Below are 72,089 nucleotides of genomic sequence, written 5' to 3' on the forward strand. Positions count from 1 at the left end.
TGCCAGCTACTCGGGAGGCTGAGGCTGGAGAATCGCTTGAGCTCAGAAGGTGAAGGTTGCAGTGAGCCAAGATTGTGCCATTGCACTCCAGCCTGGACAACAAGAGGGAAACTCCATCTCAAAATAATAATAATAATAATAATAATTATTATACTAGCTCACATGCATTGAACATATACCATGGACCAGGCACTGTGTATTATTGCTTCATAGCTCATTTCATCCTCCCAGCAACCTTATTATCCCATTTTATAGGCAAAGAAACTTGTGCTCAGAGAGGATGCAGAACCAGATCAAGGTCACATGGCTGGTAAGTGGTAGAGTCAGGCTTTGTATCCAGAGCATAAACTCTTAACCATTACTGTGTTTATAATTCTCTACACTCTTGCCTCATGGTGTTCTTTTTAAATTTTCTAATTTAAATTTTTTATTTCCATAGGTTTTTGGGGAACAGGTGGTGTTTGGTTACATGAATAAGTTCTTTAGTGGTGATTTCTGAGATTTTGGTGCACCCATCACCCAAGCAGTATATACTCTACCCAATTTGTAGTCTTTTATCCCTTACCCTTCTCCCACCCATTCCCCTGAGTCCCCAGAGTCTATTGTGTCATGCTAATGCCTTTGCATCATCATAGCTTTGCTCCCACTTATGAGTGAGGACATACGATGTCTGGTTTTCCATTCCTGAGTTACTTCACTTAGAATAATGGTCTCTTATTGCATCCAGGTCGTTGCGAATGCCATTATTTCATTCCTTTTTATGGCTGAGGAGCATTCCGTGGTTTAAATATACCATAATTTTTCTATTCATTTGATTGATGGGCATTTGGGCTGGTTCCAAATTTTTGCGATTGCAAATTGTGCTGCTATAAATATGTGTGTGCAAGTATCTTTTTTGTATAGTGATTTCTTTTCCTCTGGATGGATACCCAGTAGTGGGATTGCTGGATCAAATGGTAGTTCTACTTTTAGTTCTTTAAGGAATCTCCACACTGTTTTCCCTAGTGGTTGTACTAATTTACATTCCCACCAGCAGTGTAAAAGTGTTCCCTTTTCACCACATCCCCACTAAACATCTCTTATTTTTTGATTTTTTGATTATGGCCATTCTTGAAGGAGTGAGGTGATATCACATTGTGGTTTTGATTTGCATTTCCCTGATCATTAGTGTTGAGCATTTTTTCATATGTTTGTTGGCCATTTGTATATCTTCTTTTGAGAGTTGTCTATTCTCATTTGGTGTTCTGAGAGAGAAAGTTTTTTCTCTTCTCTTTTGAGACGGAGTTTTGCTCTTGTTGCTCAGGCTAGAGTGCAATGGCTCAATCTCAGCTCACTGCAACCTCCTTCTCCCAGGTTCAAGTGATTCTCCTGCCTCAACCTCCTGAGTAGCTGGGAGTACAGGTGCGTGCCACCACGCCTGGCTAATTTTTGTATTTTTAGTAGAGACGGGGTTTCACCATGTTGGCCAGTTTGGTCTTGAACTCCTGACCTCAAGTGATCCACCCCCCTTGGTCTCCCAAAGTGCTGGGATTACAGGCGTGAGCCACTGCATGTGGCTGAAAGTTTTTCTACATAGTTTGTTCGTGTACCCCAAATTCTTGACTTCTTTCTCAGCAGGATGAGCTGGGGTGTACCTAAAGTTCTCCAGGCCGTAAACTCAAGGGAAGGACAAACCAATTCTGGTCCAAGTAGCAGATGAATTCCTTTAGAGGAGAAAGATGATTTCCCAAGCTGTAATACCTTGATAAAAATATACCTCAAGTCCAACCCTCTTAGCAACAATTTTATTCATTAAGCAAGCTTCTGCTATTATTATTCTTTTGTTGTTGTTGTTTTTGAGACAGAGTCTCACTCTGTTGCCCAGGCTGGAATGCAGTGGCACGATCTCAATGATCTCAGCTCACTGCAACTTCCACCTCCTGGGTTCAAGGATTCTCATGCCTCAACCTCCCAAGTAGCTGGGAGGTGCATGCCTCCAGGTGCATGCCAACACACTTGGCTAATTTGTGTATTATTAGTAGAGATGTGGTTTTGCCATGTTGGCCAGGCTGGTCTCGAACTCCTGGTCTCAAGTGATCCGCCTGTCTTGATCTCCCAGATTGCTGGGATTACAGGCATGAACTACTGTGCCTGGCCTTCTGCTATTATTTTGATTTTCCTACTGGGAACAGAAGGCTCTATGAGGTTAACGTGAGAAGTTTGGTCATTTTGGCCATTATGTTTATTCCTAAAGTAATACACTAGAATTTTGGATTACTGGCCAATCTCCTGTGATTTCAGTGAAAATGACATAGACAGCATTCAGAGCAAGGAGAGAAAGAGGAAAGGGGTGTAGAGGAACACACTTCTCCCCTTGACCTGAGACGTAGGACGACTGGTAGCCAGAGTCTTCCTGGTCTTGAAGAGAACCTGCTGTCGATTGGTCTGGGGGCTGCTCTGTTTCCCTGGGAGCTGTTGGCCACTCTCATTCTATAGATTGGACTTGGAGAGTGACTCTGCATTCATTTACCAGCTTGTGCTTCAGTTTCGTGTGTATTTTAATTGACTTCCATTTCTTTCCACCCACTATTTTGACTCCCTTTGCTCTCTTACTATTCTCAGAGAACCTGAGTAATCACATGTAAAAATAAAATTTCTGCTCATGGGGATGCCACCTTTAGATGTGGGGGCTGGGGATGACTGATAGCTGTAGGCCATTTTAAGGGCCACAGCATCCACTGCTCATTTGTAAAAACTGACTTTCCTGCCAGTTTCCTGCCAGAACCAATTCAAATCGAAGTGTCAGTTTCTTGACTAAAATAACATTTTTTTTTTTCCTTTTGCAAAAAGAGGTTTTCTGCAAAAAGATGGAGTCAGCCAGCGCCTTCTCGTGCTCCCGGGGAGATGGAAAAGCAGTGTGCTCTTCGACACTGCAGGAAGAGATAATTACTCCTCCCAGCCCTAGCCCCTCCTGGATTCTGCTCTTGACTGTGCCCAAGACTGAGTGGAGCAGAGACCCACGCTGGCAGCCCCTGGGGGCACACGCTCCAGGTCTCCATGGGAGCTTTGAAGTCCCAGCAGAAGGGCTCCAGCTACACATTATTGGAAAAGGCCAGGGCTCTGGTGAGAGTGACACAACCTCTTAATCCTCTCCTTACATTCCCGTGACACCCCTCCAACACACATACACACATATGTACACATGCACACACACTCACATGTGCACACACATATAGGCACACACATTCACAATACAAACATATACACAAATACACACTCACACGCATGTGCCCCTCCACATACACACTCTCACACACCTTTGTGCACACATATATATACATGTACACATACAAACACTACTCTAAGTAGGACTCAAGGCCGCATTTGTGATGATGTTGTATAAAACAAAGCAAATTTATTTTCCATTGTTCTCTAGGTAAACCTATACAACCTGACTTCATTTAGGTGCAAGGACATAAACAGCCTAGAATTTATCTTCTTAGTTGTACCATCAGGTTATTAAAGATCTTTCAAGCAGATGCCATTGTTGAATCACATTCACCAAAAAAAAGATCAAAAAATTGAAAAACAAAAAACATATTTTTTTCAGTCTGAGAAAAACTTGCTGGTTTAATTCAATTCCTTCCGCCTCGCCCCACCCTCATTTGTCATTAAGTTTTATCACAAGTTCAAGAAAGAAGGCATGACTATGTTTAATCTTTCAGATGACTGTTTCTTTGCAATTCCTTCAAACCTTAACACTTTTCCATTATGTCTTCCTTACCAAGATAAATGAAGGTGTATAACAAGCCTAAAGGGGTTGAGAAGTCTGGGAGGTGAGAGAGAGTGGGGAGAGAGAAAACTAGAAATGAACCAAGCTGAACACGCAGGCTAACTTAGGTGCCTTCTCTTAGATTTAACAGCAGGTCACCATGATTTACAAGTTAAGATCTCATTCCCTGCATCTTATATCCCCAAGACATGAGGAATGGAAGGAATGAAAATGTCATTTATTTCTTACCTCAATGACTTATAGATTTTTAAGGAGGTTCTCTTGGACCTCAGAGCAAGTTGCCCTTGACAGATGACTTTGCTACTGTATTTGATTTCACATTCCCACTAAGGAGTGCCAAGCAAAATCTGTTATGTTTTAAATTGCCATATAATTTCTGCCCCCTTCCCTCTACTCCACCAATATGCCAAACTAAAAGTAAATCACGCCAAAGTCTTTTAACCACACTCTTTAAATTGAAACAAGCATAAGGGACATTTGTCAAGCAGACATCTGGGCCCATGGTTTAGGAAGAAATTTACCAGGTAATGTTCAATTTTCCTTGACAAAGCACGGAGTCCGGCCCATTTGAGAGAGCATTCCAGGGCGATCTGAGGTGGCTGTAGTGCTTCCTTTTGCATCTGATATAGACAAATGACCTGCGAGAACACAAAAGGCTTTTAAAACGATCTAGTCATCCACCGGGTCAATTGAATCATCGAGTGTAGATGCTGCCTCCACCATATGGTCCAGGTCCAGCTGATGCAGCTTACAGAAATAGCCTCTGAACCTAAGGTGACTGAAGATGAAAAGAGAAAAAGAAGAAACAAATCTTAAAAATCAGGCTTAGTTCTTTCTCTCTTGAAGTTTCTGTATTGGCCAACCTGAGGAAGAGATTTTCCGGAAAAAAGTCATCTCATGTCCTGCAGACAAGAAAGATGGTTATTATGAAGTCATTTTGCTTTCTTTTTCTCTTCCTTCTCTTTCTTCCTCCTTCTCCTCTTTCTGCTCTTCCTCTTCCCGCCCCCTTCATCTCTTTCTCTCTATATTTCTCCCTCCCACTCTCTTCCTTTCCTTCTTTCAGGACATAGGAGAGCTTTGGTTACACAGAAGGCACCAATACTTTTTGCTCTTGCTTGATTTGGGTGAGGAGAATGCCTGGGCAGACAGAGGCAGTGTGTCCTGTGGGAATAGTGGCAATAGCAGGAGCTCTGAAGGAGGTTGTCCTGCGCCGCTCTGCAGGAGAAGGAGAAGCCAGAAGGGTGGGAGGGAAATTCCAGAAGACCGATCAGTCTCTTGCTGCGAAAGGAGACGAAGAGGGCTGAGAAGTGAGCCATCCGAGAGGAACTTCAAGAGCTGGATTTCTGGGCCAAGAAATCCTTAAAATCCAAACAGGGGAGGTTTTCTAGGGAGACTGTGGATATAGCTTCTGAGGGGAAGCTATTGTGAACATGGAATTTAGAACCAGATAACAGCTTTGTTCCTGTTTAGAGTGTATTACCCACAGCGCCTTGTGTCTGATGAGGACAGTAGTAGAATTTCAAAAATTCCCCTGAAACGAATCAGTTGGCTAACATCTGGCAGGCCGTGGGGCACATGCGATTAGAAGTGAGGAAAAAAATGTTAATGTGTCTCATATTTTTATGGAGTGAGAGTGGGTCTCCACCTCATTTCTAGCTTTCCCTCCCTCCTTTGAGGGCAAAGAGTGCAACACTGAAGGGCTGAGAAACACAAAGATCATGCAGTAACACAAACACATTTATATTGGTTTCCTGGCCTCAAGAAAGGGGATTTCTGGGTGTCAAAGCCTGGCTTTCTTAGGGGTCTCTGAAAAAAAGAAGAAAATGCCTAGCGTATTTTAAAACCTTTAATCCTGGAATATTTCAAACACATACACAAGTAGAGCACAGTATACTGACCCCATCTCCTCATCCTCCAGAGTCAGCAGCGATTCACATGAGCAGACAGCGCTTCACTCACTCTCCGCCCCTCGCTCCCCACCCCTAACAGGATTATCTCGATGCACATCCCAGACATCATATTATTTAATCTGTAAATACTTTACTGTGTGTCTCTAGGAGCTATGACTTTCTTTCTCTCCTTTTTGAACATGCCCACAGTATCATTATGACGCTTAAAAAATTCCAACAATAGTTCCTTAATATCATCCACATTTCATGGATTTTTTGACTTAATTGGTTTGGGAACTTCCAGGCTGGTGGGGAGGGGCACCCTGATGGGTCATTGGGCACCATGTCAATGCTGCTATTATGTAGCATCCATAGGTATAATTAGGCCTATGACCTTTTCAGATCCAGACAGCAACTAATGAAAATGCAGAGCAAAGGAAAAGAAAAATGTCCTGACTTAGCAGCAGTAATTCCCCTCAGGCATTGCCTTTTCCTCCTCTTATGCCATGACCAGTTACGATTTCACAACTCCCCCATTCCATCCCTGTTCCTGTGCTGTCTAATCAGTTACAAAGCAGCACAGCCTTTGACGGCATTGTGGTGTTTCAAAGACAATCTTTTTCTATTTCTAAGTGTATCCCTTGGGTGCCAGCCATTGAACTCTAGACAGTTTTCAGATTGGGCTGTAATGATGGTGTGGGGTCAGTGACCAAGATTTGGGGAGAACACTAATGTTTCTTAGAGTTAAAAAAGAGACAAGTGAGGACAAGGAGGCCTTTGTTTCTGACATAGCATCACTTCAGCACAGAAGAAAATGGCAAGGATTGAACCCTGAGCGTAGAACTTTCTTTAGCATCTTGGGCAGAGATAACAAATCAACTGATTGTGGCTAGGACAAAATGTTTCTTTACTTCCAGTCTTCACAAGAGAGGTGGATCATGCTGACCATTATTTGGTGTCCACATTGAGTGTGGAACTATAGCAATTAATTCAAAAGCTCTTTAGACTACTGTTTGTGGGTTCGTTTATTTTTTCCAATTTTTAGGTACAACTGACATCTAAGAGCAATAATTGCCACGTGAATTGAAATGGCCCAGCAATTGCTCTGTGTTGCAGAATGTAAATTTGAAGAAAGGCCTTCGATTCTTCTTCTATAGTTGCAGCTGTGTGCTGCAGTAGGGCTTTGTCTGTCTCCCTAATGCATTAGGAACATGATCATTATCACATTCCTGACACAGAGTGGTTCCATGTCTGTGCTATCAGGTAGAGCAGCGGGGAGATAACGTTGCCTTTTGTGTCCCCATGATAGGCCCAGACATGCTCCTCTGTGGTAGCCGACTCAGCTGGCCCTCCTCAGGGACTGTCTGGCAGGACGGGATGTGTCCCTTTTCTTTTTTACCTCGAAATGTACCTATTTGGGTTAGATTTCCTAGACCTTTGCTCTCTGTAGGTTGAATATTCAATGCGAGTAATCACTTCAACACATTTAGCAGCCTTCTCCTACTAAACATGAGGTTTGCAATTCAGTGTGATAAACCAAGAAATAAGCAAGATACAGATTTTTGTGCTCAAGGAATTTAAAATCTCTTAGTGACAATGAGGCCTGTCCACAGATGACCTAATCCAATCTGATCCAATGTCCTGTTGGTTTTATCTCTTAGATGCCACTAGGATCTGTCCATGTTTCTCCATAGCCATAACCTTCTCTGGCCCAAGTCACCATCATCACTGACTTGGAGGCTTGCCATGACCTGCATGTGGTCTCTGTGCGTCCGTCCTTCCCTGTCTACAGTCCCATGTCCTCTGTATAGTGGACAAAGCCACCTTTTCAAAATGGAAATGGTGATAAGTCACTCCCAGGCTTAGAGACTAAAGATTAAAATTCTTACCAAGGCTTTCAAGACCCCTCTCACTCTTTTGGCCCCTTTCGTTTATCTCCACTTCAGCCTTCCTCTGTGTTCTGCAGCTTCTGGGCCATCTTTCAGCCCTCCTCACCAGGTTGCCTGTGCCACAACTCCGCCTTCCATGAGGTTCCCCTCTGCCTGGTGAACTCTTCCCTCCCATCTGCCTAATTAATTTCTAGGCATCCCTCAGCTCTCAGCTCAAACATCACTCCCCAGGGACCATCCCAGAGAGCCACATAGCACCCTGCTCCTCTCCTCTGCAGCAGTGATCACACCTGTCATTTGACACTTACTGTGGGGTGACTAGATATCTGTCTCTCCATGCTCGTTGGAGTGTAGTCAGTGTGCAGCACAAGGACAGGGACCACTGCTTTGTTCACCATTGCATCCCTTGTGCCCAACACAGTAGCTGGTGTATGGTTTGTGGAATGGATAAATGAAGCAAAAACCCTAGCTCAGGGATAGAAGTCATACTGAGAAAGATGGAATGGTGGCTGTCGAAATGGAAGGCAGAGAAGGGAGGGAATGGAGAGGTAAGAGAGACTTTGTGGTGGCAGAACTGAGGTGACTTGGAAATCACTAAAGGTAAGAACCTGAAGATGATTTTGCATTTCCAGGCTTGTTGGCTGTTTCCCCATAATGTGTTGCTCAGCACACCTGTCCCGTGAGTTGATTCATAAATGGGAAAAGGGTTCCTTGGACAAATACGTTTGAAAAGTGTTCTAGTCTAAATCTTTCTTTTGGAGCTTCACAATATAAACTATTATATTAAATACTTTTTATGGTTATAGGAAGAGAATCTATTTGACTTGAAATAAAGAAGTCAGAGGGAAGAACTGGTTGGGAGGTGAGGAGCATGGGGAAGAAAATTATCTTTTCTGATCTGTTGAGTAAAAATGCCAGTGGATTTTCAAGAGGGGATGTTAAACAGGGCATTGCCAATGTAGGTCTTCAGATGAGAGAACAGATATGTGAAAATGCTCCTAAAACATACAGCAGAATTGCTTATTCAGGCATGAACATGCCAGTCTTCTAAGGGAAAAGGCTTTCTGGAGATATAGTCCTTTTGCCCACAGACAAACTGTCTCGGAGGAAAGTTCAGGCATGGGAGCGCATTGGGAATTTCTTAAGAATCCATGGATACTTTGATGAGACTCATACTCTTTAGCAGAGTGGCATGGTCTGCTGGTTCCCTATACAATGTGCCCTCTATCTCTCTTTTTTATTTGTGGACTATATCATTTGGGATTGCAAATGTGTCCAGGTAAGATACTGCTTACCCTAAATTCTCTTGTAGTTAGGGGTGGCCAATTAAAGGAGAAGGCAGGACTTTCTATTAAGCTCTTTAAAAGAAATCTACGCTAATGTCGATAGTGGTATTATTCACAATAGACAAAAGGTCCAAATCCATGACAGATGAATGGATAAACAAAATATGGTATCTATAGGCAACCAAATATTGCCCAGTTCTAAAAAGGAAGAAAATTCTGACATGTGCAACAACATGGATGAACCTTGAGGTCCTCACACCGAAGTAAAATATGCCAGCCACAGAAGGACAGATATTGTATCGTGCTGCTTATCTGAGGTACCTAGAGTATTGAAGTTTACAGACAGAAGTTAGAATGATGGTTGCCAGGGACTGGGGGAGAGGGTGATACAGTTTGGCCATGTCCCCACCCAAATCTCCTCTTGAATTGTAGCTCAGATAATTCTCATGTGTCACGGGAGGGACCTGGTGGGAGGTAATTGAATCCTGGGGGTGGTTCTTTCCTGTGCTGTTCTTGTGTGATAGTGAGTAAGTCTCATGATATCTGATGGTTTTATAAAGGGAAGTTCCCCTACACAAATTTCCTGCCTGCCACCACGTAAGATGTGCCTTTGCCGGACCTTCCACCATGATTGTGAGGCCTCCCCAGCAATGTGTAACTGTAAGTCCACTAAACTTCTTCCCTTTATAAATTACCCGGTCTTGGGTATGTCTTTATTAGCAGTGTGAGAATAGACTAATACAGAGGGGCATAGGGTGTGAATGTTTATTGGGTACAGGATTTTAGTTTGGTATGATAAAAAAGTTCTAGAGATGGATGATGATGATGGCTACACAATAATGGACATGTGCTTAATGCCACTGAACTGCACATCTAAAAATAGTTCACATATAAATTCTATTATGTATATTTTACCATAATAAAAACAACAACAACAAGAGATTTTAAAAAAATTTGTTTTTTTTGAGATGGAGTCTCGCTCTGTCGCCCAGGCGGGAGTGCAGTGGTGTGATCTCGGCTCACTGCAAGCTCCGCCTCCCGGGTTCACACCATTCTCCAGCCTCAGTCTCCTGAGTAGCTGGGACTACAGGCGCCTGCCACCACACCTGGCTAATTTTTGTAGTTTTTATTTTTTTCAGTAGAGATGGAGTTTCACCATAGCCAGGACAGTCTCGATCTCCTGACCTCGTCATCTGCCTGCCTCTGCCTCCCAAAGTTCTGGGATTATAGGCCTGAGCTACTGCGCCCGGCCTTAAAAATTCTTAAGTTTTTTAAAAAAGAGATTCACTTAACTAGGTGGGGTGCATTTTTCTTTTTCTTCTTTCTGCCCTCATTCTAGATTTAATGACCAGTGCTCTAGCAGCCTCCTTGATCTGGAGGCAAACTTGAGTAAATAAGGAGGCAGTGCAAAGATAAAATAAGCCTGGATCCTGATATAACTGCAGAGATATTATATCAGTTTGGATTTCTTAGCTCTCTTTTGTGCAGAAGAGAGAAAACTGTATCTTGTTTGAGCCTCTCATTTTGGTTTTCAGTGATGTACCAGTAAACCTAATCTTAATGAGTACACTCATTCTTTTGTTGACTTATTATTTTATAAAACATGTATTGAACTCCTACTATGTTTGAGGTACTGGAGATACAAAAATGAAAAAAGGCAAGGCACAGAGGCTCATACTTGTAATCCCAGCAACTCGGGAGGCTGAGATGAGAGGATTACTTGAGGCCGTGAGTTTGAGACCAGTCTGGGTACCATAGCAGACTTTGTCAATATGCAAAATAAAAAATTAAAAAAATTGGCCTGGGTTGGTGGCGTGCAACTGTAATCCCAGCTACTTGGGAGGCTGAGCAGGGAGGATCACTTGAGGTCAAGAGTTTGAGGTTACAGTGAACAATGATTGAATAATTGTACCACTGCATTCTAGTCTGGGTGACAGAATGAGACCCTGTCTCAAAGAAAAAAAAAAAATAAAACAATTCTGCTCTCAAACCTCAAATCCTTGCTTTCTAAAAGGAAGAGCAATAGCCAAAAAGCCTAGGCAGGACCACTGATGTGATGTCTGGTTGCTTCCTTTCTGGTAAGCTGGTGAATCATACTTTGTACAGAAATCTTTTTCGATAAAGCCTCTTTGTAAAGAATTCAACACCTTAATAACTTTCAGGGGTGAGATTTTGCCAAGTTCTTGGCTGCAGCACACGGCTAGGTATGAGTTGCACTATCTGTGACTGAGCTAATTGTATGTTGCTGATGGTATATGTATATTTATTCAATATCAACCCACGTTTATCTGAGTCCCACTTTGTACTTGCAGTGAGCAGCAATGAACAATAGGCCTGACTGAGCCGCAGTGATGGATCTTATTGCAAACCACAGGCTTTTAAAATTCCCCATTCAGTGCAGAGAGTCTTCACAGAGGGAAAGAACTAAGATCCCTATTGATAACTACAGACACCATGATGATCTCATTGTCTCTGCCTCTCTCCACCGCCAGAGTGTTTCTTAAGGTCCCTAGATAATGGTAACACTAACAGGCTTCTTTGCAGATCAGTCATTAATTTCAATTTTAAAAAGCCTTGGAAACTACATTAGAGCTCAAGGTTAGAAGAATGAAGCACTTGTACCCAAGAGTGGTTGAGGGGTAAGTGGAGAGGAATGCAGAAGCCACCTTGGGTAAGTCTCTTCTCTTCAAACCTGAGTTCCTCATTTCAGAAATAAAAGTGTCGAATGTGATATTTCAGGGGCCTTCCAGAGCTGATATTCTGTGATTTCCAGTTATTAGTTTGCTTGAGTGAAATGGCTTACTGGAAGATTCGAAACTGTGCCTGTCTGGAATCCTAGAGCCCTGGGTCACAGGATGTTCAATCATTCATTCACTCACTCATGCATCCATCCACTGAACATTTATCAAGTGCTTTCCTAATGCCTGTTCTTAGGTGCTAGATCTGTCAAGATGGATATAACACAGTTGTTACCCGAAGAAACTCAGGGTGCATCTGGTGAGGCACAAATACTTTATGAGGCACAAATACTTTATGAGGCATCTTTTAATAAAGATGAGAACACAAAGGAGGAAATACCTGTGGTAGGTGGGGAAGGTTTTCCCAAGGCAAGCAAATGAGAGTCATGAGGGACTACTCGTGTTAAGAATTTGTGTTCATTTTCTGGTTGATACAAGGGAGTGATCAAAAGTAGTTTCTAAAAGCATCTCACTTTCAAGGAGAGTTCAGAATAAGAAAGTATCCAAGGAATTGTTCATATTCATAACTTGGTGGAATGTGACAGCAGAAATTGAAGGGGCTCCCAAGAAGATTCCATGGGCTTAACAGATAAGCACTCCACCTGTCTTGCACTGTTAACTTAACACAGTGACATGCTTTAACGTGTCATAGAATTCAATGTCAAATGCTCGATTTAGGTCCTAATTTTCAATACTGTAAAATAGAATAGACGGCTAAGCTGGATGTGGCTAGAATAAATAAAAGGCCTAGGTTGAAGTTAATTAGGGAGTTGGGTATGGGGAGGGGTGCTCATAGGAGAAGGGCGATGGAGAGAGCTAAGGTTGGGGTGGTAATGTAGAGGGTGACGGTCGATGTTGAGGCTTTTAAGGGTTCTTTGGTGAAGAGTTTTATTGTGTCAGCGAAGGGTTGCAATAGTCCATAGGGGCCTACAATGTTAGGTCCTTTGTGCAGTTGTATGTAGCCTATAATTTTTCATTCAATGAGTGTAAGAAATGCTATGGCAGCTAGTACGGGTATGATAAGAAGTAGGAGGTTGGTTACAGGCATGCTGTTATGAAGAGGAGTTGAACCTCTGGTTGTAAAGTTTTAAGTTTTATGCAATTACTGGGCTCTGCCATCTTAACAAGCCCTGCTCTTGGGCGGGTGTGTGATATTATATTAGATTGAGAATATATCATCTATAGGGAGAGGGCACTTTGTGAAGTAGGCGCTATTTCTCTTATCCTTTTGTACTGGGTGACATATAAAATAGATAGAAACTGACCTGGATTGTTCCATTCTGAACTCAGATCATGTAGGACTTTAATCACTGAACAGACAAACCCTTGATAGCGGCTGCACCATTAGGATGTCCTGATCCAACATCGAGGTCGTAAACCCTATTGCCGATATGGACTCTAGAATAGGATTGCGCTGTTATCCCTAGGGTAACTTGTTCTGTTGGTCAAGTTATTGGGTCAATTGTGCATAGTAATTCGCTTTAACTGGTGTAGTCTTAGCATAGGTTGTTTGGAGGTTGGGTTATGCTCCGAGGTCACCCCAACCAAAATTTTTAATGCAGATGCAGTAATTTAAAGCCTGTGGGTTTATATAGTTTTGTTTGCATTAATAAATTAAAGCTCCATAGGGTCTTCTCATCTTATTATATTATATCTGCCTCTTCATGGGCAGGTCAATTTCACTGGTTAAAAGTAAGAGACATTAAACCCCCATGGTGCCATTCATGCAAGTCCCTATTTAAGGAACAAGTGATTATGCTACCTTTGCACAGTCAGGGTATCACGACTGTTAAACATATGTCACTGGGCAGGCAGTGCCTCTAATACTGGTAATGCTGGAGGTGATGTTTTTGGTAAACAGGCGGGGTTAGATTTGCCGAGTTCCTTTTACTTTTTTTTAACCTTTCCTTAAGAGCATGCCTGTGTTGGGTTAATAGTACAAGTAGTAATGGTTATTAGTTATTTATTAATATTAGTCTGTTAATTGTCAGTGAAGTATTCTGGTCTGATGGAGGCTTGTGAAGTGGAGAAAATTATTCATGTTACTTATACTAACATTATTGCTTCTATAAAATAATAGATTGGTCCAATGTGATGTGAGGAGTTCAGTGATGTAATTGGGATTTTAGGTGTTCAGGTGTTGAGCTTGAATGCTTTCTTAATTGATGGCTGCTTTTAGGCCAACTATGGAACTTGGGTTTTCTTACTCTGTATATAAGGTTTTGTCCTAGTGTCTAAAGAGCTGTCCCTCTTTAGACTAATAGTTAAATTTACAAGGGGATTAAGTGGTTCTGTAGATAAATTTAAAGTTGAACTAAGATTCTATCTTGGACAACCAGCTATCACCAGGTTCGGTAGGCTTGTCACTGCTACCCATAAATCTTCCCACTATTTTGCTACATAGATGGGTGTGCTCTTTTAGCTGTTTTGGGGTAGCTCGTCTGGTTTCGGGGGTCTTGGCTTTGGTTCTCTTTGCGAAGTTATTTCTAGTTAATTCATTATGCAGAAGATATAGGGGTATGTCCTTGCTATTTTATGCTTGGTTAATTTTTTCATCTTTCCTTTATGGTACTTTATCTATTGCACTGGGGTAAAATTTCTATCACCTATACTTTTGATTGGGTAAATGATTTAGTTGAGGTTCTTTGATAATAATATTGGTTAGGTTTGGGGCTAGGATTGGCTCAAGGTAATCAAATTATATTGAAATCTTCTGGGTGTAAGCCGGGTGCTTTGTGTTAAGCTATACCTTGATTCATCCAAGTGCACTTTCCAGTACACTTACCATGTTACGACTTATCGTCTCTATATAAATACGAAGGGAATTTAGTTAAGTTAATCTTTAAATATACTTGAGGAGGGTGACAGGCGGTGTGTGCGTGCTTTATGGCCTTATTCAATTAAGCACTCTGCTCTTAATTTACTGTTAAATCCTCCTTTTGCCCTTAGATTTCATAAGGGCTATCGTGAAATTTTCTGGGGTGGAAAAGGTAGCCCATTTCTTACCATCTCATGGGCTACACCTTGACCTAACTTTTTTATGTGTGTATTTGTGCTTACTTTGTGGCCTTTACTAGAGTTTGCTGAAGATGGCGGTATATAGGCTGAGCAAGAGGTGGTGAGGTGGATTGGGGTTTATCGGTTATAGAATAGGCTCCTCTAGAGGGATGTGAAGCACCGCCAGGTCCTTTGAGTTTTAAGCTATTGCTTGTAGTATTCTGGTGAGTAGTTTTGTTAATTTAACTAATGAAGTTTAGGACTAAGCATAGCGGGGTATCTAATCCCAGTTTGGATCTTAGCTATTGTGTGTTCAGAGATATTAAAGCCACTTTCGTAGTTTATTTTATATCAGCTAGGATTTTTTACAATTGAGATGAAATTTAGCTTTATTGAGAGTAATTCTAAAACACTCTACGCCGGTCTCTATTAGCTCGAGTTAATCATATGGCTAATCATATGGGCTGTGGTGGCTGGCACAAAATTAACCAACCCTAAGTGTTAGTATAGCTTAAACTTTTGTTTGTTGCTAAAGGTTTATCACTGCTGTTTCCCGTGGGGATGTGGCTGAGCAAAGTGTTTTGAGCTGCATTAATGCGTGCTTGATACTTACTCCTTTTGATCATAGCAATTTAGAGGATGATTTCACCGGAGTGGGGATACTTGCACGTGTCATCTTACTAGAGTTAACAGAAAGGCTAGGACCAAACGTGTCTGTTTATGGGGCAGTGTAGGTCCATCTAGACATTGTCAGTGTCTTGCTTTAGATGAGTTAAGCTGTGTAAACGGGGCCAGATTGGGTTTTAGAGGGCATGTGTGCACTTAGTTGTGAAGTACTGTCTTTGGGGTTGTGGTGGTTTAGGGTATGGATCTAGTAGTGGGTGGGTATATAGGCTGAGTGAAGTCACTGTAAAGGGGGGAGTTAAATTTGGTAGGCAGCAGAATAAAACTAAAAGAAAAAAGGTGTGTTAGTTGAGGGGTAACTGTTAAAGTTGTATACAGCCAAAAGATAAAAATTTAGGCTCTGCCTGAATTGGATTGAGGCTTTTGTTTTTGGGGTTTGGCAAAGGTGCCTTTTTCTGGGTTAATGAGGTCAGAGATGGGGGAGGGGGGATTTGTGGAATTTTATTGTAGTATTTAGTGTGAAAAGCAGTTGTTAGCCTATTTAATAATCATTGTTATGTCCTACAAGCATGAATTAATTAACACCTCATGGTAGTTATGCACGGCTGGAATACTGAACGTAGGTGCGATCAATAATGGTATGTGCTAGGAATCAAGGACAGATCCTGCGACACAGGATGTGGTGAGACCATGCCTTCCGCGATGTGGATGCTGGCACAACCGAGAGATAAAATACCAAACGCATGGAGAGCTCCGGTGACTGGTTAATAGGGTGATAGACCTGTGATCCATCGAGATGTCTTATTTAAGGGGAACGTGTGGGCGATCTTAGTTTTATGGCCTTGAGGTAAGAACCAGATGCCGGATACAGTTCACTATAGCTACCCCCAAGTGTTATGGGCCCAGAGCGAGGAGAGTAGCTTGTGCGGCATATTGATTTCATGGAGGATGGTGAGCAAGAAACCACTATCTGAGGTGGGTATCCATGGTGACCAGGATTTGTTTAATATAGATGTGCTATGTCCGATGGATGATAGAATGTGCTATGTACTGTTAAGGAGTTAAAGTACTAGTTGATATCCCTGGGGATAAGGTTTGGCGTTGGAGGTTTGGGGTTATGTTCTATAGTTAGTTAAGCTATTAGAGTTCTCGCTTGTAAGCATGTTTTTCAAGCATTGACCATACGTGTGTATTTGTAGGTGCTAGTACAGTTAAACATTTATAGTACTATATAATATTCATGTTGGCTAGCAGTGATGCACGATATACATAAAATTATGGGGTTAAGGGTAAGACTTTGAACTTAGACCTAGGTCACATCCCAGTCTTATGTAACCTTAGGCTGGTTTCTTAACCTGTCTGAATCCCAATTTATTCTTCCATAAGATGAGAACAATACTGCCTACTTTTTAGGGGTTATGGGAATCAAATAAGCTAATGAAAGTAATGTTTTTGGAATTTGTTAGTGCAATGATGCACTTGTACCTGTGATTTTTTTTTTTTTGAGATGGAGTCTCGCTCTGTGCCCAGGCTGGAGTGCGGTGGTGCGATCTCGGCTCACTGCAAGCTCCGCCTCCCGGGTTCACGCCATTCTCCTGCCTCAGCCTCCCGAGTAGCTGGGACTACAGGCGCCTGCCACCACGCCTGGCTAATTTTTTTTTTTTATTTTAGTAGAAATGGGGTTTCACCATGTTAGCCAGGATGGTCTTGATCTCCTGACCTCGTGATCTGCCCGTCTCGGCCTCCCAAAGTGCTGTACCTGTGATTTTTAAAACTGAAATCTCTCCCTACTAGACTGGGAATTCTGAGAGGGCAACAACTCTGCTTTTACTTCCCCTCCTACCTACGGTGCCTAGCACAGTGCCTGGCTTATGGTAACAAGTGATGATGGTGATGATGATGATGATGTTGACGTTGATGTTGATGTTTTCTTGTAAAACATATTGGATGATGACGAGGGACACCCTTTCAGGGTTTCCTTCTACAATATTTGTGAAAGGACTCAGAAGTCAGATGCAGTGGCTCATTCTGTTTGTATAGGCCTTGTTTCCAGGCTCTACACTGCCATGCAAGGTGTTTCATAGATGTCAGCTGGATCAGGTAAATTCTCATAGACTGTTAGATTCACGGTGTCAGCAGGAAGGGAGTCCTGGGGCCAGCTGGTTCATTTCCCAAGTAAGGTTCAGTCATCCATGAACATCCTTCTGGCTAGCCACTGGATCGTTTGACTGATACGCTCTCACTTTCTCTGGGGCCAGTCTGTAGGAATTTTCTAAAGCATGGAGTTTAGTTTGGGAAATGTAGAATATTAAGGCCTAAGTATTCTTCTGCTACTTGGATTAAACATATTCAGATATCTTCCTCTGTCAGATTTGAAAGTTAAAGACACATCTGCATTGGACCATTTCAAAATACAATTTTGGTGTTTTAGGCCTTATTCTCACTAGGATATGCGAAGAGAAATGTCTTTCGTAAGCATAATTCTCTGCTTGGCAATTCCTTTCTGAACATGAAAGAAAGTGGCCCTTTCCTGTTTTCTTTCCTCTGAGATTGAACCTTTACCTACACTTTCCTGGGACAATCTCAAGATCACGATGTCTTACAAAAAACATGGGCTTCAAAGTCAGACAGGTCTCAGTTCCAGTTTGGGCTTTCTGACTTAACTGCAAAAATGTGGACAAGTGACTTAGACTTATTGTGCCTCAGGTTCTTTATCTACAAAATGGAAATAATAATATATACTCCAGAGGGTTATGATAAATGTCAGAAAATCGAGGACATTGTATTTGCCTTAGTTTCTCATACAGAGACTAATACACTTACTTGGAAGGAATACTTGGATAAGGATAAGCCACTTTGGGTAAAAGACGAGACCCCCAAGAGCAAGTTGAGGTGCATAATATGATTGATACACTGAATTGCATTAGATAAAAAAGGAGGACTTTATTTAGCTTCTAACTTGGGGCAGGTGGGACAGAAATGGGGTGGGAGGAGAAACAGTGAGAGGTGGAGGGAGCTGTGTTATTTGATGGGCTCTTTCTGCATTTCTCCAAACATCTCCCTTTCCTACCCACTTGCAAATCTGTAAATTTGATTAAACTCACTGGATTGGTGTGGAAACAAGCAAAGGGGGGCTGGCTTTCCATTTGGGCAGAAAGAAAAGGCAGCAAGTGTGAATGCAGAAACCAGATGCTGAGAGATTAGGCTCTAAAACTCCAGGAATTCATGGAAATTGAGAGGAGGGCTTTGAACTTGCACAGTTTCTTTAGAGTTGGAAAGTTTAAGCCAAGTTTACTAGAGCCTAAGGGACAAGGAAATCCCACCGGATAGCCAGGTTCATGAGGATTTGAGTTAATGTCCCTTAACAATGTACTCCACAGTGATCACCTAATAATTGGGGGCTACTATCTTTGGCTGCAATCAAATCCAAAGTTAAGTAAAGTGTTTGAGTTGAATTGTCCTTTCAATGTTGGGCTGACTTAAATTGTCCTTTCAGTGTTGGGGATCCCAGACCAAGAAAAGAGATGCAGAAATTAGTCACTTTCTTTTCATCCAGCCCTTTGCTGGGGAGTATCTGCACCTGAATCCAGACACCAGCGTTCTTGTTTTTGGTCTCATGATAACTAGTTGTTGAGTTTTTGACATAATCTTCTAAATCTCAGTTTCGGGTTTGGTGTTTATTATTTTTTTTAATTGAATTTCCTAACAATGATCTCCAAAGGGATGTTGTTGTCAGGTTTGAATGGACAGTGCAAGTGCTTTGCCAACTATAAAGTATCATAGAAGAGTAGCGGTAAGTGTTATCCTGGCCTCCCTGGCCACACCCTGCGAGCTGCAAAAGGACATGAACTCGCTATCTGCTCAAGACTGTATCTCTTTGCCAAAGATGGTGCCTAACACAAAGAAAGTACTGAAAAAGTATTTGTTGAGTGAATAAATGACAATGTACCCCACATTTCTATTTTAAAATAACCACATGTGATAATGGACTCTTTGGCACTGTCTCCGTAGCATCTATGCTGACACTTCCGTGTTCCTCTGACTCCCTACTTCCATTTTCTCCCCTTCAGCCAATGACCTTGTCCACTGCCTTATGGAACACTTAAAAACTAGTTATTGCCATTCTTCCTCTTGAACCAACTGCACCTGCAGTTTCTATTTCTTATTCACAAACCAAAGCAATCTGGTTTCTACCCTGGCACTTGACTAAAATGATTCCCAACAGTTGATGCACATTCACTGATTGGAAAGCCGGTGACCTTTTCTCAGACCTTATTCTCCTTCACATCCTTGCAACACGAAAGACACTCTGCTCACATCTACTGCTGGAAGTGTCATCTCTTGGCTCTTTGACTCTACCACCCCCGGTCATCTCATGCCCTTCTGACCATATAAGTTGCATATCCTTGTTGGCTTTCTTTCCTTTCTCTATACATCCCCACCAGTGGGCCAAATATGCATTCCCTGCTTACCTGCTCTCCACTGGGCTCCACCCTTTCAGTCTGTCCAACATGTGCCATTCTCTGGGCACCAGCGGCTGCACTGGTGCCTTCTTGCCTAGACACCTGCTTCCCATGAGCTCCAACTCACTGCTTGATTCTTCAGTGAGGGCATTCTGTATTCTTGGTGCTTGGGATCCACCACCACCCACTGTTAGCCTGGGCAGATCCCCCCTTCATGAAGCCGGCGGGCGGGAGCTGATGTCCCTTCCTCAATCTCCTGCCTCATGGAATCCATCGCAACATCCTCTGGGATCTCTGTGCAGATGATCCACAGAGCTGTTTCTCTGGCTTTCACTTTACCCTCAGACAGCAGCTCTGTGGCTTCCTAGCTATTTCCACAGGAAGCTCCTGCCATTCTCTCAGACCCAACTGTACTAGAATCACATCCACTTTCTCACATAACCTGGAGTCACTTTCTTCACAATCAGTGACACCACCATTTGCCCCAGTTTTTCAAGTTTTTCTTTGGTTCTGGTTTTCAATTTCACCTTTGATTCCTCCTGCTACTTCTATTTCTGCCCACTCTATTTGATTATACTAAAATAATTTGTTGCCTCTTCTCCATAATGTCCTTTACACTTTTCTGTCTTTCCATTCCCATGCCATTTACATTCCAACTCCAATTTAGTTCATCATCTCTAGTCTGAATGAATACCGTATTCCCCAACCCATCAGGAGAGGGTAAGGTTTGGTTCTGCATTTGGAGTTGGGTTGCCTGGGTTTGTGTCAAGGCCTTGCTGCTTCTTACTGTATATTAAAGGGCTTGTCCTGGTCCCAAACCCCTGGCTGCAAGTGCATAGCCTGCTCCCTTTTGCTGCTGGAATCCTAATCTTCCTTTATGGCTCAGTTTGCCTCCCCTTTTCCACACAGCTTCCCTGACCCAGCTAGCTCACATTGCTTTCATGCTCCTCTGAAACACATTGGTACTTGGGTATTAACACTACCATGTCCTAGTTAGAAAACTTCTATCAGACCAGATTAATTCATTTAGCAAATGTTTACCGAGCTCTTTCCTAGGGACTGGGAAAATACTGTGGAACAGGGCATATAAGAAAGGTTATATTCTAATTGTGTGTGTGTGTCTGTGTGTGTGTCTATGAGAGAGGTAGTTAACAATCACATAAGTATGTAAGCAATCAAGAAGGTATCTAGTGATAAGTGCTATGATGAAGATTTAACGCTGATGGACTTGAAAGTGTTTGATGGTCTATTTTGAGTTAGCTGTGCAGAAAAGGATTTTCCAAAGAGGGAACATTTAAACTGAGATGTGAGTCATAAGATGTGTCAGCCCTGGGAAGATCTGGGGAAAGAATTTTCTAGGTAAAGAGGATAGAAAGTTGAATGCCTCAAGAATAGAAGAAGCTTAGTAGTTGCAAGAAGAGAAAAAGGCCTGTTGTCTGTGGGGATGAGGAAGGGCGGTTGAGAGAGGTGGTCCCAAAGGTGGGGAAACCTCAGATCAGGCACAGCCTTGTAGCCTCAGGTAGAAGGTTTTATTATTATTATTTATTATTATTATTTTTTGAGACAGAGTTTTGCTCTTGTCACCCAGGCTGGAGTGCAGTGGTGCAGCCTTGATTCACTGCAACCTCTGCCTCCGGGTTCAAGTGATTCTCCTGCCTCAGCCTCCTGTGTAGCTGGGATTATGGGCATCTGCCACCACAACTGGTTAATTTTTGTAGTTTTAGAAGAGAGAGTTCCACGATATTGGCCAGGCTGCTCTCGAACTCTTGACCTCAGGTGATCCACCCTCCTGGGCCTCCCAAAGTGTTGGGATTACAGGCATGAGCCACCGTGCCTGGCCAGCAGAAGGTTTTAGATTTAAGTTTAGGTGTGACAGGAAGACATTTGAGGATTTTCAGCCAAACAATGATATGATTTAACTTTAAAAATATCACTCTGTGTGCTGTGTGGAGAAATGGTGGTGGATCAACCAAGTGGAGACAGAGAGCCTAGTGAGGAGGCTATTGCAACAGTCTGAGTGATGGTGGTGAGTGCAGAGAGAGAGAGGAGGGTGCAAATTGGGGTATGTTTGGGAGACAAAGATGGCGGTCCCGGTTGAGTGATTGATGTAGTTGTTGGGAGGTCTTGGCCTTGGCTTGGGAAGTCGGGTGGTAAGTGTTGCTGTTTACTGAAGTGAAAGTGGCAGAAGCCTGACAGGGGCACAGGTTAAAGTGTTTTTGAGGAAAGAAAAGTCAGTAGGAGTTGGATGGCCTCATAGTGACTTCATAGAGGGAGTGAGACAAACTGAGCCTTGAAGAAGAATTAGGAGAACAGTGAAAGGGATGGCTCGAGATCCTGGGAAAACCAGGGTTTGTTTTGGACATGTTAAAGTTCAAGGTGTCTACTAGACATCTAAGTGGGGATGGCGTCTGAAATGTTTTTATTCACCTTTTTTATGTACGCATTTCTTGCTTTGCAACCTAGACAGCAAGCAACTCAGGGTCAGGGATCATGTCTAATATATTTTGCATCTCTCACAGTGCTAGGGAAAAGCCCTACGTACAGCAGGCCCTCATCAGATTGGAATGAATGGATATATTTGATCAGCGGGAAAAGTAAGGACTAAAGATGACTAAAGATGCCAAAACTAAGCCTTTTCTAATTAGCTCCAATAATCTTTTTGAACTCAAACTTCATTAGACTCTAGCAATTTTTCAGCCCACGTTGCAAGAGAGTTAGTATTGGGGAAGAGAGAATCCTAAAGAGCTTAGAGTCCAAAAGTCACTGCAGAGGGACTTCTGTTACAATTTTGACCCTCTCCAAAACCTCAGACTTCCAAACAATGGCCTTTTCTGTTAATAATTGTGCTGGGTCTATGCTTTCTGACTTGTCTTCTTGCCTGTGATGGCACCCCAGGTTCTGCTCCCTGTGGGGCTCCTCTAATACCCCTCCCCTCACTGATCTCCAGGCTCCATTGCCTGAGGAACTCTCTTTCTTTATCAAAAGCATGTCATCAGAAACCTATTCAGCACCCTGCTGTGGGTTAGGGAGCTAGACATGCCCTGGCCTCAAGATTTCTGACAATTCTTGGAATCTTTCCGCAGAAATTGTCATGGCGCACTCATTTCCATCACCATCTTCAGAGGGTTGGAGAAGTGACAGTGAGGACATCGTTCGGGCTCTGCAGCATGTGCCTGGATATGGGTGTTAATCAAAAGCAATGCACATCTCCCGGGCTCTCTGTGTTTCAGTGAAGTGGCTGAGAGACAATGCTTGGGAATCACACAGAGCAGGCTCTGAATCCTGACTAGTACTTTCCAGCTGTTTTTCTAAACCTCAGTTTCTTCATTTGGATCGTAGGCTTTTAAAGATCTACTTTGCAGTTTGTCAGTTATAAATGAATAAATGTATGTAGGGTCACAGTGGCTGACACAGTCAGCATTCAATAAATGGTAACTCCTGCTATTATTATTATTTGAGTCAGAGTCTTGCTCTGTCACCCAGGCTGGAGCGCAGTTGTGCGATCTCAGCTCACCACAACCTTCACCTTCTGAGTAGCTGGGACTACAGGTGTGTGCCACCACAACCAGGTAATTTTTTGTAGTTTTAGTAGAGACAGGGTTTCACCATGTTGGCCAGGCTGATCTTGAACTCTTGGCCTCTCGAGTGATCCACCTGCCTTGGCCTCCCAAAGTGCTGGGATTACAGATGTGAGCCACTACATCCAGCCTCCTGCTATTAATAAAACTGGACACACCATGTAGAACACTAACAAGGGGCTGAAAACAGACACAGATACAGTGAGAAAGTGCTGATAAAAATCTTTTAGATATGAGAGAGGACAAAACAGAAAAAGGAAGAGTTGTTGCAAACGTAGGTGGTAAATGCACACATGGAAACCTGAAGGCTACGTTATCAGCCTGATTCAATTCATGGGGACCTGATAAGGGAAAGGTAATATTTCCTGGAACTCACTCCATCAAGAACACGAAGATTTTACGACTTCTTCCAGACATGCACAAAGCCAACAACACAGTAGATTATCTTTCCCAAATCCCTTCTTTAGAAAGCTTTGCAGGTAAGGACAGCATCTCTATGTAAAAATCCACTCCAGGGGGTCACTGACTGCCTCTGGGGTCAGGAAATGGCTCTCTGAAGAGCTTGCTGGGCTTTGTGGTTGGATGCCGGGGCTGAGGATTGCATTAAGTTCTTCGAATAAACCTGTAGTTTGGCAAAAAGGCTTTCCTCCTGGGCAGCTGAATAATTTTTAGATGATCCAGCTGGCACATTGTGGAAACACGCTAATGAGTCAGGAGTGATCTAAGGCTCCCCCCTCAACCCACACCCCCCTCCTTGCTCAAGGGTAGAGAATTTCCAGGGAAGCCAGTGAAAGATTTATGAGACTAATCCCGGAAATATTTCTTCCCCATCTATTCTTCTCAGCAGGAGTGCCAGCAGCCCTGGCTTTGGGGTGTGAGGGGTAGAGAGGGCAAATTAGAAGGGGACAAAAATGCTGCCTTCTGCCTTCAAGTGCTGGAGAAATCAGCGACTACAGAAACCACCTGATTAGGGTTCCACTGTCAATAAAATATTCAGGTCTTTTTTGGAATGGGCCTGCCTGCAGGCCCCACAGAGCTTCATGGATGAATTTGAGGAGGCTTGGAGCATTGTGGCTTATGCAGTATGGAGTGGAGGAAAGCTTGTTTCAACTCTGGGCTGGGAGGAGTCTGACAAGTGAGCTCCTCTTACTTTCCAGGGATGAAGGGGAGGAGGCTGCAGGGATTTAGTGGTGTAGGGCAGTGTCTCCCATCACCCATCACCCGTGAACTTCCCTCTCCACGCCCTGCATGCGCTACCTCTTCTTTGGGTGGGCTGACCTCTCCATGACGTCCTGGTCTGGAGGGCTACCCTGTCTTTCCTATAACGCCAGGCTCCTTTTATAGAAAAGCTAGGGCATGGGAGTTGGGTCACTGGAGAATATCTATAACAGGGTGCTACTCTTTGGTTAAAAAAAAAGTTCCTGTGTGCACTCAAAATATGATTTAAAAAATATATATAAAAAGGTAAAATGGAGTAAGAAAATTCGATCCTTCTGGCTCAGTTTCAGTCACGCATGGGCAAAGGGAACAGAACTATCAGGTATGATCATTTGCCACAGCTTTCCAATTTTCTGTTTAGAAAAATATTTTAGTTGTAAAGGTTGCGAAAAGTAGGCTATTTGAGTTTCGCCTCTTATGTCTTCCCCCACCCTGTTTTCTGTAAAGACACTACTAGAAATGGCCAAAAAGGATGTAAACACTGGAAGAGGCTTCAGGCACCAGCAGAACCTGCTGGAGAGTAATGAAGAGAGGCATAAACTACAGGAAAGGCCTTTCTCTTGATTAACACGTATTCCATTCAGCATCACCTTTCCTCATTGTTTCAGGTAGCCTCAGTCCTAAGATGGAGAGACCTTCTAGTCTCTGAGGAGAATGGTCCTGGGCTAACCTTCAGTTTGGACTTCCCTCAGACCCTCAATGGCTGCTGCCACCTGGGCACAAGAATGGCCTTCCTACCTGTGTCCTCTACCCAAAGCTTTCCAAACACAGATGTACTATTTAATATAGGTAAAAGGGAACTTTATTTTATTTTATTTTATTTTTATTTTTGGAGACAGGGTCTTGCTTTGTCACCCAGGCTGAAGTGCCTCAGTACAATCATGACTTACTGCAGCCTCAACCTCCGAGCTCAAGCAATCCTGTCATCTCAGTCTTCTGAGTAGCTAGGACCACAGGTGTGCACCACCATGCTTGGCTAATTTTTAAATTTTTTGTGGAGATGAGGTCTCCCTATGTTGCCCAGGCTCGTCTTGAATTCCTGGGCTCAAATGATTCTCCCACTGCAGCCTCCCAAAGTGTTAGGATTGCAGGCATGAGCCACTCCCCATCTGGGGACTTTTAATAGTATAATTTTGTGTAATTACTGACAGTCTTGGTAGCAGAAAGGGCAACCATGACATTTCCCTTCCAGAAATTTCCAAATAGTCTCTGAAGATCTCAGAAGTCAGACTCTCATTTTTGCTAACAAAAGGAGGTTACCTAGCTAACTCCACCACTGTATTAGGTATGTAAATTTTGAGTACATCCATTTTTTTTTGTACATCTTTTTTGAGTACAACTTAGTACACTAAGTTATAAGCGGACTGGACTTGAAAATATTCAAATTTTAACCAAATATTTAAGAAAACTCCAATTTGACTACAGGCTTCAGGTCCTCACCATATGTCCCAGATTTCTGGGAGAGTCCCAATTCCAAATATTAAATATTGTGGTCAGACAAGTATTCTGGTTCAGGAAGTATGAAGTCTGCCTCAGGGAAAGAGGTAGGTGGTTCATCATAGCCCTAGTTTGCATTTTATAGTTTGCTTATATGGAGAGCAGATCTTTGGGCAGCGTTCCAAAACACCAGCATCTGAATTATCTGTTTAAAATTATGAAAAATATCAAGTCATCCAATGTCAGGACTATTTTCAGTTTCCTGTCACTATATTCAACCTGAGCCCAAACACAATCTATTTAATAAACCATTTCTCCCTACCTGGCTAGCCCTAGAGATGAACAATTGTCACTAATCCAGGGAAGATTCCATTCAACGTGTATTCACTCATAGCCGGGTATGCCCTGGGTTCCGTATGAGGTGAAGTATGTTACAGCAAAATACTTCTCCTTTCAAAACCAGAAATCATAATCATTAATAAACTTCTGATAAGGGTTTGTCCCACACTGTCAATTTATCTTTTGGAGGAAGATCAAAATGAATTAACCATAGAGAAGTGGAGCCAAACGGCACAGGCTCAAGATTTGACTGTGAGAACAAAACTTTTAATTAGGAGGTTTGAATTCTTCTCATGAGAACTGCAGGATTCCAAACCTTATCAACACTTGGGAAAATCCAGTGGATTTTTTTTTAATAACCCCATGTTCTTTGCTAACAGGAAACAGAAAAAGCCTGCTTTTTTTTTTTTTTTAATTTGAAACTGGTTCTGTTGTAAATTAGGATGACACCACTAAACAGCTTCAGATATAAATTACTTTCAATGATTTTTTTCCCTTTCATCCAGAACCAGAGCTTATATTTCCTGTTGATAAAAGAAAAAAAAAAAAAAAAAAAGGCACTGTGTTTACCAACCTCCCTGATCTAGCCAGTCCCTCTGGCCTCTGTCTTTCAAACGAATGTGGAGTTTGCTTGAATCTGAGGCAGTTTAGAAGCGAATCTCCAGACCACCCACTTTCAGGATCTATAAGATGGTGCTGGAGTTAGGCTGAGCTGAGGCACTAATGCAAGCTCATGGGTTAGACCAGAGGTTCTCTTGACTCCATCAGAAAAAGTATTTTGCAAATATCTTCTTGCTAGTGTCCTCCAGTGGAGGGGCTGACTCCAGGGCCCCTGGCTGCTGACACAGGTTGAATCAATCTACTTGCATGTGTGGAGGAGCCTCTTTTTAAGTTTCCTGGCTTCTTGACAGACACAAAATGTATTTAGGCATCTTCATTTTTTATAAAGTGGGATAATAATACCGAACATCCTTCCATCCATTACCTATTATATCTTTCTACTAGGAAAACTGCCTTGAGGTCAGAGACGCTCCACATTTTCTGGTGAAGCACTAGTGCTGATTTTACCAAGTCCTGGAATCATAGTATAGTCAGTCTGGATCCTTGTTTTGAGTTCTTTTATTTGACTGATGTGGCAACCATGGTCTAGAGCGCTGTGAGGACTTTCCTAAAGTCATAGTGCTACTGCTTATTTATTTACTAATTTATTCATGCAAGAATTTTTTCACATCTGCTATATGCTGGGCATTGTGACAGAAAGAACCTCCATCCTAAAGGAGCTTACAGTGTGTTCTGGAAGATTGCTGATAAGAAAATAAACATTACAGCCAGGCACTGTGGCTCATGCCTGTAATCCCAGTTCTTTGGAAGGCCAAGGTGGGAGGATTACCCGAGGTCAGGACTTCAAGACCAGCCTGGCCAACATGGTGAAACCCTGTCTCTATTAAAAATATAAAAATTAGCTGGGCATTGTGGCGGGCACCTGTAATCCCAGCTACTCAGGAGAATCGCTTGAACCTGGGAGGCAGAGGTTGCAGTGAGCCGAGATCGTGGCATTGCACTCCAGCCTGGGGAACAGAGCAAGACTCTGTGTCAAAAAAAAAAGTTACAAATGGTGATATATTTTGTGAATGAAACAGGTAGGCTGCTCTTATAGAGAAAGGACGGGTGAGAGGTCGGAAGGGCCTCTTGGGCAGAGTTGTCAGGATACGTCTTTGGGAGATGAGGTTTTAGGCAGTGGGAAGAGGAAACTGGGGGTGTGTTGAGAGTACATTGCTGATAGAAGGATGCAGGGGAGTTATGGTAAAGAAATGAAGATAACCACAGGCCTTGATTCTCTGGCAGAAATCCTCTTCAGATTTCAAGTGAAACTAGATCTTGAATGACCAGTGAGGTTTATTAGTAGATGTCATTCTAAACTGCTCTTTTTTCTTTCATCTATCACAGTGGAAATAACATAAAGACTACGCCAAGTGAGGTTTTAGATAAAAAACTTATTCCGTTACATTCTGATATAGAGAAGAGACGATGTTTAAACCACCAGCTCGTTGGGTTCTAATAGAGATAAATAAGCCCTGAGTACAAGATATGCACAAGGATAACTCAACACAGCCCAACTCCTGATTGCCCCTCCTCAGCTAGAAATGGACTTGCCTTTGGCTGGGTGCGGTGGCTCACACCAGTAATTCCAGCACTTTCGGAGACCTAGGCAGGTGGATTGCTTGAGGTCAGGAGTTTGAGACCAGCCTAGCCAATGTGGGAAAACCCCATCTCTACTAAAAATACAAAAATTAGCTGGATGAGGTGGCGCGTGCCTGTAATCCCAGCTACTCAGGAGGTTGAGGCATGAGAACTGCTTGAACCCGGGAGGCAGAGGCTGCAGTGAGCTGAGAACGTGCCACTGCACTCCAGCATGGGTGACAGAGTGAGACTCTGTCTCAAAAAAAAAAAAAAAAAAAAAAAAACCCCAAAAAAACCACACACACACACACACACACACACACACAAAAACAAAAACAGAAATGGACTTGCCTTCCATCTGGCTCTGGGTCTCCCCAGTGGCACTTAGGACAATCTAGTTTTTTCGTATCCATCTGCCCTCTATGGTGTCTTGTAAGTTCCTTGAGAGCAGGGATGAGTTGAACTCATCCACCAGCAAACCCAACACCCAGCATATTGCCATGTTCATGAAGACTGCTCAGTGAATGGTTGAATGGTTGATATAGAAATACTTAATCTTTAGGAAGATGGGATGCTGGAAAAACAGGGCCATTTTTCCCTTTTATGGCTTTTGCACAGGGCTTGTTATAGGGAGTCCATAATTATTACTGTTATTACCAATAACTGAAAAACGGCTATTATAGGATCCTTGCTTAGTTCCTTTGATGAGGCCATTGGCTCAGTGACAAGAATATTACTGAGGATGGAGAAACAAACATTGAGCTGTTTAGCAGAACTTGCAGCAGAGCGATCATTGCATCATTCTGCTGAGATGTGAAGTAATGTCTGAGCCTTCAGTTCCCAGTGTAGGGCAGCTCGATCTGTGCTCCCAGTTCGGACAGCAACATAAACCCTGTATCCTGTCTCCTGACCCTTGCTCTAGAGGCTCCAGGCCAGTCCCACAAGAGGCAGCTTGGCAGCCAGGCCCATCAGGAAGTACATGCAGCCCTAGGAGGGTCTCACAAGTACATATCAACACTGTGTTTGCCATGGAAAGTTTGGAGGAAAGACTGTCACCACTCAGTGAAATCCTTTCCTCTAATTCTCCGCTCCTGTCCTGCTTGCAAGTAAAGGAGAACAGCACAAGGAAATTGAGAACTGCATTGTTCTGGTGCCATCTACCCAAATGAAAAACAATATAAATATTTCACACAAATCCCACGTCAAATTCCTGTATATACCGAAGCAGAGAAATTTCTCTGAAATGATGGTTGTGGATAGTAGTACAAATGATGAGAGAAGTTAGGAGTAGAACCCAGAGCCAGTCTGTCCCTGAGTGATGGGTACCGGGGGAGATCCCTCCTACTGTATTACCGTTCTGCAGTCACACTACTTCCTTATTAGGAAAATGCTTTCTCAGTGGGAGGCAAAAGGTTTAAATGCTCCAGAATCTGAGCTGACAATGGGATGTTGTTGCAGGTCAGAAGTGACAGATAAAAACAAAGATAATAAAAAGGATCAATGCCCCTAATTTGTTGATTGGCTCTCTGCCCCAGCTAACCACTCAGTCAACGCCCAGGGAAACTGGGCCACAGTTAACTGGGCATTTGGGCCAGAGGCACTAACAGGTGCTTATTGTTTAGTAGTGGATTCCTGGCTGGGCACGGTGGCTCAAGCCTGTAATCCCAGCACTTTGGGAGGTGGAGGTGGGCAAATTGACTGAGGTCAGGAGTTCGAGATCAGTCTGGCCAACATGTTGAAACCCTGTCTCTACTAAAAATACAAAAAATTTAGCTGGGTATGGTGGCGTGCGCCTGTAATCCCAGCTACTTGGGAGGCTGAGGCAGGGGAATTGCTTGAACCAGGGAGGCGGAGGTTGCAGTGAGCCGAGATAATGCCACTGCACTCCAGCCTGGGTGACAAGAGTGAAACTCTGTCTAAAAAAAAAAAAAAAAAAAAAAAAGTGAATTCCTGAGAAGCCCAGTGTACTGCTTACCTGTTGTCCCAGCTACCTGGGAGGCTGAGGGAGGATCCCTTGAGCCTAGGAGTTTGAGTCCAGCTTAGGTGACATAGATTCCGTCTCTAAAAAGAAAAAAAATTTTTTTAATTGTTGGATTCCTATGTCCATAAGGAAGACTTCAGGAATGGCAAGCTTCCCTCCTAATTTGGCTCCTCCTGAAGACACAGTATGACCTGGTTTACTTTGGGTTTAACACCCTATAATTACTGTCAGATGAAGAGAGAGAAAGATGCACTGTATTTCTTACTAGTTTCTTTTTCCTTTATTTTTACCTAAAACATAAGCTGAAAAGCAGCAGAAAAAGAAAGAGCCAAATTCAGGTAAGAAAGACCCAGTACTTCAGACTAGCAGTGGGGCAAAACCCCCACGGTTAAAAAGGGATACTAGTTTATTGTGTTTGAGGTTGGAATCACCAAGAGACCAATTAACACCTTATTTTTAGGATTAGCCATTCTGGTATTTGCAGATAGTTTCTTAAGCAGGACTGTTTGGAGTTCACACTGTAGGAGTAACTGAAGTGTTGATAAAAGAGATTCCAGAACAAATAGAGATTTCTACAGTAAAAGCTGGGGAGGTGTGTAGGGCTCCAGTCTTTGGGTTCACAGCTTGGCTCTACATTCATTGCTGGAGGAATCCAAGCCTCACAAAAGACCGCTTTTAAAGAAAAAACTCTTTTTTTCTTAGAAGAACTAGGTAAGTCTAGTTTTTCTCGGAAGTTTGTTTCATTACATGTCTCTGTTACCACCATCCATACAGCTCCGGGGGCCTGCATCTCCCAGGATTTGTAGCTTTCAGCTGCATTGAAAGTTTCTAACTTGGGAATCAAATCTTTGTTGTTGTTCTTGCTTGCAACTCGTTATTTTAAATTGCTTGCATAATTGCCAAGGTAATTTGCATTTAGAAGAGATCGACTGCGTTTTCTTTACCCATCCTTTGCTGTATTCATTTGGTAAGCTTTTAAAGAACAAGTTTTGTAACCGGGAAAGGTGGAGATCAGATACTGAGGGTCAATTTGGTGTCTCACTCAGAACCTGCCTCTCTGCAGCATTATGCTGTCTCCAAGCAGAAATCATAATGGTGGTTTCTCTATGCTGTACTTTCCCACTGCCATCTCCTGGGGAAATAAGGCGGGGGGCCTCTTTCGAAGAACCTATAAAGATTAGATTAATTACTGACCCACAATCCCATTATGTGAACTCATAGAGCCAAAGAACATTAAAGCTGGCAGAGAATAATTTAACTGTATTTTATAGATGAGGAAACTTGGGCCCAGAGAGGAAAAATAATCCCCCCACTTCTCCCGAAGTCTCAAAGCTAATTACCAGCCGAACTGGAACAGAAACCAGGTCTTTTGATTTCTAGATTAGTATTCAACAAGTATTTAACTCATTAATTAGAATTGTCATAGTTCCAACCTGGATGTCTTTCACAATGGGTGGCTCAATTTTTATGTTTGCTGTTAAGATTCCCTCAGGGCTGCCTGGCTAATTTTACTATTATTTTGATTTTACTAAGTCAACATTTCAGATATTTGCAGTCTTCCCATCATCTGTGTCAGAACTATCTGTTAAAAATGCAAATCCCTAGCCTTTTCCAATCTTCAGAATCCGAGTCTCTTAGAGTGTCCCCAGGATCTGCATCTTAATATGCTTCCTTGGAAGAGTCCAAGGCGCTTGAGAACCATTTTACTTGGCTCAAAGTCAAGTAAGTTAATGTATTTTGTTGATTTAAAATGTTAAGATTTTGGAAATCAGGTGGCACCTTCTCATCAACGGTTAAGTAAGAAAAAAGTTGTTTTTTACATAAATGTTGTATCTGATAATCAATAGGAACTTAAGAGTTGAGGCCATGTTAAATTTCTCTTTTAAATCCTTTAGTTACTAAAAAGCAAAAACTTAAATTTGTATCTGAATTCAATTTCATGGCATTTGATTCTTTAGTGCTTAAGTTCTTTAGTAGCAAAGAAAAAAATATTGAGAAATTTTATTTTTTCAGGCCATGGGCAGCCTTCAGTGAACCGTTACCTCCACAACTCAAGTCCTAGCCTACAGATTTTTCAAGACTGTTCATTATAAGACTCTGGCTTCTATTTTATAGTTTTTATTTTCTGAGATTACCTCTAAATTTTCGTGTATATTTATTGTAAAATTTCTAACAAAATCTAGAGTGATTAACTCTCTCTATATTCCTGAAAGGGTTAAGGAACTTACCATGCATTTTCTATTCATTGAATACCACTCCCATAGTATTACTATCTAGGTTTTTAGATTTGTCTTTTAAAAACACACATTAGTTACTTAAAGTAAATGGTTAATCATATTTATCAATGATTTCTCAATTTTAGGACTTAGCATGTGAGTGATAACACTCTTAGTCTTTTTGCTTGAAAATGATTTATTTTACTCTGCTGTGAATGATAGTTTACCTGGGTATAGAAGTCTTGGTTGATAATTGGCTGTGAAAAGATTCTTCTGCTGTTTTCTGGCACCCATTGCAAATGAGAGTCTAACTGTCTTTTCCTTGCAGGTTAGCTGTCTTTTTGCTTTGGAAGCTTTCAAGATTTTCTCTCTACCTCCAATGTTCAGTAGTTTCACTGAAAAATGTTTCCTGTTATAGGTTCATTACTGTGTATTCTTTTTGGCACTTGGTGTATGTAACCTTTTCTTCTGAGAACATATATCATTTTCTTCCATCTGAAAAGTTCATAGTATCTCTTTGACTATTGATTCACAGACATTTTCCTCTATTTTATTCTTGAACTCCTATTAGACATATATTAGATCTTTTCAATATGTCTTCCACATCTCTTAATTGCTATTTCCTGTTTTTTCTCCCTTCCTTAACTCTTTATTGCTGCATTCTGGGTAAGCTCCTCTATATAACCTTCTAATGTATTAATTCTCTGTCTTGTTATATCCAAGACAGAGTTAATCCTGTTTATTGAGTTTTTCACTCAAATACTGTGGTTTTTATTACCAGAATTTCCAACTTGTCCTTTTCATATCAGCCTGCTCTTGTTTCATTTTTTACTTGTTTTCTTTCACAATTTACTATTCATTTCTACGAATATTCCTCCTTTCTTTTTCTCCTTGATGGTTCTAACAATCCCTATTTTATTTTATTTTTGTTTTTCTGAGACAGGGTCTTATTCCAGTTGCCCAGGTCGGTGTGCAGTGATGCAATCTTGGCTCACTGCAGCCTCCACTTCTCTGGCTCAGGGAATTCTCCCACCTCAGCCTCCTGAGTAGCTGGGACTACAGGTACATGTCACCACACCTGGCTAATTTTTTGTACTTTTAGTAGAGATGGGGTTTTGCTATGTTGCCCAGGCTACAATCCCTATTGTAATTTCACTTTCAGATTCTGCTATTACAGGCATATCTCAGAGACATTGTGGGTTCATTTTCAGTACAATGCAATAAAGCAAATATCACAATAAAGTTAGTCACACAAATTTTTTGGTTTCCCAGTGCATATAGAAGTTATGTTTATACTGTTCTATAGTCTAAGTATGCAATAGCATTATGTCTAAAATTGTATGTCTCTTAATTAAAAAATACTTCATTGCTAAACATGCTAACAATCATCTGAGCCTTCAGTAAGTTGTAATCTTTTTGCTGGTAGAGGGTCTTGCTTTGATGTTGATGGCGGCTGACTGATCAGGGTGTTGGTTGCTGAAGATTGGGATGTCTGTGGCCATTTCTTAAAGTAAGACAACAATGAAATTTGCAGCATCAGTTGACTCACAGAAGATTTTTCTGTAGCATATGATGCTATTTGATAGCATTTTACTCACAGTAGAACTTCTTTCAAACTTGGAGTCAATTCTCTCAAACTTTCCCACTGCTTTATCAACTAAATTTATGTAATACTCTAAATCCTTTGCTGTCATTTCAACAATGTTCACAGCATCTTCACCAGGTGTAGTAGATTCCATCTCAAGAAACCACTTTCTTTGATCATCTGTAAGAAGAAGCAACTCCTCATTCTTTCAAGTTTGATCATGAGATTGTAGCAATTCAGTCACATTTTCAGGCTCCACTTCTAATTCTAGTTGTTTTGCTATTTCCACCACATCTGCAGTTACTTCCTCCACTGAAGTCCTGAACCCCTCAAAGTCATCCATGAGGGTTGGAATCAACGTATTCCAATATCTTGTTAATGTTGATATTTTGACCTCCTCCCATGAATCACAAATGTTCTCTACTGGTATCTGGAATAGTGAATCTTTTTTAGAAGATTTTCAATTTACTTTGCTCACATCTATGAGAGGAATCACTATCTATGATAGCTATAGCTTCATAAAATGTGTTTCTTAAATAGTTAAGACTTGAAAGTTGAAACTACTCCTTAATTCATGGGTTGCAGAATAGATATTGTGTTAGTAGGCATGAAAACAACATTAATCTCCTTGTTCATCTCCATCAGAGCTCTTGGATGACTAAGTACATTGACAATGAGCCCTAATATTTTGAAATAAGTCTTTTTTTTTCCTGAGAAGTAGGTCTCAACTGTGGGCTTAACATATTCAGTAAACCACACTATAAACAGATGTGCTGTTTCCCAGGCTTTGTTGTTTCACTTACAGAGCACAGGCAGAGTACATTCAGCATAATTCATAAGGGGTCTAGGATTTTCAAATGGCAGATAAGCATTGGTTTCAACTTAAAGACACCATTTGCGTTAGTGCCTAACAAGGAAGTCAGCTTGTCCTTTGAAGCTTTGAAGCCAGGCATTGACTTCTCCTCTCCAGCTAGGAAAGTCCTAGATGGCATCTTCTTCCAATAGAAGGCTGTTTCATCTCCACTGAAAATCTGTTGCTCAGTGTAGTCACCTTCATCAATGATCTTAGCTAGATCTTCTGGGTAACTTGTTGCAACTTCTATATCAGCACTTGCTGCGTCACTTTACACTTCTATATTATGGAGATGGCTTCTTTTCTTAAACCTCATGAACCAACTTCTGCTGGTTTCAAACTTTTCTTGTGCAGTTCCTCACTTCTCAGCCTTCATAGAATGACTTAAGTGAATATTGTGGCTGGGTTGATTTTCTATCCAGACACTCAGACTTTTTCTATATTAGCAATAAGGCTGTTTTGTCTTCTTATCATTTGTGTGTTAATGGAGTAGCACTTCTAATTTTCTTCAATAACTTTTTCTTTGCATTCACAATTTGATTAACCATTTGGCCTAGCTTTCAGTCTGTTTCCATTTTCAACATACCTTCCTCACTAAGCTTAATCATTTATAGCTTTTGATTTAACTTGAGAGTTGCAGGACTTTTCCTTTCACTTGAACACTTAGAGGCTTTTATAGAGTTATTAATTGGCCTAATTTCAATATTGTTGTGTGTCAAGGAATAGGGAGGCCTGAGGAGGAGAGAGATGGGAAAATGGCTGGTTGGTGGAGCAGTCAGAACATATACAACATTTACCGACTAAATTTGTTGTTGTATATGGGTGTGATTTGTGGCACTCGAAAACAATTACAATAGTAATGTCAAAGATCACTGATCAAGATCATCATAACAGACTAATAATAATGAAAAAGTTTGAAATATTGTGAGAATTTTCAAACTATGACTCCGAGATATAAAGTTAGCACATGCTGTTGGAAAACTGGCATGATAGACTTGCTTGATGCAGGATTGCTACAAATCTTCAATTTGTGAAAAACGAAGTGTCTGCAAAGAGCAATGTAATAAAACGAGGTATGCCTGTATTTCTACTTCATCTGAAATGAATGTATCCCAAATATTGATTTCATTGGCTCCTTTTCTTAATGTTAGCTTTCTTTAATTGTTTTAGAATTTTAACTTGTGTGATGTACATTTTGAGTGACATCGCACACACTTTCTCTCTTCTTGTTATACCTTTCCCTCCCTGCTTGGCCACAGGGCCCCAGTTCACAACCTGGTTTTATGTTGGTGGCTCTGAACTTTTATCTTGCGATGGTATTCAGATATTACAGATTTAGTCACTGAGTCAGGAGGCAGCTTGGCCCAAGTCTTGGTTATACCTGCTTGTTTCTACTTTTCTAGATGCACATTTATATAAGTCCTAACCTTAGGTAACAGCTGCACCTTTTTTAGGGCAGAAGTTCCCCACCCCATTTAGGTTCAAGCAATAAGCCTGGATCCAGGCTCCAACCATCTAGGGCCCCTTTACTCCCAATACTGCAGAGGAGTTATCTTGCCTATCTGTGTGTGTCTCCAGAGCCCACAAGCTCACAGCTTTAGTAACTACTGTGTTATATTTCTGGTCTGTTTCTAGCACATAGATATTTATTTTTCTTTAGGTATGTACGGGCATGTGGTTTACTTTTTTTAAAACTTTCTTTTAAATTCGTTCTTAAAATATTTTATTTATAATTGCTAAGTGTTTGGAGTGCAGGTAGTGACTTCAAAGCATGAGCTTACAATGTCATTTTGATCTGCAGAGGCAGGCTCTGGGGATGAAAATAGCAGCAGTTCCTATGATGCCATCTTTGAGACAGCTACCATTACCGCTACTGCTACATTAATATTGTCCTTTGTTTCCCATCTAACAAGCATTATTCTCCTAAAAATGGCTCTGTGTCTGACAAAGCCCATTCACTATAGATTAATTCTCTCTTAAATGACTTTATTAAGCTCATTAATGATTCACTTAGCAGCCACTTTTGTAATAAATTTGCAATATTCTCTAAATAAATCGATCTGGAGAAACGCCACACTGATTTAGGAAGGAACATGGTTTAAAAATGAGTGAATCATTCTCAAAAGCACACAACATGGCTGTAGAAGTATTTTAATGGGTTTCTATCTTTCCACAGATTAAACTAAGATCCTTTGCCAATAAGAAGACAAACAATAGAAAATTCCTACAGATTAAGAATCCCAACCAAGCTTTCAATGAACTGACTTGCTTCAGCTCTGGGAGAACAGTTATGACATGGTGTTGAATTACATCAACGAGGAACCAGAGGTGAGGCTGGGATACAGGGGAATTGGGTTTAGAATCACCTTAGCAATGCAGTATGCAAATCATGAAACAGCATAAAGACACATAAATTATGCAAGAATACATAAGGGGTTTCCAGAGAAACCTCAATTTCCATTATTAAAAATGGTGTGGTAAGCAGTCCAAAAAATCATTTTTGGCAGGTCACTATTTTTAACTGAGCTTTGAAGTTCATCTACATTTTTTTTCCCCAGCATTACACTTGGTGGTTAGGACCCCTTGTTACAAGGGGCCATATTAACACATGATTGTGGAAATGGACAAAGAAACAATTTTAATTCATATGGTAAGAGACAGGATAAAGATATGCAGGTGAGGGGTTCCCTAACACAGCCTACGAAGGTCAGAGAAGACTTCCTAGAGGAGGTAATGTCAGAGCTAACCTTTCATGGACAAATAAGCATGCATCAGGCAGAATGGGATGGTGGTAGCAGGTAAGAGTAAGGGGAGTTGCAGTATTTCAAGTATGGAGAAAAATGGGGTCATGACATACATGATTATTACTTTTCAGATGACCAGCATCTGCACCCTCTTCCTTTTTTATGTTAACATGGTGCTTTTATTTTTTAAATTTGTATTATTTATATACAATATTTGCACATATTTATGGGGTACATGTGATATTTTGTTAAATGCATAGAGAGTATAATGATCAAATCTGGGTATTTGGGCCTTCTATCACCTTGAACATTTATCATACCTATGTGTGGGGGGCATTTCAAGACCTCTTGTATAGCTATTTTAAAATATACAATACATTATTGCTAACTATAGTTATGTTACTCTGCTATGGAACATTAGAATTTTTCCTTCTGTGTAACTGTATGCTTATACCCACGAACCAACCTCTCTTCATCCTCCCACCTCCAACCCTTCCCAGTTTACCCCCTTCCTTATATCACACCAACTTCCTTTGGGGAATTACCTCTTCCTGTACCTGTCCTCCATAGTTGTATTATTGGCAGGAGGTAATGTAGGGGTCGCTTCCTCCTACTAGGGAGTTGAAAGAATCACATTCTCCTTTAGCTGACCTCAGTACAACCATGGTACCAAGCTGCGGTATACTACTCAGATGCTTTTTGCTGAAACTTTGCTCTTGATCCCAGGCTGGACAGAAGCCTGGTAGGAAATTCATTGCAAGGTGGCAGGCCTACTGGACTGTTCCTATCAGAACATTTTTGCTATACTTTCTATTTCTTCCCAAGTGTCCATGGTTCCTGCCTTTTCCCAAGCTTTTCGCAAGCTTCAACCCTCAAATCATTTCAGTAAATACTATTTTGTTTTTAAATGGTAAAACTATTTCATTTTGGGAGACAGCAAGAAGTTCAGCATGGTGGAGCGCAGCACATGCATAGTGGTAGAAGGAAGTCGTTGAGAGGCTAGAGAGATGGGCGGACTAGAAAGTGTCTCTCTCTCTCTTTTTTTTTTTTTCCTGAGTTGGAGTTTTGCTCTTGTTGCCCAGGCTGGAGTGCAACAGCACAATCTCAGCTCACTGCAACCTCCACCTCACGGGTTCAAGCTATCCTCCTGCTTCAGCCTCCCAAGTAGCTGGGATTACAGGTATGTGCCACCATGCCCAGCTAATTTTGTATTTTTAGTAGAGACAGATTTCACCATGTTAGTCAGGCTGGTCTTGAACTCGTGACCTCAATTGATCCACCTGCCTCGGCTTCCCAAAGTGCTGGGATTACAGGCGTGAGCCACTGCACCTGGCCTAGACAGTGTCTTGTATGACATCAGAAGCATCCCAATTTTATTCCCTAGGCATTGGAAAGCCTCTGAATGATTTTAAGCATGAACAGATTCATATTATTTTTGTGGCAGCTCCATGGTGAACTATTTGGAAAAGGGTGTGAGAGAGGACAAGGCTCAAAGCAGGGAGAGGGTACTTAGAGAAGACGCAGTAATCTAGGCAAGAAGGGACGATGGCTTGAGTTTCCAGGAGTTGGACTACTCAGTAGTTGGACTATTCATGAGGAAGGGTGAGATGTGAGCCCTTGCTGTCAGGTATGGAGAGCTAAAAGAATAATGGATCCATACCAGAGATAAGGAATATAGAGAGAGGGACAGGAGTGTGTGTGTGTGTGTGTGTGTGTGTGTGTGTGTGTGTATGTTAGCTGGAGGGCTCAGCTTTGGTTCCAGTTCCTAACTTTGGACCAGCAACAGCTCTTCTGCTGCCGCACCAGTGAGGAAACATCTGTCTACCAACTAAGATGCTGACTAACCTGGTCCAGGTTGGTGATTTCACCTGGGCAGGCCTGGTCTGAAAGGTGGGCCTGGAGCCTAGGGAGAGAGACAAGCTGGGCATGATGGGCTGTGGGTTGGGAGAGTTCCAAGAAGTTCAGACGTAAGAGGCCAAGCCTCCTGCCAATACAAGTGCTGTTTCCTCTTCTCCCTCCTTTATCCCTCTGGTGCCCCCCAGGGCTGGTCTATCTTGTTCTCTTTCTCCCTCCCCACACCTGTTGCCTCCTGCAAGGTTTCCATCTTTCAATGACCCTCTGAAAGGTTCCTCTGATAGTGGAGAGAATGGTTTTGGTTTAGAATTAGACTGGGGTCCACACAACAAGTGTTTGGCTTTCTTGGTGGCAGAAGTGGGACTAGGAAATAGAAGTAACATCTGGTTCAAGCTTGTTTATTGAGTTGATTGGTGCCAAGGTAGTCTAAGGCACCAGACCGTGTGACCATACTTTGCCTACCTTTACGGAGCTCACAGCCTGAGATTTCTTTACATTCTGGCAAAGTAGTTACTGGTAAAACTCAGTTTTGCAGAACATGGCATTCTAGAAGCACAGGGCAAAATTACAGTTCCAAGGGAGAACTGTAATTCTTTTGGGGAAAAGTCTATGGGGAAAAAGAACTTCCCTTGTCTTCTTCCTCATTTCCTTGGAAGTAGAAAAGAGGTACTCAAAATGCTCAGAGCACCTCATCTCTGGACTTTACCATAAAATGCTTTGATTCCAGGATATCATTTCATGTCAGCTTTGGCTTATGGATCCAGGAGGAACATGGGGTGGTTGTAGACAGGAAAGGGCAGCTCCTAAAGGTAATTTTAAAGCAGGGCAATCTAGTTTTTAACATGAGGTGTGTTTTCTCCAACCTTATTTTTCTTTGGACTTCTCATGACAATAGATAATATGCTTATCATTTTGAATAATATTTGCTTATCATTTATATCTTCTCCTGGATTAAGAACTTCTTGAAGACATGACCTCGGTTTTACTCACTTTGTTACATTGTAGGGCCTCATCCAGAGCCTAGCACCCAATAAAAAAGCTCAGCAAATGATTGTGAAAAAGATGTGAATGATTTTCAGAAACGTCCCTATTCTTCATGCTTCCCTCCCTGCCTCCCTTTTCTGGAAGGCCCTCGCCTATTCAAAGTTAAGGATAAGGGAGGCAAAGGAGAGCATATTCAGGGATCTAACACTTCCCTACAGGGATCTGTATCCCTTATCTACCTCTGACTCCTCCCCACCAGGAAAAGAATCTATTATTCAGCGAAACCTTTGAAATGTATTAACATTAAGGTCTTAATGACTAGTAATGGCATGCTTGCTTATCAAAACAAACCCTTTTATTGATAATATAAGGCTAAATCTTGATTTTTTCCTCTCTTTTTCTGATTCTCCCCATTTTCTCTTTCTTTCTGATTACCTCTGCATCTCTTCCCAATCACCTACTCCCCAAGAGACTGAATAATTTTCAGCCTCTCTTGGTTTTTAGTAAACTCTCATTTAGGGCTTGTTTTAAGAGACAAGCAATGGTCTGAATCTATATTAAGAAGTCTAAGAAGATAGGACAGTCTGTAAATGAATTCAACTTTTAAATAAAAGAAAGCAGCAAGTCTTCCAAGGGACAAAAGAAAGGGAAAAAATCTGGGCTTACGCACCTGCAGCAGGCCCAGCCAATGTGTGGCTATGCTGTCGCGGAATCTTAGAATCACTAGTGTGTGCTGTACTTTGATGTTCACCTAGCTTTTGTGTGTGCTTTATTTCCCTTTCTAATTTCTCCTTAGAATCTTAGCAAAGTTCTTTTGAAAAGCCCACCATATGTCAGCTGAACCAAAAGAAGGAGAAGAAAGGGAGATTTGTGTACATTTAGATGAGAAAACAAGATTGGTGGTAAGAGTCTAATATAGCCCAGGGCTGGGATTTCTAATTTTGGGGGGTGCCAGACTCCTCTGAGAATCTTATGAAAACTATGGACTCCTTTCTTAGAAGAATGTACATATGCACAAAAGTTTGTGTCCAGTTTTAGGGAGCCAGAAGGCTCTGTAGATCCCAAGTAAAGAACCTCTATCTTGGCAGGAGGAGAAACTGTGGGTGAAAGCTGATATTGGTTGAGGCCCTCATTCCTTCCAACCTGAATCAGTTCTTTTCTGAGCTAATTTTTATCTTGTCCCTTGGATTATTTTATTCCATCAAGATCACTGTAATTAATAGGTTACACTTACTATTTGTTAGCATGTGATCTCACATAATCCTGCCAACAACCTCACGAGGTAATTCTATTATTTGCATTTTGTAGATGAACCTGAGATTTAGCAAGGTTCAGGAACTTGTCCTCAGGTCCCACAGCAATTAATTCAAATCCGGACCATGCCCTTAATCCCTATGCTAAACTCATCCATATATTTTTGTGTTCTGTTGTTTTTAAGGATGAGATTCCTTGATTCCTTCACACATCTCAATTATCAGGAACAGCAAGGTGGCCCCAGTTTTACAACCATGTACAGATGCATCCATTTCAATGAGTGTCATATTCTTAACAGAGCAAGCTGTTTTCTGAATGTTCAACTGCCATTCTATTCGACATTCTGGGCAAACCCATCCCTGTGGGGACTCTTTTTCCAATAGTGAGAACAAAGAGTTAAGTGCTTGTCTGAGGCAAAGAACATGATATTGTTCTCGTTAGAGGACAACTGATGTCCTTCAGTTCCATAAGTATTATTTGAGCACCTACTATAAGCCAGGCCCTATGTTGGTGCCTCAGCAGATCTCTCTGCTTATTGCTGACAACTCAGTGGGGGAATGGACACTGCTCAGGCAAATGTTAACTAGAATTGATATATTTTGGACCAAAACTTCTGCAGGGTAATGGTTCAGGAGACTTAAAGTTTTCCTCCTAATTAACTTGAATGGAGTGATAAGAACTTGAAAGGGAGAAGTTTATATTGCTACTGGAATGTAACCATCATAAGGAACAAAGAAAGGTGAACTGGAGAGGGGCCTGGGCTTGAGCTTCCCTTATGGTTGTCCCATTATTTCACCATTATAGCTGGGAAAGCTATCAGCAACCATGGCATATTAGCCCATTTTCACATGCTGATAAAGACATACAGAGACTGGGAAATTTACAAAAGAAAGAGATTTAATGGACTTACAGTTCCATGTGCCTGGGGAGGCCTCGCAATCATGACAGAAGGCAAGGAGGAGCAAGTCACATCTTACATGGATAGCAGCAGGCAAAGAGAGCTCATGCAGGGAAATTCCCCTTTTCAAAACCATCAGATCTTGTGAGATTTATGTCATGTGAACAGCACAGGAAAGACCTGCATGAGAAGAACAGCATGGAGTCCCTCCCACAACATCACAACATGTGGGAATTTAAGATGAGATTTAGGTGGGGACACAACCAAACCATATCATTCCACCCCTCACCCCTCCCAAATGTCCTCACATTTCAAAACCAATGATGCCTTCCCAACAGTCCCCTAAAGTCTTAACACATTTTTGCATTAACTCAAAAGTCCATAGTCCAAAGTCTCATACAAGACAAGGCAAGTCCCTTTCACCTATGAGCCTGTAAAATTAAAAGCAAGTTAGTTACTTTCTAGATACAGTGTGGGTACAGGCATTGGGTAAATACAACCATTCCAAATGGGAGAAAGTGGCCAAAACAAAGGGGCTATAGGCCCATGCAAGTCCGAAATCCAGCAGGGCAATCAAATCTTAAAGCTCCAAAATGATCTTCTTTGACTCCATGTCTCACATCCAGGTCAGGCTGATACAAGAGGTGGGCTCCCACAGCATTGGGCAGCTCTGCCCTGTGGCTTTGCAGGGTATAACCTCCCTCCTGGCTACTTTCACAGGCTGGGCTGGTGTTGAGTGTCTGTGGCTTTTCCAGGCACATGGTACAAGCTGTCAGTGGATCTTCCATTCTGGGGTCTGGAAGATGGTGGCCCTCTTCTCACAGCTCCACTAGGCAGTGTCCCAGTAGGGACTCTCTGTGGGGGCTCTGACCCCACATTTCCCTTCCACACTGTCCTAGCAGAGGTTCTCCGTGAGGGCTCTGCCCCTGCAGCAAACTTCTGCCTTGTCATCCAGGCATTTCTATATATCTTCTGAAATCTAGGCGGAGGTTCCCAAACCCCAATGCTTGACTTCTGTGCACTTGTAGGCTCAACACCACGTGGCAGCTGCCAGGGCTTGAGACTTGCACCCTCTGAAGCCATGGCCCAAGCTCTATGTTGGCCCCTTTCAGCAACACTGGAGTGGCTGGGATGCAGGGCACCAAGTCCCTAAGTTGCACACAGCAGACAGACCCTGGGCCTGGCCCCTGAAACCATTTTTTCCTCCTAAACTCCAGGCCTGTGATGGGAGGGGCTGCTGCAAAGGTCTCTGACATGCCCTGGAGACATTTTCCCCATTGTCTTGGTGATTAATATTCTGCTCCTCATTACTTATGCAGATTTCTGTATCTGGTTTGAATTTCTCCTCAGAAAATGGGCTTTTCTTTTCTATTGCATTGTCAGGTTGCAAATTTTCCCAACTTTTGTGCTCTGTTTCCCTTTTAAAACTGAATGCCTTTAACAGCACCCAAGTCACATTTTGAATGCTTTGCTGCTTAGAAATTTCTTCTGCCAGATACTCTAAATCATCTCTCTTAAGTTCAAAGTTCCACAAAACTCTAGGGCAGGGACAAAATGCTGCCATTCTCTCTTTGCTAAAACACAACAAATGTCACTTTTGTTCCAGTTCCCAACAAGTTCCTCATCTCCATCTGAGATCACCTCAGCCTGGATTTCATTGTCCGTATCATTATCAGCATTTTGATCAAAGCCATTCAACAAGTCTCTAGGGCGTTCCAAACTTTCCCACGTTTTCCTGTCTTCTTCTGAGCCCTCCAAACTGTTCCCACCTCTGCCTATTACCCAGTTCCAAAGTCACTCCCATATTTTCAGATATCTTTTCAGTAATGCCCCACTCTATTTGTGCCAATTTACTGTATTAGTCTGTTTTCACACTGCTGATAAAGACATACGCAAGACTGGGCAATTTACAAAACAGAGAGGTTTAATGGACTTACAGTTCCATGTGACTGGAGAGGCCTCACAATCATGGCAGAAGGCAAGGAGGAGCAAGTCACATCCTACGTGGATGGCAGGAGGCAAAGAGAGGCCTTGTGCAGGGAAACTCCCCTTTTTAAAACCATCAGATCTTGTCAGACGTATTCACTATAATAAGAACAACACAGAAAAGAAAAGGCGTGCCCCCATGATTCAATTACCTCCCACTGGGTCCCTCCCACAACATGTGGGAATTCAAATCTCATCAATGAGATTTTCATGGGGACACAGCCAAACCATATCATATGGTGTGGCTGAACAGGACAGGTACACACCCACTTTGCAGTGTGGGCCATTAACAACTGTGGAACATGCCATTTTATTGATAATTGCATTACACAATATAGAAATTGTAAGATTTAAGGGATAAAAGGGCGATATTAAGAATGTGTTGTGCCAAGTGTGGTGGCTCATGCGTGTAATTCCAGTACTTTAGGAGGCCAAAGTAGGTGGATTGCTTGAGCCAGACCAGGCTGGCCAACATGGCAAAAACCCTGTCTTTACAAAAAACACACAAAATTAGCCATGCATGGTGGTGCATGCATGTAGTCCCAACTACTTGAGTTGAGGGGGCAAGATTGCTGGAGGCTGCAGTGAGCTAAGATTGCACCACTGCATTCCAACCTGGGCAACAGGAGTGAGACTGTCTCAAACAATACACACAACAACAAACCAGAATGAGTGATGTAGAAGACTTTAGACTTCATTTTAGGCCAGGGCTCACCAGGTAGGATTCCTCACGCTCCTCACATTTCCCATTTTCCAAATCCTAAGTGTGACAAAGACACATAGCATGTCCTCCAGCCTTTCAGAACACATTGCACACCTCTTGCACAGGGGCGAACAGGCCCGCCCTCATTGTTCTTTTAAAACAAATAATCCTTATAAGATATTGCATCATGTCAAATACAAACACAAGAATTGTCTGTGTGTGGTGCACACAAAGCACATCTGAAGAAGTGGCTTCGATGAGTTGTTTTCGTCTGAAAAGTAAATACATATTTCCAGGGAGAATGAGTTATTCTAAATAGGATATTTTCTTTCATTTGTGCCCAGTCCCAAAATACAGCAAAACTCCGTGTAGGTGGTATTCATGCCATGTCACAAAAGCACAAAAAGCAGGATCTTCTCCACGAAGCAGATGTTGCCGTCACTCTTCCTAGCTGACATTTGTTTTTACAGTGGTGAGAAATAAGGATAGTGCCACCTCTCCCTGTGAACATCCTTCCCCATGAAGCTCAGGAGCCTGTGCTATTTAAATATATGTCTTGTGCCCTGAGAGTTAATGCTGGCGGTACCTTTGGGTGCAGTTATTTCCTCACTAGCTCAGAAAAACCAGGATGTAGCTTTTTCAAACGGGTAGAATGGAGCTTTTGAAAATGCAAATGTGTGTGTGCGCTTGAGACAGAGGATGGCTTATGATTAATGAACTTTTGTGTATTGCTTATTGTGTGTGGGGGGGTCAGCTCAATAAAAAACACATTGCCTTTTCTTTGTCAGTGACAGATATTCTTATCAGAAACAAGGCTCTTATTGTACCAGTTTCCCTCTGACAGAAGAACAAGTGACTGCTGTGCATGGTGCTGGCGGGGAGTGCAGGACAGACACTGGGAATGGCCAGGGCTTTCTTTAAAGACCATCTGAAAACATTGGCACATTTATTGGAATAATCATTAAGAAGTAAGAAGTATTTTACTTAATACTGCAGTATGAGGTCCACTCTAGGGTTAAAGTGGGGATTCCTCACTGGTCTTCAGTTTTTAAGGGGTAAACTTGCCAGCTCTTTAGAAGAGACTGAGTACCCATCACCTACTTTGTAGAGGGTAAATTTAAAAAAAAAAAAAAAAAAAAGCAAAGGAAACACATTTCTTTCCATGGACTTTCTGGACTTACTCATTTTTAACACAGATTTATTGTCCTCCATGAACATTCAAGAAACAATTCTGGCTGGGCACAGTGGCTCATGCCTGTAATCCCAGCACTTTGGGGAGGCCAAAGTGGGCGGATTGCCTGAGGTTAGGAGTTTGAGATCAGCCTGGGAAATATGGTGAAACCCCGTCTCTACTAAAAATACAAAAAATTAGCCAGGTGTGGCAGTGCACACCTGTAATCTCAGCTACTCAGGAGGCTGAGACTGGAGAATCTCTTGAAACTGGGAGGCAGAGGTTGCAGTGAACCAAGATTGTGCCACTGCACTCCAGCCTGGGAGATAGAGCGAGACTCTGTCTCAAACAAAACAAAACAAAACAAAACAAAACCAAACAAAACAAAAAGAAACAATGCAGAAAACACTAAGTAGAAGTTTAGGGGCTCAAAAAGAGACCTTATCTCACTGAAGTAAAGGCTGAAGGGCAAGGGTCCTCTCTGTGGGGTGTGTATGTGGTGAGCAGGGATCATGTTTCTGAGACACTTTCTGAGCAGTTGCCTTTGTGAAATTCTTTTACCTGGTGGCTAGTTTGAGGACAGTCATTGGAAAATTTATGGCCTTAAACAGATTCCAAAATTGACGTTGATGTTTTACTTTCTGGAATAAAAGTAATTCTAGAAGGTTCTTTTTCCTGAAGGTGTAGACAAATGGAAGCTCTTTGAAATGAGTTTAAGGAATTAGAAGTATCCTTTGATATGCTGAGCAGTCTGCCTAATTTTCATTTACAATCATACCTACCTAGTTGTGTGACTTGGTCAAGCTGCTTTTATTTCTCTGTGCCTCAGTGTCCTCATCTGTAAAATGGAGATGCTAATAGTATCTACTTCAAGGAATTCCGAGCATCAAATGAATTGGTGGCTATAAAGTGTGTGGCACGTATGAAGTACATAGTCAACACCATGTGTTAGCCCTTCTTCTTCTTCCTTCTCCTCTTCCTCCTCCTCCTGCCCCCCACCCCCACCCTTCACTAACCCATCTTCTCTACCTCTAGGCAATTATTCTCACCAGATCATGAGAACACACTGATCTTGTAGCCCCAAATAATTTCATAATTTTCCAAAAGAAAAGTTCCCTTGAAAACAAAATAACCAAAAGAAGACAGAGAAAGAACTCACGTGTAAGATTCTCCTTTAGTCTTGCTTTTCTTCAGGTCCTCTCCCCAATCTCATGAGCCTAAAGGCCAGTGCTTGTTTTCCTTGCCTTGGCCAAGGAGGTTAGCCTGGTCTGGGGAGCCTGGTCTGGAGGAATGAGCACTGGTCCCAGAGCCTGGTTCTGGTCTTTGTTCTGTGTTACCTCTGTGCAGGGTTGCGCAAGTCATTCCACTTCCCTGAGACTCAGTTCCCTCCAGTGCAAATGAGAAGTTTGGACTAATTGATCTTTAGGCCTCTTCGCAGTTTGGACAGCCTGGGGTTTCAGCCCCCTTGGAACCTGCAAACTGCATGTATAATTAAATATCTCCTGGCTGGAAACATCCTCTGAGCTCAGGATGGGCAATGTCTAAGATTCGGGGTGTCAGTGCATTTCAGCCCCATTACCCATTATTTAGGATGGGAGCTTCGTCTGTCCCAGGGCTGTGGCCATCATTCACCACCGGGGATCTGTAATGACTGTGGGCCATTCCCCTTTCCTCTCCTAACCCCGACCCCAACTTCTTGGCACTTCCACTTAGGAACAAAGCAAGAAGTACTCAGATGAAGGTGCAGTCCTGTGATGAGCAAGGCCACAGAACCTTGTGAGTTGGTGGAGCAGGCATGGTCAGTCAGGGAGGATGTCACTGAAGAAAGTAAATCCATCAGCTCCCCTTATTACTATGTAAATGAATTTACCATGACTGGGGGGTGGGGCAAGAACAGGGAGGCCTCCTGGAGTTCCAAGGGCTTCAGCCTTTCTGATTTGCTGAGAGAGCTGCAAACAGGAAGACAGTCCATGACCACACCTGTGTTTGACAGCAGCACTAGGGGCAGCTCCGCGGGGAGTATGGCATGCCCTGGGGGTGTCATCATCATTGCCATCTTAGCACTAAGTGTTTCACTGGACTCAGTCTTTCCAGCAGTGTCTTGAGAAGTGGCCTAAGTATGGGGTGGGGCAGGGTGGGCACTGGAGAAGAGGAAGGGTTTTTTTTTTTGTTTTTTTCTTTTTGTTTTTGTTTTTGAGATGGAGTCTCGCTCTGTTGCCCAAGCTGGAGTGCAATCAGTGCTGTGATCTTGGCTCACTGCAACCTCCACCTCCTGGGTTCAAGCACTTCTCCTGTCTCAGCCTCCTGAGTAGCTGGGACGACAGGCGCATACCACCACGCCCGACTAATTTTAGTATTTTTAGTAAAGACAGGGTTTCACCATATTGGTCAGGCTGGTCTTGAACTCCTGACCTCAGGTGATCCACCCACCTCGGCCTCCCAAAGTGCTGGGATTATAGGCATGAGCCACTGCACCCAGCTAAGAAGGGGTGATTTTGGAACAGAAATAGCATAGAGGGTAGAAATAGCATGGAGGGTAGAAAAATTGTGAAAGCAAAGGATGCCTGGGGAGGAGAGATGCTGTTGACAGGAGCTGATGCAGAGGCAGAGACAGATGGACATCCTACTAAGACGGCAGTTTCTACATTGAAGTAATTAATGCTTGTGATTAGGCCAGAAGGAGTGTTTTCCGGGAGTGCTGGAGATGGTCTTGTCCCTGGAGATCGGGGCCCTGGAGGGGGTTTGCTCATGGTGGCTGCTCTTATGCTCTCACATTTCTGTCTTCCTGCCCTGGCTCGTGGATCTCCCCGTGCCCACACCACCCCCTCCCAACCCAGTTTAGATCATAGTTTTAGCTTGTAAGTTTGCTCAGAGACAGGACCTGAGGTCCAGAGATGTGAAGAGAGGTGGCCAATGTCACACAGCAGGGCAGGACTAGAACCCACGTCTATGACCACTGATTCAGTGCCAAAGGGAGAGAAGGGGGAAGGGGATTCAAATTTATTCAGAGCTTTTCTGTCCTCAGCAGAGAGAGCTCTAGTTACTTGTATGTCAGCTATTTCATTCAATTTGACTCTGTGACATAGGAATTAGCACCCCACTTTACAGATGAGGGAGTTGAGATGTTGGAGAGGCAAATTAATTTGTGCTGACAAATTGTGACCCCTCATCAGATTCCAAGCCCCATCCTTGGGACCTTCACACTCATGTTCTTTCCTCTGTGCCTTGTAATACAAATGACCAGCATTTCCATTACTCATGCAGCTGGTGAATCAAACCAACATTAAGCCTGTCCCTGGCTCTTCTCCCATCAAAACATGGCTGATCTATGCTCCATTCATTTTCCATCCTTGGGAGGTCATGAGTTTCAAACAAATTATTTGGTTTACACAGTACAGTACTAAAGTGAAATTTTGTCTTTGTCCTTTCCATGTATCCTAAGCAAGGGGTGTCTTCTGTCCCCAGGAGTTACTTGTCAATATATTTGGCTGTACACTGATTGTGTGGTGGTATTGGCAATTAATATCCTGGGATTAAGGAGGCTGACCATCTTTTAATACTCTAGACAGTACTATACAATGAAAAATGGTCCTAATCAGAATATCAGTTGCACCCTCTCTGAAAAACATGGTACTTCTTTAAAATGAATGTGTCTTCCCAAAGACTGCGTTTCATTGCAGGAATGTGGGACAGAGGTTAGCCCTCTGGCTTTTGGTCTGGAGATCAGTAGGACGTAGTAGATGACTTGCATGGTGTTCAGAGAAGTCTGGCCCTGCTTAAATGCATCCTGTATAACATTCCTACGTTCTCTAATCTTCATTTCCCTGTGTGTAAAATGCGGATAATTATAGCATCTGCCATACAAGGATTGTTGTATTGCTTTAATAAGTCACTATGTATGGAGGGCTACAATAGTGCCTGGTATAATTAATAAATAGATGTTGGCTCCAATCCTATATATAATGTAATGCACTATACAGAATCATTAGGACTCCTTTGTAAAATGCTCAATTATATGCATTAACACTTTGAAATTCTGGGCCAGGCGTGGTGGCTCATGCCTGTAATCCCAGCAGTTTGGGAGGCCAAGGAGGATGGATCATTTGAGGTCAGTAGTTTGAGACCAGCCTGGCCAACATGGTGAAACCCTGCCTCTACTAAAAATACAAAAAAATTAGCTGGACATGGTGGCACATGCTTGTAATCCCAGCTACTCAGGAGGCTGAGGCAGGAGAATTGCTCGAACCTGGGAGACAGAGGTTGCAGTGAGCCGAGATTGTGTCACTGCACTCTGCACTCTAGCCTGGGCAACAGAGTGAGACTCTGTCTCAAAACAAAAACAAAACAAAAAAATAAAACAAACAAAAAAGACTTTGAAATTCCTATTGTTTACTTAAATTTGAAGTAAAAGAACCCCCCAAATTTTAGTATTCTTAAAATACCCACCAGCTATTGGAGAATAAGGGTTCTAGTAGAAGTTGAAGGGTTACAACTCTATAAAATTAAAAAACAAAAAAGACAGATACACCTATGAACATGTTCCCAGGCTTGAGTGATGCCTCCGGGAGTGAGTTGTCTCTTCCTATCTGGATCCTGGGATGGACACTGGTGTCTGTGGGGTAATCCATCTGCGTTCATGTCACATGCTATGGCTAGGAATAACCAGGAAATACTGGAGTGAGGATTCACACTGGCTCTTTTACATTTTCCCAAGGAGGAGAAGGAAAAGAAAGAGGGAGGAGGAGGAGGAGGAAAAAAAGGAGAAGGAGGAGGATGGTTATAGTGGTTCTTACAAATCCCTCAGCTGGATGGCTGGATTTAGGGCTGGGCATTTGTGCCTTCAAGAGCCAGGTCATTCTAAAGGAATGTGAGAAGTGCATCTCTGAGGACAGAGATTAAACAGTGGGAAAATAGATAAGTGATCTGGGGGCCTGTCCACTAATTGCTAGCTAAAAGTTAACATTTCACTAGCTCCCGCTGAGAAGGTAATGGCCAGGCTTCACACATGGAGCTTTATTATGAGAAGAGAGAGAGGCAAGTGGGGTAAGACGAATTTATCATCGCTGCACACGGTACCTCCAAACACACCTGTTTTTTCCTTAAACAGCTCCTTGTTTAGCATTCTTACAAAAGGCACGATAATGTTGGAGGATCAATGTAACATACTGTAAGTGATAAGAAGTACTAAATGTCAATATTATGACATTTTCAATATCATTCGGTCTATTAAAGGCCTGTTGTGTCCTGGAAGCTGTACTAAAGCCTACGGAAGATGCAAAGAAGAACAAGGAGTGAACCTTGGCCTCAAGAGATTTACAATATATTAAAACACCTAAGACACCAAATGGGAGTGCTTTTCAAAGAGTAGTTCTTAGAATCACAGGTTGGTTACAAAAGGAGATTCTTAAGATCCAAAGCAGATGGGACCCAGGAATCTGCATTTAAACTAAGCCCTCCAGGTAATTCTGATCTATACTGTGGTTTGAGTAGCCTTGGCCTGGAGCAAATGTAGGCTCTAAGCCTGGGGTATAAAGCCTTCAATTCTGTGTTACATAAGCAGTGTAGCCATATCTTGTAGAAGAGTGTCAAGGGATATTTGAAAGAAGTGTGCAGCCTGTAGGCCTCAAGATGAGAAATATGTGGCAGGTGTGTTTGCAAAGTGGGGAAATTAGCATTGGGAGGTAAAAAATAGCATGACCTTTGTGGTGACCAGTGGAATAAATAAATATAATCCCAATGTTTATGGAACGTCTCGTTGAGTTACTGATGTATTCATCATTAGCGTTTAATCCTAATACTTTTTAGTATGCTGTCAGACCAGGGGGGAAATCCAGAGGCTTGCATCTCCACAAATATTTATCAATGGATGTTTTGGGAATTAAAACATGCCAGGAAATAGGGGCAAAGCACACAAGTGCCTGTCTTTGTGTATGTAGGTTTCATAGATTGGGATATTCACTGGATAGAATAGTTGGTGACCTGTATTTATTTGGGGGTGTTCCTGTTTGTGATGTTGAAGGCTAATTCCTGGGGGAAGAAATTGTGAAATTTGCAAAGAAGAATTTACAGAGGGCCAGTGAGTAGACAGAGGAATGAATGTGTTGGGAGCAGGAGGCAGCTCGGGAAGCTCGGCAGTTGTTCTATTCCCTGGCTGTCTCCCTGGGGGAGTTTCTGTGGCAGAATCCAGGGCATGTTGTCCATCCTGGGATCAAGAGGCTGGGCAGGAGGTGTAGGAATCTAAAGCCTAGAAGTGGACCTGTGGCCGAGCAGAATGGTCCCTGCTTTCTGTGACTAAGGAGGCTCAGAGAGTGCTCAATTTAAGCCTGGAGTGGAAATAGATGAACTTGCTGGAAAGAAGCATGATCCTCTGGCGTTGCTGCAGGAGACTGGAAATGTGAGTATATGGAAGGAAATTGGTTCATGCTGAAAGCCCAAGTCCCGTTAACTGAATTGCAGAGAACAGTGTCTCTTAGCCTAGTCTTGAACCCTGAGATGTTCCTCCACTGCTTTTATGTGACTAGCCATGGGAAAAAGGAGAAATAGAGTCCTAGGCTGGGAGAGTGATAGACTGGGGTGGAAGTCTTTGGACAAATCCTTTTCTTATTCTCTAGGTAGTAATGGGCCATGAGTTGAGGAGTCAATATCAAGAACCCCTAGGGGAAGACTTTAGTATGTGTTTGGGATTCTGCTTTTGGGATTTTTAAAATCCTGAGATGAGGGAACAGACTACTGTGAAGGCATGATGGATCCTGTGAACTGACCTGTTTACTCTGTTCCTGGGACAGTTATAAATTGAATGCTATCCTGGCTGGAAAACAGAGGACACTTAGTTTGCCCTTTTCCTGGCCCCTGATTGGACACTTTGGCTCAAGGTAGACCACACTATTTTTGTTTAGTAGTTTCTCCAGGCTATTCTTTTTGTTACTGTAATAACTAGTTAAAGGTTGTGAAGCATGTTCTCTGACCTGCATTGTAACTCTTGATCCATCTGCAGGGCACTGGGTAACCTCATCCTCCTGGTCCTGGGTTTCTTTTTGGTCCCAAGGAAGTGGTGAAGGGATGCGGGGCTCCATCACACCGGAGGTTCAATTTTCCATGGTGAGTAAACAAGCAGAGAAGGCTTAGAAGAATCCCTTTTCCAGGAGTACCTCACAAGGCTGTTTTGAAGCAAGGCTGGAGCCCCAGAAAGCTGTACCTTAGCTCCACAGTGGCAGCATCCCCTGTAGGAACCCCTCTGATCCTTTGTGACATTCTTGTTCATGGTCCTGTGAAACGGTGCTCTGTGGGAGACTCCAGTCTGCTAGGAGAGCTCCCTTATTCTCAGCACGGAGAGGGGGAAACCATGAAGTAAGGGACCTAATTTATTTTTCAACAACACAACACACCAGTGCATACTCTTCCAAGTAAGTGAGTGTGAGACCTTTCAAAGTAGCTCCAAAGTGGAGTGAAAGTCCCCCCTTGCCCCTCTGTCATTTTCTCTGACTGAATTCAGTGAGGAAAAGTCTTTATGCTTGGAAGGTAAATTGATTCTCAAAGACCATCCACAGTTCTTAGGAGTCAGGCTCAGTAAATAAAGTAGGCCTGATTGTAATATCCTAATATTATTTTCTTCATGTAAAATGGCTCTGAAAGCAATGACAACAATAATGATTCCAAAAAATGGCAGCCCAGTTGAAATCATCCCTCAAGATGAATATTTTCATGACAATGTATAAGCCCCTTAGTAATGTGGCTAATTTATTTTTTAAACCTATTTCTCTCATATATATAATTCATATGCCTACTATTATTTGCCAACTAATACTAAATTTATAGTTCTGAATGAGAATTGTTTTTTGTCTAAAACAAACTGTTTCCCTATTTATAAGGTTCTTTACACAAATAAGGTGATTAAAAAGATTGGCTTTGAAAAAACGAAAATGCAGTATGATTTTACTAGAATGAATGCTTTGGTTAGCACAACTATGATGGACTAACAGCTTTTCTTCACTACATGTTGATAGAGTGAGAAGATTTAAAACAAGCCTAATGTACATTAGCTGGGACACTTACTATTAGTGACAAATACTAAGAAAGAGGCTCTACTTGAACAGGCTCAAACTTAACCTAAAAATTATTTCTGCCTGTAATGGACCTTTTAGTTGCCTGAGCAATTGAGTGCTTTAGATAACCCCCATACATATCAAGAACATTCTAAATTTTTTTCCTTGGCATTTGGAAATTTCAAGTTAAGGATGTCTGCCCTTGCTCAAGTTACACACTCTTCAACTTGGGCAGTTCAGCAGAATTCAAAAGATAAGATGTGAATGAGTCTATCTATTCATGTCATCACACTTCGCTAAATTGCCAGGCTATTTGATGAAGGGATAGCTCAGTTCTCACTAAACTGCAAGTGGGTTTGGCAGATCTTCAGCTGGAATCCTCTGAGGTGCTCTCATTTCTGAACACTAGATTGGGAAACCGGTTGTATTTTAAAAGCTCTGAGACCCCTTTAAATCTCTGTCCATTTTGAGAGACCCATTGATATACAGTAAAATATGAATGTAAGAGATGAACTTGTGGCATCATAACTAAGGGCTGTTGGCACTCTGGAAACTTGCTCAGAAGGTAATCAAAATAGAGCTAGAACCATAGTCTTAGTTTTTGCTGTAGTCAATCAAGCAAAGGGGAACATTCTACTCAAAAACACATAAATAATTTTGTTTTTTTCTGTATTACGTTGAAACTTCAAAAGGGCTTGTAAATAGGAAGAGAAAATATTGCTAGATGGGTTCAGTAGTTACTTTTAAATAAAATAAAAAATTGTGGCTAAATCTATTGCCTAAAAACTGTGCTGTAAAATATGTAAATAGCCTGTATCTTTAAAGCCTTTTCTTTGAGATACAAATAAATGGTTTACAGTCAAAATTCTTCTTTAAGAGTTCAGTTTAATTCTTCAAATTCCATAAGCTTGAGATCGGTTTTGCAGTTAAATACTCCTCATTTGAATGCTTAGTCAGAAGGGAGTATTATATATAGATTATATGGAATCTTAGCCTATTTACAAATAATGAATGTTACTGAAAATATTGTGTCATAGAGACACATACATGTGTATGTCCATCACAGCATTATTCTCAATAGCAAAGACATGAAATCAACCTAAACGGCAATGATATACCAGATAAAGAAAATGTGGTACAATAACACCATGAAGTACTATGCAACCAATTAAAAAAAAAAAAAAAAAAAAGATCATGTCCTTTGAAGAAACATGGATGGAGCTGGAGGTCATTATCTTTAGCAAACTAATGCAGCAACAGGAAACCTAATACCACATGTTCTCACTTATAAGTGGGAGCTAAACGATGAGAACACATGGACACACTGAAGGGAACAACACACACTGGGGCCTATCAGAGGATGGATGATGGGAGGAGGGAGAGGATCAGGAAAAATAACTAATGGGTACTAGGCTTAATATGTGGGTGATGAAATATTTTGTAGCCCCATGATGCAAGTTTACCTATATAACAAACCTGCACATGTACCCCTGAACTTAAAATAAAAGTTAAAAAAGGACATATTATACAAACGATGTCAAAGCAAGTTTTGAAACAAAAGTTACTCATGATCCCACTATCCCAGCATATTTTTTATTTGTATGTATTATCTTCCGATTATTATTCATGTACATTCATATGCTTACGTACTTGCAATCATATGCACCATTTTATAGTCTACATTTTCATTTAGGATATCTGTGATGGTTGTTGGCTATATTATTGAGAATATTCAAAAAATACAAGAAAAATAAACAGGATGTTTGAAACTCACAAGACATGTTAAGCACACATTGCTGTGTAAGCAAGTAGCTCATGTGATACAGGCCAAACTCACTAGCTGTGTTAGGCTCGCAGATAGTGAGGAAGCAAGCAGCCTGTGCAACGTGGGCAGAATTTACGTAGTGGGTATATATTAAATATAGGTAGTGGGTAACCTGAAAGACATGTTAAGAATGGAATGGAATATATAATGGAACAAATAAGATGAATACTTTTAGATAAAGAAGAAACAGAAAGATGAAGTCATATGATTTGGTCACTTCTGGGATGACAGCTATGCCATCCCTAAATTGGCACTCAATAGGAGCATCCATTATACCCACTATGGGCCCATGTGTGCTTGGCCCCAAAAATGCAAATAAAAATCTATAGTTGCTCAGCAGACTGTTTGGCATGTTATAGCTATAACTCAGATCTCTGTGGAGTATGAGCACATCTTAGCTCCAAGCACATTACATTTGCTGGGCCTCTTTGCTCAAATCTCATTTTGGGTCCTTATAACCACATCAGTAGCAGAGGAGACTCATGTGGAGGAGAAAGAGACAAGGCATATGAACAATCGTGTAAGTAGGAATCAGGCAGTGTGGTCCTCCCAATTGGCTTATCTTTACCTTGCCCTAAGTATGTTCACCTTGCCTGGCTAGTTCCCCTTACATCTTGCCATGTGTTTTAAATAAATTTAGTACATTGTGCAATATGAGCATGTTATTGCAAATATGTGAGTCTGTGACTCTTTCTATTCCATGACCCTGGGATAGCCTGCCTGGTAGTGTACTTGGAGGCTACCATATGACAAGGGCTAGCAAAGGAGCTAGGTAGCTTGAAGGGAGGAGAAAGAGAGTTATTAGGGTTTTAAACTGGGCTTAAGGGTATAAGTCAACTGAATAACATGAGACTGGCACTCATCTGAGGTCATTTGTGCCAAAGACCCTTGGCTCTGCAAGCCAAAAAGCGCCGACTAGCCAACTGTTTGTTTTCCTATAATGGAGAAAGCCCAAGAGAAGGGAAAGAGGGAAGAGCTGTGTCCTAGAAGCTGTATCTTTAAAAAACAAAATGCTTCCATTAAAGTGTTGTAATTGAACTTACTTCAGAATAGACAGTGTGAACCAAGTGTGATTTGCTGGTTATAATAAACTAGGATAGATTAAACATTTGAAGTTATCTCCTAATCAGGAATTCATACTCTAGGGGTAGTAAGTGAGCATCTGAAAGACCCTAATTTGGAATTCATACCCAGAGGCCATTACCATAAGTAGACTTGAACTAGGCCCATCGAGATCTGCCTTAGAGAATTTGTTAATTCTTATAAGGGATGCTAGACATTTTTTATTGGGGAGCTGAATGACATTCTGTTTATGTGCATTGAGTTGAAATATTCAATTGCATGAAGAGAAAACAAGACTCTGGTGAGTCCAAAAGCCTAATACCCTTTGGAGTGGTGGGATACTTGGTTTAGAGCTTCAGTCTAGTCCAGTGTTCTGCCACTTGATAGGTGCTTCTGTCACCTAATCAAAATAGAATATTAGCTTAATCGTGCCACTAGAATATGGCCACATCTACCTCAGGTAAACTTTTCATGGAAAGTGTTTGCTGACATGCTTAAAGGACAGAGAGGTGGGACCTCACCCATTAAAAGAACAGATTACATGACTTTTTTTGGCGTGGCTGTTAATAAATGTTTACATGTGTGCTGAAAGGTAGCTTGATACTTATTGTTATTATAATATATTGTCAAGAACTGTGACTGGTCTGAGACTTAACCCTACTTACAAGTTAACAAAGTGGTCTGCCATAGTTTCACGGATGTTGGTAGAAGACATGAGACTCTTCAGTCAGAGATGAAGGACAGTTTATCCCTCACAGCAAAAGCAGTAGCCAGAGTATTAGCATTTTTGTACCAGTTTCTCAAGCCTCAATCCCCAAAGTGTGATGGGAGGGCCAGGTGACACCAATACATGGAGTGGATTATGTTACAGGAGATGACCCCTTCATTGAGGGAAACTGGATCTTATATATCTTATAATGGGAAGTAAACTCTGGAGAGAGACTCTGTCTTCCAAGATTATTCACTATACAAACATTCTTGAAAAGGTAGTCCAGAATAAAGGCAGTCAATGTCTTGCTAACAAGACATGCAGAAAGTGAGGGAATTGCGGAGAATTGTCTCTAAGTCCATTTTCTGTTGTTTATAATAGAATACCTTGAAACTGGGTAATTTATAAGAAATGAAATTTATTTCTTACTGTTCCGGAGGCTGGGAAGTCCAAGGTCAAGGAGGGACACCTGGTGAGAGCCTTCTTGCTGGTAGGGACTCTCTGCAGAGTCCTGAGGAGGTGCAGGGTATCACATAGTGAGGGGGCTGAGCATCTTTGTTCAAGTTTCTCTTCCTCTTCTTGCAAAGCCACCAGTCCCACTCCCATGCTAAGCTATTTACCCATTAATCCATGAATGGATTCATCCACTCATAAAGGCAGGGCCCGCATGACCCAATCACCTATTAAAGCCCTGCTTCTTAATATTGTCACATTGTGGATTAAACTTTAATGTAAGTTTTGCAGGGGACAAATATGAAAACCATAGCCTAACATATAGGCTCTAGGAATGAGGTGCGAGGGAGAAGTCCTATTGCCTTCACCATCTCAAATCCCTGGAGACAACCAATATTCACCAAAAAGAATAAGAAAATTGTGAACAGCCAAATTGTTCCAGCCCCTCTGAGCAAAGGCAGCTGAAATCTCTCAGCAGAAGTGGTGGGAAGTCCCTGGCTGGGAACATTCTGTTTGGTTCCCCTGCCTAGTTTGAGAATCCTACCCCCTTCCAATGCAGCAAATGGCTGTGAGGAGACTCCAGAGTCAGTTAGCTTTCCCTCATGAGGAAGCTTCAGGGCCAGGGGCAGGCCCTAAGCAAAGCTACCTTGGTTTTGTGGGCTAGGTCACTGGGCAAGAAGGCTAGCCCCTAGGGAGTAGACTTCTAGGCTCTTTGTACTGGATTTTCTGGATTCTGTTTGGTAGACTCAGATACAAACATATAATTATGTCACTGAAAAAAGGTTTTACTGAAAAAGACAAAACATACAAAAGGAGTCTCAGTAAATAGAGTGCGCAGAGAGTGAACAGAAATCTAAAGTGATGGGTTGGGGAGGTGGGGAAGGAGGCTTCGGGAGAAACTAACAAGCAAAACAAAACCATTTCTTGTCTAATCTTATGTCCCTAGCAAAGGTGCAAACGGAGCTATCAATACTGCAAAAGATAGCAATCATATTGATAAGCAGGGGTAAGCATGTTCTTGTTTTAAGCTTACTTTAGATATCTACCCTCTTAGGGACTGGTATCTTGGAAGAAGCAAGCAGGGCATTTGCCAAAGCTATCACTTTCTAGATATTCAATACCTGGCTTTGGTAGAGCATGAAGGGGAACATTCCATCAGGGCAAGACTGAGATTAAGAAGTAGAGACCTGATGGAGAAACAGATCAGCATTTTAACACACCTAGTCAAGGGGAAATGAAAGGCTTCCCTAGCTGCCCCATTAACTGCAAATTCTCAGGCCAACGGGGGGTGGCGGGGGGGTGGGGTGGGGAGTTGGGGCAAATGACAGAAGGGAGAGGCTCCACAGAACACCATTAAGCAGCTGCAAATTGAACCATTAATCTCTGTGATTCGGCTTAAAGGAAAACCAGTTCTCTAGTTGATGAAAATGCTGATAGGCTCCATGCTGGGAAAGTTCTGGTTAGAAGGGTGGCCCTCCCTTGGGGGAGCTCCAGGGACTGGTTGGGGGGATGGCAAGTCCCTGGCAGCACCCAAGCATTTTATTACAATTGCAAACGGGAATGCATGGTACTCCTTTGGAAACATTCTCCTGGAATTTGCAAATATTTTCAGCTCCAGCAACTCGATGGCTTTTCTCAGAAGCACCAGATGAGGGAAAGGGATCCTCTTCTGCCATGATAGTGCCCAATCTTTATGTTGAGCCCTAGGGAAGGGATTGGGAGTCTTGTCAAGTGAAATGTGGGCTATCGCACGCTATCTGCAGTCTGCTGCCCACAGAGCATGGTCTGCCTGGGTCTTAAAGCAGATTGTCTTCTTCCCTCTCAGAGCTGGGACTGTTTGTGTGAGGGGTTGCTGGATATGGGGCTACTCTTGGGGCTCCAAGACTTCTCACAAAGGATGCTGTCTCTTTGGAGTCAAAAAAATTAATGGGGTCTTAGGCCTGCTTCAGAACATTCTTGGTATATAGTAATATCTAACAATGACCACCCACTGTCTATGTTCCAGCATCTGCTCGAAGTGCTTTACATGTATTAATTCCTTTGAATCCGCAAAACCTGTGTTTGGTATTGGACACTGAGGCAGAGACTTTAAGTCACTTGGTCAAGGTGACCCAGTTTAAAGAGGGTGGAACTAGCCTTTGAACCAGGCAGTGAGGTGTTAGCCTGGGGTATACCACTTCTCGTGGTGTGCCCCCAACTGATAGTCACTGACTGGTAGGCTGCTGTGGCTGGCGAGGCCTCTGCCCTGCAGAGATTGCCTAGCCACAGCTTACCTGACCATGTGGCTGTCTGCATGGCACCCACTTCTGCATCCGCTAGGCTGGGCTCTGCTCGCCAGTCTGGACACTCTGATTCTCTGTCCAGCTGCTTTACTGGACTATTCTTATTATTACAGCCTCCAGTGCCTGTGTTCTATCTGCAGGGCTGGATTCCTTCCAGTGGGGAGGGGGGACAAGCTGTGAGCCCCTGGACACCACAGTTGTCCCTTCTTTGACAGTTAGCTGGGTGCTGCCCCACTGTGTCCTCAGCTCAGCTACTGAATCTGCTGCTGGCTCATGAAGCGTCAGAACTGCGCTGTGCTGGAGTGGAAAGAAGAAGGCTTTGGGGCCTAGTGAAGTGGGATTGAATGCTATCTCCCCAATGGATTGGCTGTGTGGCCTTCATAAGGTCACTCCTCTTTCAATCAGGGCTTCCCTCGGAAGAAAAGATGAGCTAACCTTTATGAAAGCACTTGACACAGGACTTAGCACACAGTAGGCTATCAATAAATCTTAGCTCTCCCGCCCTGCCTTCTCCATGTGAAATACAGCTACTCAAAATAAAGAAGTGTTAGCCACAGGCCCTAGGAATTTTATGTGTTTGCTTAGTCCCCCAGGGGAGGAACTGTGAGTGTACGTGGGGTCGATGTATGAGCGGGTAGAACTGGGCAGTGTATATACCAGGCCATTAATAATGATGTGGCTCATATGTTTGAAATTCAAGGATATGTTCATACAAGACCTGAGTATGTTTTTATAGCTCCACAAACCATTCATCCACCCCAGCATGACTTTTTTAGTGCCAGTTTTAGAATTTTGATGTTTTCTCTTTTCGCCTTAAAAAAGTGATTTACATTGCAGAGCAGTTTCTGGCCTTGGCGTGCTGTGGAGTTGGTGCCTGGACATTTCTTTTCTTTAACTGTTTATTAAGGATGAAGAATCTAGCTTGGAGATATCTTAAATCCTATGAATTTTGTCAAAAATTCAGCTCCAACCACTTTTTGAGCATAAAAAGAAAATCATTGGTTTTAAAATATGTACATAAGTTTACACGTTGGGATCCCTGCCGAGACCTGGGGAGGAATTACGGGAATGTCAGAACCTGGAGAATTCCCAGAAAGGCTGGGATGAGGCGCTGCTGGGACCCTTGAGGAAAGGCTGATCTGGGTGGGAGCATGAACCCAGCTTGGTTTAGGGTTTTCCAGGAAGCACAGGCCTTCAGTGCTGTCTTTGGCAGTCCAGATAAAGGGATATTTCATTCATAACTAACTTCTATATGAACCTGAGTACGCCGTGGGAGAAAATTATGGCTTTGTGTTTTTTTGCCAAAGTCATTTGAATTCCATCCAGTTCTGTTACAATGAAAACTGCTCTCCTTGATTGGCTAGATGGTATATTTAACATTCTCGTTACTTGCAGGATCAGGAGCTGCCAAATTTGATCCTATCACTGTGATGTTGGTAACTACTGATGCTCCATTTTCCAGATAAAAAAATAGAAAAATATTTTGAAAAATGTGTAGAGCTATCTATAAACAAGAAGCTGACCTAAGACACACAGCTTTTGACCCCTTGAAGGTTTATTTATTTATTTCACTACTGTCCTCTCTAGCCCATTTGACTGCTGCTAATTTGGACATGGAGGCCAGTGACTTTACCACTGACAGCCAGCAGGACTGGCCTCATGGGCGTGTGACCTGTGTAGTAACCCACGGCCCCATCCTTAAAAGCAGCCCATACCTGGTTTAATGCTCTGCTGAGGATGTCTTGAAATTCTTAATACTTTTTGAAAAAGGGGCCTTGCATTTTCATTTTGCAATGGGCCCCCAAAATTGTGTGGTTAGTCCTGATGGCCAGACTTACCCCGTTCATTTGCCTGCCTAGGTGGCAATTCCTTTCTTCCTTCCCTCCCTCTTTGGTCCATATATGTCACTTTGGTGCCCCTTTGTTGAGGAAGATGACTGTTTCACTTCTCACAGCCTCTATCTGCTAGCTGGGAGGTTTGGCCAACTTGGGAAGGGTGAGGGCTGTGAGTGTACAATCCAGATTTGAGTGGATGGCAGAATGCTCTGATACTCAGGAACACATGGCACCTCTGCAGGGAACCTGTTGTGTGTCTTGGAGTGAAGACTAGAAGTGACTGTGTCGTCCACAGCTATGAAGATCTGTACGTCCACTTAGGAAGGTGTCAGAGTTGTGGGGATGGGAGTGGTCAGGGGCATTATTTTGAAAGTAAAAGTAAATAGAACGGGATGTTGAAGCTGATGAAGCCTGAAAGCTGCAGTGAGTAAAGATCCATCTTGATTAAGTTGCACGTGCAGACAGGGTACATGAAGCCAGGCCTTTTCTCTTTATTTCTTCATATAGGCATACCCTTATTTTTTTCGGTGAGGCCCTTGTTGTTCCTTCATGCTGACGTGTAAGTAAAATTGCTCTGGGTCTCAAGATATAACTGTCTGTCATGCCTTCTTTAGAAAGGATTTTTGGGTAAAATATCAGGGCCAGTTTGGATTTCACAGCGCCAGGAATCAAATTCCTGGTCAGTGTGTGAAGACTGAGGACTTTGGTCCCATAGTCACACATAAGTGCACATGAATATGTAAGCACAACTGGATATCAGAGAAATCTGGATTACAGAAAGATGGACAATCAGGACTGAGCTAGGACTGCAGTTTGTAGAGCTAGTCAGAGGGGTGACTGGAGCTAAATCCAGTCTGCATCTGGAGGATGTGTCTGCCCTGAGGTATTGCCTTTTAAACATCTACACAAAGGGGCCAGGTGCGGTGCCTCATCCTGTAATCCCAGCACTTTGGGAGGCTGAGGCAGGCAGATCACTTGAGGTCAGAAGTTTTAAGACCAGCCTGGCCAACATGGTGAAACCCCTTTTCTACCAAAAAATACAAAAATTAGCCAGGCGTGGCCGGGCGCAGTGGCTCACGCCTGTAATCCCAGCACTTTGGGAGGTCAAGGTGGGTGGATCACAAGGTCAGGAGATCGAGACCATCCTGGCTAACATGGTGAAACCCTGTCTCTACTAAAAGTACAAAAAAATTAGCTGGGCATGGTGGCGGGCGCCTGTAGTCCCAACTCCTCAGGAGGCTGAGGCAGGAGAATGGCGTGAACTTGCAGTATTCGTTTTAGGGGGCAGAGCCTGCAGTGCGTCGAGATTGCGCCACTGCACTCCAGCCAGGGTGACAGAAAGAGACTCCGTCTCAAAAAAAAAAAAAAAAAAAAAAAAAAATTAGCCAGGCATGGTGCTGTGTATTTGTAATGTCAGCTACTCATGAGGCTGAGACGGGAGATTTTCTTGAACCCGGGCGATGGAAATTACACTGAGATGGCACTGCTGCACTCCAGCCTGGGTGGCAGAGTGAGACCCTGCTTCTAAAAAAAAAAAAAAAAAAATTCACACACAGCCCTCAGAGAGATTCTTCATCTTGAATTCTACCATAGGATTTAATTAATTTTTTTCTGATTTTAAAGGCAAAAATTGAACTTTGTATAAAAGCTTGAAAATAAGTGAAAAAGAACAATAAAAATGTACTCATAATCTCAGAACCCAGTGATGATCATTGTCTTCTTTTTTTTAAAGGATTTTGTAAAGGAGTCAGTCCTCTGAGGCATTAAGGGATGACTTTATATACAAATTTTATGTCACATTAGCCTGTAAAAATTCGCCTCCTGTGTATATGAATAGTCTTAAGAGATGAGTGTCTTATAAAAATGATTTTGTGTTTCTGCAAACTTGATTGTTATTGGAGTCCATGGAATTTCCTTTTTCTTTTCTTTGTTGTGGTGGAAAAAGATGTTCATTCGGTTTGGTCTCCTTGAAACTGAGAACTTACAAGTAAAAATCCACTCTCCTTTTTTTTTTTAGGAGGGAAATTATTATTCAAGTGTTCAAATGAAGTTTTAACTGCGTATGCAGGGCCTCTTAAGCTAGTGGCCTTCCTGTGTTTGTCAAACTAAACTTTGGATTGTGATCGTGGAGAGTTTCCTGTGCTACTCTTATTAATAGATCCTGTGGATAAGGATCTCACAGACCTATCTTTGAGTGGCCACTGTATTCGTGTTAGGGGGGAGAAGTGATTTTCATATGGTATGTTTTCTCCTTCTTTAGTTAAGAAATCATTAAGGCCTTTTGTGTTCATATGACTTGAAAGGCAAGGGGACTATAGTTAACTTGAGAGTTAAATTATAACTTCTACCTTCTGTGTAAAGATAAAGACTCCTTTTTTAAAAAAAATCAATGACCAAGTTGGTTGGGTGAGGGGTGTTTTCTCACACATCTGCTCTTTCTACTTTCACCTGCTATCCCTTTCAACCTTTAAAGAAAAACACTTGATGTGTGAATGTGGATGAAAATGACTATTTGGTTTTTGTTTTGTTTTGGAGTTCTAACGTTTATTCAATTTAATTCAGCCATCATTTCTGCATGGATAGACACCTGCCTGACGAGGTGGAGGCGGGGGGAGGATGAAATCACAGGCAGAAGACCCACAGTGCCTGACCTAGAGGGGTGTTGCCGCTCCAGCTAGGTAAATGGAATCGTATTCCAAGACAGAAAGGATATAGTTGTTTACAATTTCCTTAACCGAGGAGCGTTTGACAGGGATGATAATAATATTAGGGTAACTGACTTCACTTGCAGTTCTTTTAAGGGTTAAAACTAAACCAGAGGCCTTTGTTAATAGACCTGGATCTATTGTAAAATTACGCCAGGTTTGTTGGGGCCGCAAACATAAGGTCCTCTTCATCATTTTGGGGGTTTGGAAGCCAAACCAAGGGCCTTGGTCAGGATCGGTCCCAGGAACATCTAGGTTGATTCTTTCCCCACTCCTTTCACCTAAATTTCCCCAGAACTGTGCAGAGTGTGTATAGGCCTATGACTGACACCTCTGGGATGAGATGGGTCTCTAGTCCTGGCCCGTGGGTGCAGGTAGAGAGATCATAGTGACTGGCTGGGGCCACATCTTCTACTGGGCTCCTTGAAACTGCCACAAAGGGTAGGTCAGAAGTTCCTGACCATCGTTTTAAGTTCTGGTTGGTTTGACCCTTTTGGCTTCTTTGTCCATCTGATGAATGATCACCAAATTGTCAGAGAACAGAAGCTAGACCTTCTTCGGAAGTATTATTTTGTTTTGCTTAGCATCCCTTTGGAGTGATAGCTTTCAATTTCTGGCAGGAGAAGTGAAACACAGATTAGATAGCTTGTGCCCATTTAGATAAAGTGTAAGGTTCATTGGGAGTTGGTACCTAAGCCTTTTCATTTAGAGACCTCCATCCTTAGCCTCTGAGCTTACAAGCCTTTTCTTAGCTCATAGGTCTTTCTTAACGTAATCAATGTGTTTTAGAAATGCTGCCTGAGAGAATTTATTTTTGTACAAAGCAATTATATTTTTATAGGCAACAGAGATGCTTTTTCTTTCAAAGAATCAAGTTGTACACTATTTTCTAAAAAGAGCTGTGAATCTCCATTTTATCCTGTACATCAAGTCTTTTAAAGTAGGAAATACATATTCATTAATAAGTAGGCTAACAATTGTGTATTAAAATGATAACAATGTATCTGATAATTATGTGTCTTTTGGAAAACAGATCTTTTCTGAATGGCACATTCTCATCTTGGAAGAGGATATTCTTTAAATGGCGTTTTGTTGTTGCTGCCCTCTGCTCTTTTGACAGACGGTTTTGCCGTGATTGGTAGTATTTTCCTATCACGTTCCATTTTCAAATGTTAATCATTAGTCATTCTTCATGACCTCCCCATGCAGCCGCCAGAATAGAATTATTAAGGGCTGCCTACTTGCACAATGATGGGGAGGGGATCTGAGGGTTACAAATGGCCCAGGGTCATGTCCCAGGTCAAAAAAAGATGAAACGTTAGTCTAGTGATCAGCCCCTGGGTCCTGGGAAAGATAGACCTCTAAGAGCAGTGGAAACTGAGAAGGAAGAGTGTCCGCTTGCACTCAGGGCTCTCAGAGCCCCCTTTGATTTGTTGCCCATTCCACACGATGTTTAGTAATAAACAGAGTTCAATGGCCAGAGTCTAGACAAACAAATCACGGCCTGGAAAACCCTGTGTTTTGATGACATGTTATGTCTTTACAGCATGTAGAGGAAGGAGCCAGCTTTGAAATTCTAATGCATGGTCTTTGTGAGCTTGCAGCAAATCAGAGAGGCTGAGTCGGGGAGTCAGACAATCAGGCCCTGCTCTGGCCAAATTAGAAGGCATTCCCCACTTTGTGGCTTGTGATTTTCCTGCTCTGTCTTCCTCCAGGCATTAGGAAGCTGTCGTGAACTTTAGTGAAATGTGAGAGGTTTAAATATTAATATTTCTGAAGCCCTCAGGGTAGACTCAACACCTGCTTTCCCTGCAGCAGCTGCCCTAAACAGTTTTCACTGGAGAGACCATTTTTCTCTTTAAACAAAATATTTTATCAAAGTTGGTTTTTAATTGAGCCAGGGCGCCTTTGTGTTCACCGGCTAGATTTATCTCTGCCATTTGGAGGGGAAGAGAAATCTCAGAGCTTCCTCGTTGACTCGCTCTTTCCTCCCTCACTCCGTCAATGGAAGTCCAGCATCAAACGGGGATGCCTTGGCAGGCTGGGTATTAGCAGCATAAAAGACAAACACTAAAATCTCATTGCTGTTGGGACGGAAACAGAAAAAATGCTAAGGAAGGGCTGAGCCTGCTGAGTTCCCTGTAAAATTATGCCTGGAGTGAAAACAGCTTCTTCTTCTTCTTCCTTTTTCTTTTTTTTTTAACATGTGCTTCTTATAAATACAGTCCAGGATGATCCACTATGTATACAACAAAGCATGCTTAGAAAACGTGGCTGGTAGTATTTTTCTGTGAATGTATTTGAGCTATTTTCATTTTGAAATAATTCATTTCCAGCATGTACGGAGGGAGGTTCTTTTACAATTATTCAAATACATTTTTCTTTGCAGGCATTGAATTGTTTACTCAATGTTAATGGTTCCTTACAAATATTTACTGAATCTCTTTGTAAACTCTCCTCTAAATTAGACCAGAAGGTTCTAAACTCTAACTCCCCTCTGGTGTCCAGCCTTTTAAGGTAATCTCTCTGCTGGTATCTGTACAATTAACTGAGAACATTTTAATAACAGGGAATAATAATTGCTGTTTGCTTATCAACGAGAGGAATTTCCCCCTTGTGAATTTACTTTTAGGAAGACTAGATTGTTGTGTAGCACACGGTGATGCTGATAAGGACTTTAATTACTGTGTGAGAGATTTTGGTGGATGGGGAACAGGAATTTGCAATGTTTTTGCTCATATTTTATGGAGAATTGAGAATCTTAAATTTCTGTAATTGCTGAAAATGTGGGAACTGCTAGAGTAAAAGGTGTTTATATAGAGAGCCATAAATCTACAAAATTGTTTATGTGTGCAACAAAGTGCGCAGAGATGAACAAAGGATCAGGTGATAAAAACCCAAAGCTTACGTTTTTTGCTACTCTTTTCAGAGCAAAAGCTTTGTCATGGACATAAATTAATTCTCTACAGATTTTTCTTTTGAAATACTGTATTTTAATAGAATGTCTTTTCCTTATATATTTTCGTTAAGAAACAAAACATAGCCAGTCTATATATTAATTTAAATTTTAATTGCAACATGAAAGAACAATACCTGATTCTACTCTAATATTTACACCAGAGGTGACAATGTTCATGTTTTCAATAACTGAATGCCTTTGTTAATTAAGTTTCAGGGATCAAGAACTGTATTAAATAAGCTCAATTAATATATATGCATAAATGTATATGTGATGCTAGAACTGCAATTAATGGAATAGAAACATATTAAAACTATTTCTACATTACTGCAAATATTCATCAGTTTAAACTCTGAAATTCAAGGGGTTCTTTGTCATCCTTTATGTGGGGAAGTAGATGCAACTCATGTAGCTGCAGAATGTCAAAGGTAGGATATTTAAGAGTTCACTAGCCTGATCATATTAATTCATTCATTTCTACATTCATTCAACAAATGAAGGCCCACTGTGTGCTCAGTGCTGGCATCACCATGGTGAGTGAAGTAGACCAGCTCCCTCTCTCCAGAGGTGGATGTTGGGTAAAAGTGACATGATCAGATCTGCATTTTGAAAAGTTCAGCCTCATTTACTTTTAAGTTTTATAGATAATTATATAATTCAGGTAAACTACTGGAATAGAAACTTTTAATTCTAGGAAAATTTAAGGAGTGACATGTATTCAGTGATAAACTCTAAGTTTCTGAGAAGCTTTCTAATATTACAATGGGTTATATTGTTGTTGTGTGTTGCTGAAGTTGGAAAAGAATACTATAGATACTTCCCCCCGACCCACATTCTTTTTCTAGACTTATCTATTGTTCTGCGGAACATATAAATTCCAAAATTTTTGATGGCTTAATTAATAGTTAAATAATGCATAAGAATTCAAAAACAGTTCAACTTAATCTTTACCTTGACACCCCGTTCTCCTTGGTAGCTGAAAATTTAATCTTCCAGACTCAAGGGAAACAGTCCACGTAGTGATGACCCAGTCAAATGATTTAGTCATTTGCAGGGTTCTGCTCTCCTCCCTTTCTTAGGGGTGGCATCTAAGTTTACAGATGGGGAGGGGTTGGTGGCACTTGCAGAATGGGTTTGAGGAATCCTCTGGTTCTCTGGCCCAGGTTGGCACTCTGCGAGGTGTTTTTGGCCCTCTGTTCTTTAAAGGCTATTGGCCTCAATCCCTCTGGATTGTGCTACTAGGTCCACATGGTCTGACTTAGTCCACTGGGGCTGTTGTAAGTAAGCACCCAAAGTGGATGGTCTATAAATAACAGAAATTTATTTCTCAAAGTTCTGGAAGCTGGGAAGTCTAAGACCAAAGTGCTAACAAATTTGATATCGGGGGAGGGCCCTCTTCCTGGTTCATAGACAGTGACTTCCTGCTGTCTGTGTCCTCACATGGCAGAAGGAAGAGGAAGTCTCTCTTGGGTCTTTTTTTTTTTTTTGAGACGGAGTCTTGCTCTGTCACCCAGGCTGGAGTACAGTGGCGCGATGTCGACTCACTGCAACTTCCGCCTCCTGGGTTCACGTCATTCTCCTGCCTCAGCCTCCCAGGTAGCTGGGATTACAGGCGCCCGGCACCACACCCAGCTAATTTTGGTATTTTTAGCAGAGATGGGGTTTCACCATGTTGGTCAGGCCAGTCTTGAACTCCTGACCTGAGGTAATATGCCCACCTTGGCCTCCCAAAGTGCTGGGATTACAGATGTGAGCCACTGAGCCTGGCCTTGGGTCTTTTTTTTTTTTTTTGGGACTTAATCCCAGTCATGAGAGTTCTATTCTCCGGACTTAATCAACCTCTCAGAGGCCCTACCTTCTAATTCCATCACCTTGGGGGTTAGGATTTCAACATAGAAATTTTGAGGCAATACAAGCATTCAGATCATAGCGTCACCTCCACTTACCAGACCCCCACATTCTGCATTCACCTCGTTCCAATCATGAGACCCCTTCACATCTGTGGCCCTTTCTCTGGCTTTCTATAATCCAGTTGTGGGGGGAAGGACTCTCCACAGACACCTGACTGGCTCTTTCTGCTTCTTCCCGCTGGACCCTGGGGAATGAATTTGCTGCACAGGCCGTACTGCTCTGGGACCCTGGGATCTCCTTACTCAAGTTACCTGGGGCAGGGCATGGGGGTGGGGCATGGGGAATAGAGCAGGTAACTCTACTGCTATCCTGCTTCATTCTCAACACTCTACTCCCACTCAGAAAGATTTGTAATCTCCCCTCTCCCCAGTGGAGAGAAAATGATTTTCTAAACCATTATTCATGGATAAGCTTTATATAGCGATTCCTTCAGGGCTTTGGCTCTTGATATTCAAATCCAAGCTTTTAGACCTCAGACAGTCTTTTACTGTTGAAAAGCCTGGTTTTACAAATCAGAGGGTCTTGGTTTTCAAGATGATTGTCTCTACTATGAGTTTCAACAATTGTTATTTGGAAATGTGGTTGCTTTATTTGTTCTCACGTCTTTTGCCGTCTTCCTAAACATAAATTGCAGCCTCACAGTACAGTTTTAATGGGAAAATGGGAGGCAGGGTTTGTAGCGAAGGCCGTAAGAGAAGGAAGGTGAATGGGCGGTGATTAGAAAAATTTACAGGCCAGGCGCAGTGGCTCACACCTGTAATCTCAGCACTTTGGGAGGCTAAGGTGGGAGGATCACTTAAGCCCAGCAGTTTGAGACCAGCCTGGGCAACAAAGGGAGGCCCCATCTCTACAAAAAAATTTTTTTAAATTTGTTGGGCATGGCTGCAGTGAGCTATGATCACACCACTGCAGCCCAGTCTGGGCAACAGAGCAAGACGCTATCTCAAACCAAATCAAACCAAACCATACCAAACCAAACCAAATGAAAACCCCCCTCAAAACCTATCAATAGTGTTTTCCATTGCCAGCTCTGCTGTACTTAGAGGTGGAGCTACTTACTAGAACTTCTTTAGTTTGTATTTATTCAGGGCGTGCCACACTCTTCAGAACCACTGTGATGTGCCAGTTTGTTTTTGTTTACAACTTTCTTAGCAAGGTCTTTATTGAGGCCAGTTCTATATCTGACCAAAATTTATAACCTAATTTACCCTGAAAACTCTTCTTGCTTCTGCTTTCTATGCCTCTACAGTGGTTTTAAAATTTGCCAAGAGTGAAATCTCACCCTAAAGCCTTTTTCTTGAAAGTGATTCCTAACCCTGAGGAGTAGATGATTTAAATGACTCTTTAAAAATCATTACACAAAATGTAGGATGACAGGAGACGTGAACCGCCAGCCATGAAGCGGGGAACACAATGCCAGGATTTGTAAAAATGAGACTTTCTTGATTCAAACAAAATAACCATTACCAGATTACCACTGGGGGGCAAATAACCTGTTATCCCTACTGCATTTCAAGTCATTGGACACTCCACTCATCTCCCTAATAACTCCACTCTGAAGAAAAACCAAATAGCAACCCTGTCTTGAGCATGCCTGGCTCAGAGTGGGTGTTTAGAAGCATCTGTTGACTGTCTGATGGCTTCTCACAGAGTGAGCAGAGCTCCT

At 42.2% G+C, this 72,089-nt stretch overlaps 1 long non-coding RNA gene across 1 annotated transcript; it reads left to right on the forward strand.

The window, feature by feature from the left end:
• The first annotated feature begins 30,993 nt into the window (after positions 1–30,993).
• On the forward strand, positions 30,994–54,400 carry LOC126956521 (uncharacterized). Its single transcript, XR_007726407.1, has 3 exons — positions 30,994–31,103; positions 37,223–37,374; positions 53,635–54,400. It is a non-coding gene; the product is annotated as an uncharacterized LOC126956521 (long non-coding RNA).
• Positions 54,401–72,089: the final 17,689 nt, after the last annotated feature.

The sequence above is a fragment of the Macaca thibetana genome, chromosome 6, assembly GCF_024542745.1.
Source record: "Macaca thibetana thibetana isolate TM-01 chromosome 6, ASM2454274v1, whole genome shotgun sequence".
In the NCBI taxonomy this organism is placed as follows: Eukaryota; Metazoa; Chordata; class Mammalia; order Primates; family Cercopithecidae; genus Macaca; species Macaca thibetana.